Source organism: Chiloscyllium plagiosum, unplaced genomic scaffold, assembly GCF_037043375.1.
Source record: "Chiloscyllium plagiosum isolate Xiang-an unplaced genomic scaffold, Cpla_swu_hap1 HiC_scaffold_52, whole genome shotgun sequence".
Lineage (NCBI taxonomy): Eukaryota > Metazoa > Chordata > Chondrichthyes > Orectolobiformes > Hemiscylliidae > Chiloscyllium > Chiloscyllium plagiosum.
Window position 1 is genome coordinate 16,630,553 of NW_028270190.1, and position 72,089 is coordinate 16,702,641.

The following is a 72,089-nucleotide window of genomic DNA, read 5'->3' on the forward strand; positions in this document are numbered from 1 at the left end:
AACATACAGGAATGACCTCACATAAGACTTCCCACCATCCTGGACAGAGCAGTGTCTGGCAGCAGAATCGGTATCACATTTACAACTTGTTGCTCCCTCAACCATTGACGTTTAATGATTGCTGTGCTTTCCATGTATGGGATGCAATGCGGAAAATCAGAAAGGCTGCCTGGGTATGCCTCACCTCTGTACTCACATCTGCCTCCACTGCACAAAGCAGGAAAATGTAAATGTCCTCACAACTATATTCTACAGGAATATAAAGTCTTCTCAAGAAAGTACTGGGAAATGTCTGCGTGACAGGTCGAGGAACAATACCAGTAGATCTGCCGTTGCCATGGCCACGAAATACCAAGTGGTATTTGGAGAGTCTGCACTATCCATAGCACACAATCACAATCGCCACCAAGTTATCTGATGAAGGTAACATGGTTATCATACAACAGGATGCATGTTGGTTATTATACAGCAGGATACACGTCACTCCCTCGACAATGGACAGACAGGAGCAACATCGTGCATCATCTAGAAAACACAGCACAGCCTCCTCCAACAGCAATTTTCAAACCCGCCTCTACCATCAAATACATGGAAATGTGCAGCGGATGAACGAATACAAACAACTACATGTTTCCTGCTGAGCCATGCCACCACCATTTAGATTAAAATGAAACGAATAGGTCATTTCGTGCTGCTTGATCAAAATCAAGGAATCACATTCCAAATGGCACTTTTGGGGGCCCTACATCAGAGGGATTGCACCAGTCAAAGAGGGAACTTCATTCCTACTTTGTCTCAGGCAGTTGTGACAGATGCATTATCAGATTGATTGAGCAGCATGTGCATGTGTCTGACACAGCGTGGTCAAGAGATTGAGTAAATAAATCGGTGAATCTCAGAGATGGTGCATGAATGTTTATGTACGTGTGAGATTGTATTTATAAGAATGTATGCATGAGTATCTGTGTGAAGATATCAATGCAAGTGTGTACGTACAGGAGGAGGTATATGTGAGCATGTCTGTGAGCCCATGGTGTTATCAGAGAAAGATTGCGTGTGGGAGAGATTAAGTCGAAATGTGAGACTGTGTGAATGCATGCATGTGTGAGAAAGAGATTTTGTGTCTCAGCGAGTTTGTGATTGTGTGCGCAAGAGTGAGTGAAAGAGGGAATGTATAGGAGAATGGATGTGTGTGAAAGAGACAGAATGTGCACAAGTTATGTGTAATTGTTCAAACAACTGAACACCATGTGGGTAGAGAGAGACAGTGTGGGCGTGGGAATGAGTGTGTGAAATTCTGGGCTTCTGAGAAAGTGAATCTGCACGTGTCTGTATGTGAGAGAGGTAAATAGTGCGTGTTTAACTACATCTGAGAGGAATACTGCGTGAGGAAGACTGTGAGATAATGAGACTGTGTGTAGGGAGAGTGAGAGTGCTGTGAATTTATGTGTGAGTGTATGTGCATATCTGGCAGAGAATGCCATATGTCTGCATTATAAGATACAGAGCTACTATTATGAATGAAACATTTATGATCTAATATTTAAAACAAACTATCTCTGACTGTTCCATCTGGTTCACAGTCGCAATCAACCTTAATCAGTTTGTTGGTATTTCTTGCGACAAGCTGAAAATTAAACGTTGCAGAGGCTAAATAGTGGCTGCCATTCTCCGTGCAGGAACTGTGCTGAGCTGTTTATACAACATCATTTAGTTGTTGCTGTGTAGAATAACGTATCATATGATTACATCCAAAAGTGTGAGGAGGTTCCATGAGAAAGGAACAAGAAAGGAAGAAACTCAGAAGAGAGGGAACTACCCATGAGATTAAGAGAAATTGTGTAGCACTGTTGGTTAAATTGATAGCGGACATTAGCACTTACCGCGGACACTAACAGCAGCAAGTACCAGTGAGAATATCCTCTTGAAATACTGAAACATATCCTGTATGTCGACCATCTCCAAAGGGAATTAACTTATTATTCTGTCGGTGTGGAGGACAATTCTGTGGTGTCCAGTCAGCACAAATTCCTTGAGTGAATGGGAATCGTTATATATTGCAGAGGACGTCACTGAGAAATATTGTTTTGGTTTTGCTGAGCTGACGTTAAGGCTACTTGAACACTGAGATTGTTTACTGCTCTTCCTGTCACGAGGCAAATGGTTTCTGATAGCTCCTTTGTATACAAATGTTTTGCATTGAAACCGAAATCCAGTGATGGAAATGAATTTTAAAAGTTACAGAGTACATGAGCCACTAATTGACCAATACGAGAGATGCAGGGCAGATGAGTAGGTACATAAAACAATGTTAAAATAACAGAAAGGTTCTTTGTTTTACGTAATGCACTGAAATGAGGAAAATAAATAATTTTTAAACCCTAAGACTTGTTGAAGGATTCTCACACACCTGATAAATAAGTTACCTCACACTTATTGTAATTGCTGTTGATATAGCTGTAGCTTCAAGCAATGGAGGAAGCCTACTTACGGAGAGGCTGAAGCCAAGATTTGTGGGATGGTTAACAAAGAACTGGAACTTCGTCCAGCAGCATGGTTGGCCATGTAATTAGAGCCATAGGGATCTGCAGAACAGCAGAAAGTCCTTCAGTCCATAACGTCTGAGATGATTAAAACCAGTCAGTAAAGCATTTGAATCCTAGTTTCTAGCAGTTGGCATGTAGTGTTTCTTGCATTGGGATTGTAAGGGCATATCTAAGTACTTCTTCAGTGTATATTGAGTTTCTGCCTTGAACAATCTTACAGGCAGTGACTTTCAAATTTCCATCACTCCCAGGCTGGAACAGTGTTGCCTTACATATTCTTAAACATTCTGAACCTTACCATAAATCAATGGTGCTATCGTCACTGATCCTTCCATCATGTGGAGCAATCTATTCCGTCTATGCCCTTCATAACTATTCTTTTTACATCTCAGTCATATCACCTCACAATCTCCTCTGCTCTCAAGTAAACAGCTTCAGTCTGTCCAATTTGTCTTCATGGTTCAATTCCTCCATCCTTTGTAAAATCTTAGAAAACTTACTCTTCACCATTTCCAGTGCAATTATGTCGTTACTGTAATGCAAATTGCAGACTTGCACACAATACTACAACAATGGCCTTACCAACGCTAAATAAAGTTTTTTTTGATTAGATTACCTACAGTGTGGAAACAGGCACTTCGGCCCAACAAGTCCACACCGACCCTCTGAAGAGCAACCCACTTACTGTTATTGTGACAATTGGTAGTGTTATATATCGACGGTTCATGACTGTTCAACTGTTGTGTGAAGCGACTTATTTGTAATATCCAGGCAATTGCAGGCTGATTCCGGGGCTGGTGGGATTGATGTATGAGGAAGGATTGACTGTATTAGGATCGCTTTTATTGGGGTTGAGGGGAATGATGGGGAACTCAAACAGACTTACAAAATTCTAAAAGGTCGAGATAGGATAAGTGCAGGCAGGATTTTCCCGAAGGTGGGAGTGTCCAGAACCAGGAGTCACAGTCTGGGGATTCGAGGTCGACCATTTAGTACGGCGATGAGGAGAGGTGTCTTTGTGGATTTGTCTGGCATTGGTACGGAAGTAAGGGAGCACGGGACCAAGTTGAATGTTCAGCTGTGTTTTTATTGTATGGATGGAGCAAACTCAAAGTGCGAAATGACCAATACAGCCCTTATATTAATGTGAACATTGAAAGATTTCCAGTAGCTGTTGGATCCCGTTTCAAATGAATCACCCTGGTGCCATTATTTGTGGAAGTAAACTCCAAAAAAATAGTCTGATACCCCGTATTTGTACAGCAGCGTACCTCTGCCCTTGGAAGAAGGACTGTTAAGACTTATCACAATGTGGTGCCTTGTCGCCCACCCTTGAGCTGCGGAAGACCTCATTGCTGTTGGCTGACCATTTCAGCAATTGTAAGGTATAATACAAGGTTTTGGGTCACACTCCCTGGGAGGTTCCGAGGATGCAGATAATTGCTGATTAGAAAACATGAAATGTTCCCAAGGTAACTCTCTCTACCTTCTCACAATGAGTCAGTTGAACATTATTATTTATTCACATGTGAGTAATGTCCAGTGCTAATCATCCAACCATGAATGTATTCTTGGACAAGGTAGGGGTAAGTTGATATCGTGAACCCCGGCAGTCCTGTGAGACGAAACGATCTCCCTATGCAAATATAGCTGCTAACGAGGAGGATTTCCAGGTTTTGGTTCCAACAGCACTGAAGGTATTGCTCCCAATCGGGACGATGAGTTGCATGGGAATGGAAACAGAATTTGCGAGTGGTGTTTCCACATTTGCCTTTGCTGTCTCTCGTGCCCCCAGGTGATAAAGGTAATGGATTTTCAATGTGCTTTCCGGCAAGGCTGCAGTAGGTTCACACTGATGTGCATATGTCTCGGTGATGGCGGAGAGATTGTTGAATGGAAGCTTCAGCATTACAAAATAGCGTGGAGCAGGGAGGCAGTGTGAGGGAGGAGTAGCTGCTTTTTTCACTTGACCGTATCCAGCCGTTCGAGTGGTCTAGGTGCTGTCTTTATACGGTCAAGTGGGAATTATCCCATCACCCTTCAGACATGTGTTTTCCCCATAGTGCACAGGATTTGGGAAAGGGGAAACAGGAGGTGAGCTATTAATTACAGGATTCCAAGGCTCTGAGCCCTCGTGCAAACACAGCTGAGATATGTCCTGGTCCAATTCAATATGTGTTCAAGACTACATTCCTGGATATTGAAAATTGGGGTATTCAGTGATAGTAGCAAAATTGAGGCCAAGGGTTAGATTCCCTCTTCTTCGAGATGACAGCCCCCAAAATGTTGGTATTGAGGAAAATTCCTTTCTGATAACACCATTGGGGTCAAAGGATGATTGTTAGATCTTTTCTTGTTTGAGAAGTTCTTTGCCTGGAATGAGTGTCGCACAAATGTTCCTTGTCCCTTGACAGACAAGTGCTCGAATTTTTTACAAATTCTGGTTGCATTTCAATTTGGACTAGACTACATATGAGGAATGGAGAATGGAGCTGAACATTGTTCAATCATCGGCGAACATCGGCGAAGAGGGGGGCACGGTGGCACAGTGGCACAGTGGTTAGCACTGCTGCCTCACAGCGCCAGAGACCCGGGTTCAATTCCCGACTCAGGCGACTGACTGTGTGGAGTTTGCACGTTCTCCCCGTGTCTGCGTGGGTTTCCTCCGTGTGCTCCGGTTTCCTCCCACAATCCAAAAATGTGCGGGTCAGGTGAATTGGCCATGCTAAATTGCCCGTAGTGTTAGGTTAAAGGGGTAAATGTAGGGGTATGGGTGGGTTGCGCTTCGGCGGGTCGGTGTGGACTTGTTGGGCCGAAGGGCCTGTTTCCACACTGTAAGTAATCTAATCTAATCATCTAATCCTGACATTTGTGCTTCCGATGGAAGCAAGGCCATTGATGTCGCAGCTGAAGATGGTTTGGCGTTAGACACTCCTGGAGGAAAACCTACAGAGATGTTCTTGACCTGAAAATATTGCCCTCCACCAATCACAAACCACTTTCTTTGTGCCTGATAGTTTTCCAAACAAAAGAGAGTTTGCCCCGGACACCCATAGACATCAGCACTGTTATGGCTCATTGATATCACACTCGTACAGAAGCTGCCTTAATGTCAAGAGAAGTCATTATCACCCCATCCTTGGTGTTCAGTTCTTATGTCCATGTTTGAAACAACACTGTTTTGAGGTGAGGTGCTGAATTGCCCTTGTCTCCAACCAAAACAGTGGTAGAGATTCTACACGATGGTAACTCTTCAACAAAATTGTGTTAATGATGCCACCTTATCGAGTCTCATTTCCCAGTTGTTCGCTCGTCGACCTCTATGCCAGGGTATTACACGTACTTCTCCCAAATCTCTTACTCCTCTTAAATCATCAAACCACAGCAGTGTTAGAGAGCAAAAGGAAACGCTTAGACTCATGGAGTGTGAAGCAGATTTACCTCCCCAGTATCAATCTCTTAATGTTTTTCCCATTTCCGAGCAAAACGTTTCACGCAAATAAGTAGACATTGTTCCTCAATTGTACGTGCCTCCACCACAATCCCAGAAACTACACTGCATACCCTGATGACTGACAATATGCAAAAGCTTTCCTTCACATTAGCCGTTAATTCATTTGGACACCACTTTAAATCTGCCGCCCTTTACTTTCCTTCTTCCTTTAACAGTGCGAGTAGGCATTCCCTACCTCCTCTGTACAACCCTTTGTCCGATTTCCCTGTCTCGACCTTTTTGTCTTGGAGAGGACTGTCCCCAACCTCTTTCATCTGTCCTCATCTCTGTTGTTTCTCGTCCCTGTCGCAATTCCTGCAAATCTCTATTGTGCTCCATCTCTCTCTCTCCCTCTCGTGATTGCTTGATGTCGCTCTCTTGCTCTCACACGTTAGCGTTTTGAACATCATCGGCTACCTCTCCATCCACTCCCACAAATAGTCAATGTATATTTGCAATTCGAAACTCTCCACCTCACAATTTACAATTCTTTCAAAATTGCATTTGTCTCCTGCACAGCAAGATGTATGTGAATTAAATTTACCATGAAGAAAAGAAACAAGGATCCCAGGAATAATCTATTTAGAATACTGAATGGCCTGAACAGAGTAGATGTTGGGAAGATGTTTCCGTTGGTAAGAGATACTAAAAAACAAGGGCAAAGCCTTAGAGTAGAGGGAAGACTTTTTATAACAGAGAAAAGGAAAACCTTTTTCAGCCAGAGAGAATGGTGAATCTATCGAATTCATTGTCACAGAGTGCTATGGAGGCCAGGTCATGAAGTATATTTATGAATCAAGTAGATTAGCTCTAGTACCAAGAGGAATGAGGTTTACAGGGAGAAAGCGAGAGACTGTGATTGAGAATGTTCTCTGCCATGATTGAGTGGCAGAGCAAACTTGATGGGCAGAATGGCCAAATTTCTGCTCCTTATTCTTATGGTCTTTTGGTCTTATTGTCCAAACGCCTGGTGAGCTCCACTGCAAACCTTCTCCATTCCCAAAATGGAAACTGAACATTACTGCCTGTTTCCTACCTCTTAGTCAATTATTTAGATTTACATTTGACTTGTGGTTCCTCTCTCCAACGTGTGGATGCAAACCATTCGTCACATCCCCTTTAAATATACTGCAACTTACTTCAACTGTGCCCCTGATTATAGGCTCCCTCTGCACCATCTCCAACAAATCCTCCCAAGGCAACTACAACAGTATCAGACAACGAACAAAGCTCTCTCTACTCTATCCCCAGACAAAAAAAATAGAATAGGATAGAGCCAGTACCGGGTTAGATACAGAGTAAATGTCTTTCTATGCTATCCACCAGCAAACTCCCCTAGGACAGGCACAGTATGTGATTACAGATTATATCTTCCCCAACAATGTCCCAGTCAATCACTTCCGTATCAGACAGAGGAGGGGGTAATATACACTGTTGTTTTCGAGCACTCCCAGTCCGTGCCCCCACTTGGTTCAGAACTGTGTAAATCTGAGTTTACATTGTTCTTCCTAAAAAAACATTCACGACAGGAGCAGCACGGGTTTAGATATAGAACAGTGGGATTCGGTAATTGTACAAACATTATTACTTGGATTCCGTGCTTTTAATTCTTGTATCTTGCTAAACACCAATCTATTATTATTCTCAAGTTCGCCCTGGTCATTCACCATTTTTGGTGAAGTTGCATGTAACCACCCAGAGCAGCATAAAATTTGAACATTCAAATATTGCAATTCTGTGCATTATGTAACCTTCAGGAACGTCGAGCAATTTCATGTAATTAAGTCAGATCCCAAAGCGTTCCTCAATAGATCACATCTTGAATATTTTCAGTGATTCCATGTGGCGGTGAATTACCAAAAGAAATTTAAACAAGACCGCTGATGTTATTTAGAGGCTGAATATACGTTTATTACATAGAAGGAAGAAAGAAACTGGAGAAGGCAGTTTGAAACATGTGAACATAAACAATGAAATAAACCTTCAAACTCTTCGGCAGCACTATGCGTGACTGATACTCAAGCCCGGAGCAATAACCTTCCTGTCTCATTCCCTGATTGACACTTTCCAGCTTTTTTCCTTTGGACTGTTCAGACGGAAATTATCGCGACTCATTACTGATTCGTCCTGCATGACCGTCCATGATACCAGTGGATCACACATTTCAAGAAAAGGAAAATAGATAGTGCGATTTTTAGGTGGGTACACAGGTAGAGAGTTAGATGGATGGATGGGCAGAGATATCAGGAGATAGACAGGTGTATTGATAAAAGAATCAGGGGGTAGATGGATTGATAAATGAATCGGTATATAGGCAAAGAGATGAATAATTAAATAGATAGATAGATAGATAGATAGATAGATAGATAGATAGATAGATAGATAGATAGATAGATAGATAGATAGATAGATAGATAGATAGATAGATAGATAGATAGATAGATAGATAGATAGATAGATAGATAGATAGATAGATAGATAGATAGATAGATCGATAGACAGACAGATAGATAGACAGATAGATAGATAGATAGATCGACAGATAGATAGATAGACAGATAGATAGATAGATAGATAGATAGATAGATAGATAGATAGATAGATAGATAGATAGATAGATAGATAGATAGATAGATAGATAGATAGATAGATAGATAGATAGATAGATAGATAGATAGATAGATAGATAGATAGATAGATAGATAGATAGATAGATAGATAGATAGATAGATAGATAGACAGATAGATCGATAGACAGACAGATAGATAGACAGATAGATAGATCGACAGATAGATAGATAGATAGACAGATAGATAGATAGATAGATAGATAGATAGATAGATAGATAGATAGATAGATAGATAGATAGATAGATAGATAGATAGATAGATAGATAGATAGATAGATAGATAGATAGATAGATAGACAGATAGATCGATAGACAGACAGATAGATAGACAGATAGATAGATAGATAGATCGACAGATAGATAGATAGATAGACAGATAGATAGATAGATAGATAGATAGATAGATAGATAGATAGATAGATAGATAGATAGATAGATAGATAGATAGACAGACAGACAGACAGACAGACAGACAGACAGACAGACAGACAGACAGACAGACAGACAGACAGACAGACAGACAGATAGACAGACAGACAGATAAAAGGTCAGGCAGATTGCACTGTGGTTTGAAGTGAGTGCAGGTCCTGCAGCAAGCAAGCAATTCGCCTTTGAATTCCCTCAAAGGTTGTTTACAATTTATCATTGCGATAAATGACGTTGAAGCAACTTCTCGCAAGACTATCTTCACCTTTTAGAATAAAGCAGCATCAGACCGCTGAATTGGTGTCACGTTCAGAACCATTTACTCGCTACAACCTAAATGATCAGTAGTTAAAGTGAATTCTTTTCTGGTACATCACCAGAATTTGGAGGGGTTGACTGTGCCTATCTCCCTTCTATAACCCCTTTATCGACCACGCAATATTAAGCAATACCTCATCGCTGGGTACACACAGCCCTGATAACTTCTGACTGAGTCCGTCATGATTACAAGCACCTGGTCGATGTATCAATGATGTATCTCTTTCGAACCCACCAGCATCCCCACCAGTGTTCTTACTGGGCCAGATTGTCAGTGAGAGAGCACACTGGGTGTGAGTAGATGCGCATCATAGGACACGTGGGGAATTGCTTGTTGGTCATTATTTGGCCCACTATTGAGTTTCAATCTGGAATCTATAAGTGTTAGCAAAGATTAATTAATTTCGATAGTAGAGTGAAGGGATATGTCACCACATTATTTAATTGTCCTCTGAACTTAGCTTGTGTTATGGCGTAGATGCCAGTGTTTGTGCAGCAACCCAGGAGTTGGAGGATGAACCTTAAATCTATTAAATATGCAGGTACAAAGGTATAGACACCCAGCTGATGAAATCGCTGAAGTATAGATAGCACTGTAAACACTGCCCACAGCAGGATGAAATTGCCAGAAATAGCAAACAGTAAAATAATGGATTTCCTTCGATTCTCCATCTCAGTGTCTCTGGGTCTCTCTTTATTGCTGTGAGCCCGGAGTCTCTTGCGGGCATTGCTGCTCACTAAAATGTGTCTGACGGTGAAAATGTTGAGCAGCAGAATCAGGGCAAATGGAAGGCAGGGTGTGATAATGTAGTTAACAACTTCAATTGCAGCTCATAACATCAAATTAGTAGCATGCAGATTCAGACCACAAAACACAGGATCATTCAGGAAAAGATACCTATTGTTGTACATAAAATACCAGAATATGTTCTTTAATGGGCTCAAGATAGCGTCTGTTCCCAGAACCACAGCTGCTATTTTCTCACGACAATATTTAGGTTTCAGTTTTTTGGTAGCAAATGGCCACACACCGATCAAAGGCGAATGCGACAGTGAACCAGACAGAGCACTGTGTGACTGCATACAGCAGGACCTGCGTAAATGTTACACACATCCATGTATCCCAGGAAAAGAAAGTTTTCTGGAAAAAGAATGGGAATATGTCTCAATATCAGGTCGAGGAGCACCACCAGCAGATCTGCTATTGCCATGGTCACGAGGTAGCGAGTGACACATCCGCACAATCCGCACTTTCCCCGGGAACGGATTACAATCGTTATTACATTAACTGAGAAATAAAACACGTTCGTTATAAAATGATATATATGGCAGCGAACGAAATATTCAGCATTCACTCACTCAACGACTGACACACCATTGCAGTAGTGTATACCATGTACAGGCATAATGCTATCTCCTCCAACAGCGTCGTTCCAACCCATGATTACACTTGCATGACTTAAGAAGTGTAGTAGATACATTAGTTTTTGAACTCTGTACGTTCCCCACTGAGTTATGCACACGCCATTGACATTAAAATTAAAGTGATAATTGATTCAGTGTCGCTGGATCCAAATCCAGGAATCCCATTCCAAATCGAACTGTGGGTCCCCTTCACTAGAGGGTATGCCACAATCAAGGAAGGAAACTCATCCTCAGTTTTCCTTGGACAATTGTACACCTGGGACCTGCACAGAATGACTGCTTGCACCTGAACTGGATAGCCAACAATATCCTGGGCAGATGTTTGCTGGAGCTGTTCAGAATGGTTTCACCTAGATTGATACGGGCATGGAAACAAGAGCTCCAGACCAGAGGCCGGAGAAGGTAGTGAACAGCTAGAAACAGAGTGCAGAGAGTCTGTGAAGAGGGATATACGATTGATAGGGCAAATGTGCAGTTAGTGTGATGGGTTGAACTGAGATTACCTGAACACAACATTTATCAGGAATAAGGGTGACAAACCTCAAGCATGAGTCAGTATTTGGAACTGCATTGTGACCATTACAGAGACTTTTATGTTACAGGGAAGGGGCAGGAATCGTTGTTAGATCGTCCAGGGTTTAGATGCTTCAAAAGGAATAGGGCGGTAAGTAAATAGGTGTGGGGTGTGGCATTACTTATCAGGGGTAACATTTGAGCTGCAGAAAGGACATTTGTCAAGTAAGGTATGCATGGAGGGTCAATATGGGTGGATCAGAAACAGGAAAGGAGTACTCGCTTTATTGGGAGTTTTTCACAGGCCCCTAATAACAACCGAGACAAAGTGGAACAGATCAGGAAGCAGATACTGGAAACGTGCAGAAGTAACAGGGTAATTGCCACGGGTGCCTTAAACTTTTCTAAGTTTAATTGAAACCTCCTTCGTTCAAATCGTTTGGATGGAGCAGCTTTTGTGACGTATGTCCAGGAAGGACTCCGGACCCAACTAGATGGCAGAATGCATTTGATTTGGTGTTTGGCAACAAATCATGACAGATGTAAAACCTATTGATGAGAGAGCATTTTGGTGACGATCCCTGACATTCACGAGGCTCATGGAAAGGGATAGGAATAGACAGCATGGGAAAGTATTTAAATGAGGGAAGGGTGATTACAATTCTATTAGCAGGAATTGGGGAGGCCACATTGGGAACAGATGTTCTCAGGCAAATTCACAATAGAAATGTGTTTCGGGAGCATGTGCTGATAGTGCTAGAGAGGTTTGTGCCACTGAGACAGAAAATGGAAATGTACGGTTAACGTTGACAAATGGTGTGGACAACCTAGTCAAGAAGAATAAGGAAACTGACATAAGGTTGTGGAGGGAAGAATGAGGCAGGGCTCTAGGAGAGTTACAAGGGGTCCGGGGGTGAACTGAAGAATGGACTTAGGAAAGCAAGAATGAAGCATGAAAACGTTTTAGAGAGTAGGATTGTGGAAAACCGTAAGGCTTTTCCTTATGTGGGGAACAAGAGGATGGCCAGGATGAGGGTAGGCCCGATTATGGAGGGAACTTGTGTCGAGAGTCGGAGAAGACAGGGAGGGACTTAATGAATACTTTGCCGCAGATTTCACTCCTGAGAGTGACTTTAATGTTTCTGAAAACAACTTGAAACTGACTGATATGTTCAAGCAGGTTGATGTTAAGAAATAGGATGTGCTGAAAATTTTGAAATACCAGAGGATAGATAGGACCAGATGGGATATTCTCAAATTTTCTACAGAAAGAGAGGGAAGGGATTGCTGCGCCTTTGGCGATGATCTTTGCATCCTCGTTGTCTACCAGCGTAATGCTAATTAATTTGAGGATTTTCAAGAGAGGGAACAGCGATAGAGTTGGGAACTACAGACCAATCAGTCTTACGTCCAAAGTAAGCACATTATTCGAGAGTATTTTGAGAGACAGGATTTATTATTACTTGGAAAACCATAGCTTGATTAAAGAAAGTCAGCATGTCTTCGTGACGGGCAGGTAATGCCTCAAAACCTAACTAAATTATTTGGGGATGTGACAAAACACATAAATGCATGTAAAATAGTGGATGTGATGTACATGTGTTTTAACAAGGCGTTTGATAAGTGTCCCCGTGGTAGGCTCATTCAGAAGGTAAGCAGATGTAGAATTCAGGGAAATCTGTCTCTCTGGCTGGATATAGAACAGCTGGTCCACAGAAGCTGGAGAGTGGATGGAAACTATTCAGCCTTGGAATTTGGTGATCAGTGGGTATGCCACAGAATTGGTTTTGGGACTTCTGCCATTTGTAATTTTTATAAATGACTTCAATGAAAAGTGGCAGGTTGGGTGAGTATGTTTGCTGATGAGACAAAGGATAGTGGATTGTTGGATGGTGTGGAGGGCTTTTGTAGATTGCAAAGGGATATTCACAGGATGGAGAGCTGGGAAGATATGTGTAAGATGGAGTTCAAACTGGAAAAATGTGAGGTTATTTATTTTGGAAGGTCTAATTTGTATGCAGCGTTAAAGGCAGAATTCTTGGCAGTGTGGAGCAACAGAGGTATTCTGGGGTCCAAGTCCACAGATTCCTCAAGTCTGCTAAGCAAGTTGACAAAGTTGTTAAGGAGGTGGAAAGTGTACTGATTTCATTAGCGGGGGATTGAGTAGAACAGCTGCAAGGTTATGCTGCAGCTCCACAAAGCTCTGGTTAGACCACACTTATAGGAAGCATGTGGAAGTTTTAGAGAGGGTGCAGAGGTGACTTACTCGGATCTGCCTGAAACAGAGGGCATGTGTTGTAAAGAAAGGTTGAGGAAATAGGTAACGAGAGATGAGAAGTGCATGGATAGAGGTGTACATGATAAAGAGAGACATATTTTGAGTGGATAGTAGGAGAATTGTTTTCCCAGGATGGAAATGGTCATCGTGAGGGTGCATAATGGTATGGTTATTGGTGGAATGTTTGGAGTAGATTTCAAGGTAGGTGCTTTACACAGAGTGTGGTGGGTGCGCGGAATGTATTGCCAGTAGTGGTAATGGAGTCAGGTCCATTAGGACATTTAAGCGACTCTTGGACAGGCACATGGGTAATAGGAAAATTTCGATATGTAGGTTATTTTGACCTCAGTGTCCAAAGGAATGTTGGCACAAATTCGAAGGATGAAGGGCCTGCGCTGTGCTGTTCTGTTCTAGGTTCTATGTTTCACGCTCTGTTTTCTACATAACGGCTGCTCCGGGAAGCGAGAAAGGAGGTTGCTAAGCTGCTGGTGAGGCTATTTACCTCCTCACTCTCCGCGGCAGTCATACCGGAGGACTGGAAGGAGGCAGATGTTGTTCCTCTTTTCAAGAAGGGTAATAGGGAAATAGCTGGCAATTACGTACCAGTCAGTCTTATGTCTGTGGTCAGCAAAGTTTTGGAAATAATTCTGAGGGATAGGATTTTTGACTATATGGCAAAGCATAATGTGATTAAAGGCAGTCAGCATGGCTTTGTGAGTGGCAGGTCATGCCTCACCTCGCTTATTGAGTTCTTTGAGGAGATGTAAAGACAGGTCGACGACAGTCGAGCAGTGGATGCGGTGTATCTGGACTTTAGCAAAGCATTTGATAGAGTACCCATGGAATGCTCATTCATAAAGTCAGGAAGTATGGGATTCAGGGAGATTTGGCTATCTGGATTCAGAATTGGCTGGCTGACGGTGGTTGTGGATGAAATGGATTCTGCCAGGAGAACAGTGTTGAATGATGCCCCGCAGGGCTCTGTTCATGGCCTCTGCTCTTTGTAGTATTTTATAAATGACTTGGATGAGGAGGCTGAGGGGTGGGTTATTGAATTTACAGATGACACAAAGATTGGAGGAGACGTCGATAGTATCGAGGGCTACTGCAGGCTGCAGCCTGACGTAGACAGAATGCAGAGCTGGGCTGAGAAATGGCAGATGGAGTTCAACCTGGATAATTGCGAAGTGATGCATTTTGATGGACAAACTCGAATGCTGAATATAGGATGAAAGACAGGATTCTTGGCAGTGTGGAGGAACAGAGGGATCTGGGTATGCAAGTACATAGATCCCTCAAAGTTGCCACCCAAGTGTTGTCAAGAAAGCAAATGGTGTTCTGGCTTTCATTAACAAGGGGATCGGGTTTAAGAGCCACGAGGTTTTTCTGCAGCTCTGGTGAGATCAGACTTGGAATATTGTGTCCAGTTCTGGTAGCCCTACTACAGGAAAGGAACAGAGACTTTGGAGAGGGTTTAAAGAATGTTTCCCAGGATGCTGGCTGGACTGGTGATCCTGCCTTTTGCAGAAAGGTTCAATAAGCTTGAACTTTTCTCTCTGGAGAGAAGCAGGAAAAGAGGAGACCTGATCGAGGTGTACAAGGAAATGAGAGGAACAGATATAGTCAATACTCCGAGACTTTTCCCCAGGGCAGGATTGACTGTTATGAGAAGTCATGATTTGAAGATATTAGGAGGAAGGTATAAAGGAGACGTCAAAGGTCGGTTCTTTACGCAGAGAGTTGTGAATGAATGGAATGCGTTGCCAGCTGTGGTGGTGGAGGCAGAGTCATTGGGGACATTGAAGCGACTGCTGGAAATGCACATGGATAGTAATGAGTTTTGGTTTGCGTCGTTTAAGTTACTATATTTTACATTAGGATTAAATTTCGGCACAACATCGTGAGCCAAAGGGGCTGTTCTGTGCTGTACTTTTCTATGTCCTATATTGAGAGATGACAAATACTGTATAACGACTGTAGACGGATGCCCATGTATATGTGCCTCACAGAACGAATGAATAAGTATATATGTTCGAGTGACTGTGCATGAAAGTTGTGTGGATGTGTGAGTTTGAGCGTATATTCGTGTGAATGTATGCTTGAGGATTTGTGCAAAGTTTTCCATTCAAATATATACGAACTATGGGCAGGGTTTTTGAATGTTTGTGTGAATACATGTGTGCAAGAGTGTGTGAAGGAGATGTTGCATTGTTGAGAGAATATGAAAAAAAAGACAGAGTGTGTGCGAAAGATTGTTAGGGTAACTGCAATTGTCTGTGGGTATAAATATCTGTGACTTTGTATGTATCTGACTTCTCATTATTCTCATGCCTGAAATAAACGTCAATAGGTAATGATCATGATGTTTTCAGCATCTATAGTCTATAATGAAAAATAGAAAACAAATATTTGCAGAAGACTTCATATGGTCCGTCCTCACTTGGTATCAAGAACCTATACCTATACCAACAACGATTAGCAGCTGTGAATCAAGCCAAATTGACTCCAGTAGTTAAAGTTTTGACTGGTCTCACATCGGGTTACAATTCACCATGCACACGAAAGGAGTGAGGAGGAACCAACAACACATACACAGGATATGACAGACTAATTTGAAAGAAAGAATACAGCGTAGAATTCTGGACAATAAGAAAGAGTGCAACACAGTTTAGAGAATTGAGAACCGACGCTAACACTTAGGGCGAACACGAACAGCAGAAAGTAGCGGGAAGTAGATCCTCTCCATCTCCTGAAATATATTCCATATGTTGATCGCCTCCCGATAGAATGAAACTGCCTCAGCCAAACTCGTGATGCCTCTGCTGTCAGTGGGTGAAGAGTAATTCTGAGGAGTTCAGTAAGCACAAGCTGATGCCAGTGAAGCGAAATCCTTATATAGAGCAGAGAGGACAATCCCTGAGAAACAACGTTCTATTTTTTTTCTGAGCTGGTATTAAGTCATCGTGAAAACTTGAGCTCTGTTAATGGAGTTGGGTATTGCTTTTAGTCTCTGGACAAATGATTTCAGTTAACGCCCTTTCAGGTCAAATATTTATCATGGAAACTGAAATCCAGCAATGTAAGTAACGTTTGAGTGTTGTAGCGTGATTGAGTCACTTTTACAACCAACTTGAGATTTGGAGGGGAAGTCTGTCTGTGGTCTACGTGTGTATGTGTGTGTGCAATTCTGTGTTTTGCAGGGTCGTGGGTTCAATCACCATACTGACCATGTGACGCGCTAATGTGGTTTTGCGGGGCTATGTCCGGGATTGTCGTTACTTTTACTTTCACCGTCTGCAAGAACTTGTCACATGATCAGTTGAGATGTGTACTCATTCGAAAGCCGACCATCGCTGTCATGGAACATCAACTCGTTGGTCCCATGCCGGATCTCAGCTCCGTTGCTGTATTTCTGAACAACGTGCTCCACGAAACTGGAAGCCTCACCTGCGCAATAAAACATTTGACAGGGATAGACGCACGACTTGATCTCTGTACCCATGATGACTGGTGGATGTTGTCTGCAGCAAATCAATCAGTCTCAATTGTTTTCACAAACAAATGCAAAACATGAAATATATGCAGCATTAAGCAGGCCTGGCACAGTCTCGGAGGAGGACCAGAGTTCAGGCTTCAATTTAAATCAAAGATTCGTTCATGTTATTTTCCTGGATCTCTGTTAATACTTGTCACACGACTTCCAGAGGGAATTCATTCGCTTGCTCACCTCTCATGCATCGACACTGGAGTTATCATATCACTGGCAATATCATGGAGCCATTAATAAAAGCAAACTACTGCGGATGCTGGAATCTGAAACCAAAAGAGAAAATGCTGGAAAATCTCAGCAGGTCTGGCACCATATGCAAGGAGAGAAAAGAGCTGACGTTTCGAGTCTAACTGACCCTTTGTTAAAGATTTTAAAAAGGGGGAGAATTAGGGAGCTATTTATACCAGGCTGAGAGAGGGTGAGTCAAGGCTCCAGATGCAAAGGTGATAATGACAGTGCATGAAGAGATTAAAGGGAGATTAGGAGTCGCGAATGATCCAGGCTGAAGCCAGTGCTGTGTGACAAAATATGTGGGGGATGGGTGAAGCAGAGACAAAATGGAAAACAGGAGAGAAGGGTAGCAAAGCGGGTAGAGGAGAGGAAAAAGGTATTGAGAGAGTGGGGAGCGAGAGAAAGAGAGACAATCAAGAAATAAGATGTACAGAACAGTGAAATTAAACACAAATAAAAAAGATAAATAAAATAATTGAAATAAAATTACGTGAAGTTGTTTGAATTCAACAACTTCAGACAATTTTATTTCATTTATTTTCTTTATCTGTTTTTATCATTTCACCTGCACTAACATAGAGCCATTAGATATGAACAGCACTGAAAACACAGTCTTCGGTCGAATGCTTCAAATCCCAACAGATATCCTCAACTGATCCAGCCGCGATTGCATGCACTTGTCCCATGTCTCTCTAAACCCTTCCTATTCAAATACACGTCCAGATTCCTTAAATGTATTGGAATTATACCATCCATCACCAGCTCGTCTGGCAACTTATTCCAGAAACGCACCAGCCTCTGGGTGAAGCCGTTGCCGCTCACTGCCTTTCGAATTCTCACCCTCCCACACCAGATTTAGACCCTCTAGTTCTGCACTGCACCACCTGAGCGAAAGGAATTTGTCTATTTACCCGATTCATGCCCCTCATGATTGAGAAACCTCCGTAAGATCAGCTCCCAGCCTCTGAAGCGCCAGGCAAAATCGTGAGAGAGTGTTCAGCCTGTAAACGTTTGCACCTTTTCCATTTTCAAATGTAGGATGTAGCAGGCTGTCTGAAGGCTCCGTAAGATCAGCTCCCAGCCTCTGACGCGCCAGGCAAAATAGTGAGAGAGTGTTCAGCCTGTAAACGTTTGCACCTTTTCCATTTTCAAATGTAGGATGTAGCATGCTGTCTGAAGCAATCATCTTATCAGCTGACCTGTCGCTGACAAACGCTGCAGGAAGGCGTGATAACTTGCTAAATATGCTGACAAACGAAGATTGCATAAGCAACATGAGTCATTGAGCAAAACGTGCAATTGAGTTCTGAGCTGTTGCTGACACCAAAGCAACTGCGTCGTTCGGGAGCAGAAAGAATCCCACTGTTAGATTGCAATTCAAATGCATTTGGCATAAGGTTCGTAGCAGTTTATCAGCAGCACATAACCCTGACTCCAAAGGTCTGTGAGTATCCAGAAGAACAGTGAGCGATCGGTGAAGGTACGTTTCTCCAGACGATATTTGTCAATATGACAATCCGCAGCTGAGCTGGTGGCATTGCGATTAAAATTGCATGCGTCCGGACATTGTGCTTAATTTTGGATATCAGAGCAAATGGTTAACTCGAGTATGGGCGTTCGGAAAAGTAAAAGCTTTTTTTGTTGAAAAGCTTTGCAACGAAAGGAAATAATTCAGAATATGGTGCGATCGAGATGAAGCAAAAAATGAACAGCCGCCGTGGTTGTGAGCACCGGCAATATAGGCATTTCCTTTCGCGGTGGTGGTTGTATTGGGTCCTGTAAGATTGTGGACTTTTCATTTTAATACAGGTTTGAAGCCTGGGGTTAAAGGGAAAAGGGCTTTGAATTTGACACAAACATGTTAATACCCCAAGTCCCCACCCCCAGCAAGTGTCTGAGAGACAAGACATCCCAAAGAGGAAATTGAAACCCTAAATGTCGACCTGTCTCTGAAAGACTTTTTATAATGTCAGAGAAATAATGTGTGAATGTTCACATTGATATTGGGAGTGAGAGAGAGAGACTTGTAAACGTGAGAGAGGCAGCAGAAAGGGAGGGAGAGGCATTTGAGATTGTGAAATAGCAGTTATGTCAGTGCCTGTATTTGCAACAAAGATTGAACTTTTAAACAGCTGCCAACAGAAAAAAATGGAGCTGACCTTGCTGCTGACACGTTGTTGCCTGTGAGATCCTGCTGTGCTCTGACAGCCTGTGGCAATGCGATCGAAGCAACGACTGTTCTGATAAACCCATAGCTTTAAGTCTGCCCGATGGATCTGGGATTGAAATTCCCGAACTTTTTTCACAATTTGATCGCACTTGGGTTTGCTGAGGGATGTTTTGTATGAAGGAATGACCGCTTGCTGTGTAATTTGTTTGAAAATCTCCCCCTGTTTCCAGTTCCAATCATCTCTTTCTCTCCCACTCTCTGCACCCACCCCTTTCAGGAATTGCTGTTTTGAAACTACGACAGGATAAGAAATCCTTCCCTTGGACAAACCTTTCCTCCAGAGGGGATGGGCGGGATCGGCCTGTATGTCCTTGGGAGAGTGGGAGGTGGGGTTTGAAGTGTTCAGCCACAGGTCAGTGGAGTTTTTTGCTGCGTGTGTCCCAGAGATGTTCCCTGAAACAATCTGCAAGACGGTGTCCGTTCTCCGAATGTAGCAGAAACCACTTCGGGTGGAACGGACACAATAGATGAGGTGTTTGGATGCGCAGAAAAATCTCTGCCGGATGTGGAACGATCCTTTGAGGCCTTGGTCGGACGTGAGCGGGGAGATGTGGGCGCAGGTTTTAACCTCTTGCGGCGGCAGGGCAAGGTACCAGGAATGGAGTATGTGTTGGAGGGGAGCGTGAACTTAAAATCAGTGAGTCACGGAGAGAACAGTCTCTACAGACTGCTTCCACATTCTCTCCATGACTTCCTGGTGAGGTCAACGTCCCCACTAACCCCCTCCTCCACTCCTGACACCTTGCCCTGTCACCGAATAAAGTGTAAAACCTGCAGCCACACCTCCCTGTACAAGGCCCCAATGGACCCTTTCCCATCTGGCAGAGATTTTCCTGCACATCCACCCACCTCATCTACTGTCTGTTGCTCTTGCTGGTGTCTCCCCTACATTGTGGACGCAGGACGCTAACTTGAGGAATGTTTCAGTGAACATCACTTGGACACACGCACCAAACAACCCCAACGCCCTGCAGGTGAGCACATCAATTCCCTCTAACACTCTGCCAAAGACATGCAAGTACTCGGCCACCTCCACGACCAAATCCAAGCCACCCGACGTCTGGAGGAAAAAAAAAACAGTTTTAGAAGATACTTTTAGAAAATAATGACAAAAAGTGTTGGCGCAGGCTTGGAGGGTGGAAGTGCAAGTTCCTGTGCTGTGTTGTTCTGTGTTCTCGAATCCAAGGCCTGAGCAATCTGCAGCTCCATGAGTTTGCTCTATAATTTGTCCACAGAGTGAATGTCAATACCCCTTCCACGGTAGGAGAGAGAGGGAGAGCTATTTGAGATTGTGAAACAGCAGTAATGTTAGATTCTGGCATTAGAGCAAATAATTAACACTTGATCAGCATTGCAGAGGAGAAAAGAATCAGATGATGTGGCAACTGCTACATGCTTCCATATGGGATCTTGCTGTGCATCAACTGACACCAGGCTACCTTTAGAGGCAGTGAGTCTTCTCATCAGCTAAAACTTCATAGTGTAAAGGTTTCAAAATTGTCTGGCCTGAAAATTCAGCTTTCACCTGACACGTTTAATGTTTGGATGTTTCTAGGAGATGAAATACCTGGAAATCTTGCTGTGCCATCTATCTGAGCGTTTTTTTCTCCGTCTTTTAATTGACCCTGTCTCTTTTATCCCAGGGAATTATTATTCGCTTGGAACATCCAAAGAGAGAGAGAGAGAGTTTGGGACAAGGTGAACTTTGAACAAGAGCATCCTCCAAGATTGGCACACAGTCCTGAGGCCTATTCCACAGGCCGCACTCTGTGGGACCCCACCTCAGTTGTGTCTCTTTATTCCCCAAAGACTGGTTTAATCTGTTGGACCCTGTTTTTTTAACAGGCCTCTGGTTAACGGGGTCCTGTCAGATTGAGGTCCTATCATTTTAAAACAGGTTTGAAGCCTGGGGTTAAAGTAACCAAGGTTTTCGGATTTGACACAAACTTGTTAACCCCCATGTCCCCACCCGCTGCGGGTGTCTGAGAGACAGAACTTCCCAAAGAGGAAATTAAAACGCTAAATTTCAAACTGACTTTTAAAGACTTTTTCTAAAGTAATGATGTGTGAATGTTCAAATTGACAGGGGAAGTGAGAAAGAGACTTCTGAAAGAGAGAGAGGAAGGAGAAAGAGAGAGAGGGAAGGAGGGAGAGGCATTTGAAATTGTGAAATAATAAATATGTCAGTGCGTGTAGTTGCAACAAATATTGAACTTTTAATCAGCCCCTATCAGAAATATCGAGCTAATCTTGCTGCTGACATGTTGCTGCCTGTGAGATCCTGTTGTGCTCTGATACCGTTTTGATAAACTAAACGTTTTAAGGCTGCCCGATGGTTCTTGGATTGAAATCCCCAAACTCTTCTCCCAATTTGATCATACTTGGGTTTGCTGAGGGGTGTTTTATGTGAAGGAATGACATCTTGCTGTGTAATTTATTTGAAAATCACCCCCCCCCCTTTTCCAGTTCCTATAATCTTTTTCTCTCTCACTCTCTCCACGCACCCCTTGCAGGAATAGCTATTTTGAGACTACGACAGGACAAGAAATTCTTCCCTTTGACAGAAGCTTCCTCGAGAGGGGAGGGGCGGACATCAGCCTGAGGCCCATTCGACAGGTTAAACCCCATGGTGCCGTGTGAGTTGTGTCTATTTGTTAGCCCGAGGTTTAATTTCCTCTGGGATACCCTGGATTTTTAAGGGTCTCTGGTTAACTGAGATTGATTGTGGCTCTGCCATTTTAAAGCAAGTTTTAAGCCTGAGGTTAAAATAACCAGGGCCTTGGGATTTGACACAACCACGTTAAGTGTCTGACACACAGGAGGAAATTAAAACACTGAATGTGAAATTCTCCTCAAAGGCTTGGTGTCATGTCAGAGTAATATGTGATGTGTCGGCAGGGATGGACGAGATACGGATAAAGACAGAGAGGGAGAGGGATAGAGAGAGAGCGAGTTATATCTGGGAGTCACACTGAACCCAGGAAAATCCCAAGAGGGAACCTGAGCAAATATCCCCCCGGTCCGGCCAGTTTTGTGTTTGGTGTAGATTTAGGGACAGAGAATCTTCGAGGCTCCTGAGGGGTCAATGTTTAATATTTTCAAACTGCACTGATATACATTACAAAGTTTTAAAAAGCCTTAAAAGCAAACAGGGAATGATCAAACTTTCCTGTGCTAGAATTAACATGACAATGTTGAGGGAGATCCAACGAAGTTCATGTCCTGACACTGACATCTCAATGGGACAGACAGCTTTCTGGGAGGGGACTGAGAGACATTGCAATGTATCCTGCTCACTGGTGTGGAGACAGTGAACCCCTCAAGGAGAATAAATCTTCAGTAGAATATGACAACGTAATTCTCAACGCATGTAATTTCTCTCTCTGTCGTAAGAGACAGCAGCTCCCTCTGGTTGAGATTGTCTGTGTGGGGGGAGACAGAGAGAGAGATACAGACAGAGCTAAATGGAAGTATACGTGCGTTGAGAGAGAGAGGGTTAAACGCACCAAATAGAGACACAGAGTCACGGAGCCGTTCAGTACAGAAACAGACCCTTCAGTCCCACTCGTCTATTAAGACCAAATATCATCAATTAATCCAGTTCCATTTGCTCACATTTCGCGAATTTGCTCCCAAACTCTTCCTATTGAAATACCCATCCAGGTGTCTTTTAAGTGTTACAGTACACACATCCACCACTCTCTCTGGCAGCGCATTTCAGACACACACCACCATCTTCGTGAATAGTTTGCCCCTTAAATCTCTTCCAATTCTTTCCCCTCTCCTTAAACCTATACCCTCCAGTTCTGGGATCACCTGCACAGGGGAAAAGTCTTTACTTCTTCATCCTATCCATGCCCCTCATAATTTTATAAATTTCTGTAAGGTCACCCCTCAGCCTCCGATGCTCCAGGGGAAATAGCCAAACTCGATTCAGCTTCTATCGATAGCTGAAACTCTCCAACACTGGCAACATATTTATAAATCTTGTCAGAACCCTTTCAAATCTCACAGCATCATTCCTACAGCAGGAAGACCAGAAGTGAAAACAGCATTCTAAACGTGGCCAAACCCATGTCCTGTGCAGCCAAAACATGACCTTCTGATCAATACAGGAAAGTATACCAAATGCCTTCTTCACTATCCTTCCTCCCTGCAATTCCATTATCAAGGACTATGAACCTGTACTCCAAAGTCTCTTTTTACAGCAATATCCACGGGACCATTCCATAAAGCGTACAAGTCCTGCCCTAATTTGCCTTCCCAAAATGCAGCACTTTACATTTATCTAAATTAAAATCCGTCTGCCACTCCTCAGTCCAGTGGCCTATCTGATCAAGATCCTGTTGTACTCTGAGGTTAGCTTCTTCGCTGTCGACTGCACCTCCAACTTTATTACCATCTTCCAGTTAAGAACTATGCCTCTTATATACACATCCAAGTCATTTATGTAACTGACAGAACACAGTGGACCCAGCACCGATCCTTGTGCGAAACCGCTGGTCATGGGCCTCCAGTCTGAAAAATAACCATCCACCCTCTTTGAGCCAATTCTACAGGAAATGGCTAGTCCTCCCGATATTCCACATGATCTTAATTTGCTAAACAGTTTACCATGAGGAACATTGTCAAGTGCCTCACTGAAGTCCATATAGATTACGTCCACTGCTCTGCTTTCATAGATTCATAGAGATGTACAGCATGGAAACAGACTTTTCGGTCCAACCCATCCCTGCCGATCAGATATCCCAACCCAATCTAGTCCCCCCTGCCAGCACCCGGCCCATATCCCTCCAAACCCCCACTCCTATTCATGTACCCATACAGATGCCTTTTAAATGCTGTAATTTTAACAGCATCCACCACTTACTCTGGCCGCTCATTCCATACACACACCACCCTCTGTGAGAAAACGTTGCCCCTTCGGTCACTTTTATATCTTTCACCTCTCACCCTAAACCTTTCCCCTCTAGTTCTGGGCTCCCCCACACAAAGGAAAATACCTTGTCTATTTCTCCTATCCATTCTCCTCATGATTTTATAAAATTCTACGCGGTCACCCCTCAGCCTCTGACACTCCAGGGAAAACAGCCCCAGCCTATTCAGCCTCTCCCTGTCGCTCAAATCTTCCAACCCTGGCAACATCCTTGTAAAACGTTTCTGATCCCTTTCAGGTTTCTGAACATCCTTCCAATAGAAGGGAGACCAGAATTGCACAAAGTATTCCAAGAGTGGCCTAACCAATGTCCTGTACAGCTGCAATATGATCCCCCACTCCTATACTTAATACTCTGTCCAATGAAGGAAAGCAGACCAAACGCCTTCTCATCAATTCTCTTCAAAACATCAACTCAGTCAGACACGAAATCGCATGCACAAAGCCATATTGTCTGTCCAGAATCGGTTGTCGTCCTGTCTCGCCAATGTGCAGTAGACACCACCAAGAGCAAAAGACACAGCAGATGAGGTGTTTAGATGCACAAAACAATCGTTGCCAGATGTGGAAGGATCCTTTGGGGCCTTGGACAGGGGTGAGCGGGAAGGTGTGGGTGCAAGTTTTACACTTCATGCGGTGGCAGATGAAGGTGCAGGGATTGACGGGTCGGTTGGTGTGGGGGCGTGGACCTCACCAGGGAGTCACGGAGTGAATGTGGAAGCAGTCCACAGAGAGTATTCCAAAAGTAATTGCCTGGTTAGTTCCACACACCTCACCAACCCAACTTCCACTTCGACATCTTCACTTATCGCTGCAAGCTGTGTAAAACCTGCATCCACACCTCCCCCCTTACCTCTGACAAAGGCCCCAAAGGATCCTTCCACATCTGGCAGAGATATTTATGTGCATCCGAACAACTCATCTATTGTGTCCGTTGCACCCGAAGTGGTCTCTTCTACATTTGGGGACAGGACACCGTCTTATGGATTGTTTCAGGAAACATCTCTGGGACACAGGCACCAAACAAACCCGACTACCCTGTGGCTGAACACTTCAACTCCCACTCTGACAGTCCCAAGGGCATGCAAGGGCTGGGACGCCACCACTACCAAATCCAAGCCACACAATGCCTGGAGGAGGAACGCCTCATCTTCCACCTTGGGACCCTCCGACCACGCGAAATTAACATCGACTTCACCAGTTTCCTCATCTCCCCCATCCGCACTTCATCCCAGAACCAAACCTCCAACTCAGCAACGGCCACTTGACGTGTCCTAACTGTCCATCTTCCTTCCCAACAATCCGCTCTGCACTCCCCTCCGACCTATCACCCTCTCCCCACCTGCATTTACCCATCACCTTCCCAGCTACCTTCCCCAGCCCCACCACCAACCCCCCCAGTTTATCTTTCAGTTCCCTTTCCCCCGCCCACATTCCTGATGATGGACTGTTGGCCGAAATGCTAAGTTTCCTGCTTCTCGGATGTTGCCTGACCTGCTGTGCTTTTCCAGAGCCACACTTTTCCACTCTGATTGCCAGCATCCACAGCCCTCACTTGCTCCTTCACTGTCTTTTAGCTGCGGCATTTGTGGGGCCTCCCTTTATCTTACTCCTGTTCCAGACTACTGCCCCGAGCTTGCATATTGCCTTGTCTGTCTCAGCCAGAGAGCTCACTGACTCTTAGTTTAAATGTGAATTCCCCATCTCATGTCCCAATTTCAGAGGGTTTTAGTCCAGGGTGTCTAATGGAATGTTTACTCCACCTTACACCTACCCGCCCTGTATTCCACCTTACTTCTGTACTCTGATTATCTCATTTTTGACGGCTTCCCATTTTTTAGCTGTTCCTTTACCTGCGAGTATCTGCTGCCAATCAGCTATTAAATGTTCTTGGCAAGTACCATCAAAATTTGCCTTCCTCCAATTTAGTACAACTTGCAAAACAATCTCATGGCCAAATGAACCACAGCATATTCACCCATCTCTTAGGTCAACAGTGGTAAATGCAAAGTGCAAATACAATTTGATTCCATTTGCATGTCCTTTGCTTCGGACCTATTTGATGACTACATTCTCGTGGCTGGTTCCAGACGCTCCTCTTGGCGAGACATTTATTCAGCATCCAACAATTCAATGTGAGTATGTTTAATTAAATAAACTCTGCTCTTTTTTTAAATGAGGTAAACAGGGTTTTGTGTCCAATGCTACTGTCAGAAGCGAGTACTTCATCTGAAGAAATACTTTTATGTTGATCTCTCCACTGGAAGCATATCCTTCCCTCATAAGATCAGCGATAATGTCCACTTTACTCAAAGACACAACCCAGCTGACGTTGTTCCCTGCCCAGCACCACAGCAGCAGCTGGCCCGGGAATCTAATTCCTTTCTCCTGTGTGAAGCTGTTTCAGTGTCAACTGTTGCTGCAGATACCAAATAATCTCACTCTGTCTATCCCTCTCTCTCTACACACACATGTACATCAATATGTCTGTCCCTCTCTCTCCCACCCCCACCCCGGCTCACACCCCCACTACAGACAATCTCTACCAGACAGAGAGAGCTGCTCTCTCTCTCGACAGAGAGAGAAATAACATGAGAATTAATTTGACATATTCTTCTGCAGATTTATTCTCGATGAGGGGTTTACTGTCTCCACCCCAGAGTGTCAGACACATTGCAATGTCTCTCAATCCCCTCCCAGGGAGCTGCCTGTTCTGTTGAGATGTTAATGTCAGGATTAAACTTCGAAGGATCTCCGTGAACATTGTCATGTTAACTCTAGCACAGGAAAGCTTGATCATTCCTTCTTTCCTTTTAAACATTTAAACATTTTTATGCTTTCTAATGGTTAGCTGTGCAGTTTGAAAACAGTAAACAATGACACCTCAGTAGCCTCGTAGAACTGGTCAGACCGTGGGGATATTTGCTGAGGTTCCCTCTTGGGATTTTCCTGATGTCAGTGTGACTGCCAACTATAACTCTCTCTCTCTACCCCTCTCTCTCTCTGTCTTTATCCTGTCTCGTCCATCCTGCCCACACACCACACATTACTCTGACATTATACCAAGTTTTTAAGGAGAGTTTCACATTCAGGGTTTTAATTTCCTCTTTTTGGAGTTCTGTGTGTCAGATATTTAACATGCTTGTGTCAAATCCCAAGGCCCTGTTTATTTTCACCACAGGCTTCAAACTTGCATTAAAATGACAGAGCCACAATCAATCTCAGTTAACCAGAGACCTTTAAAAATCGAGAGCATCCCAGAGGAAATCAAACCTCAGGCTAACAAATAGACACAACTTACAAGGACCCCATGGGGTGCGGCCTGTCGAATAGGCCTCAGGCTGATGTCCGACATTCACTTCTGGAGGAAGCTTCTATCCAAGGGAAGGATTTCTAGTCCTGTCATAGTTTCAAAATAGGAATTCCTGCAAAGGTTGGGTGGAGAGAGAGGGAGAGAAAAAGGTTATTGGAACTGGAAAGGCGGCTTGGTTTTCAAACAAATTACACAGCAAGAGGTTATTCCTTCACACAAAACATTCCTCAGCAAACCCAAGCACGATCAAATTGGGAAAAAAGTTCAGTGATTTCAATTACAGACCACCGGGCAGCATTAAAGCTATTGGTTTATTGAAACGCTCGTTGCTTCGATGGCATTGCCGCAGGCTGTCAGAGCACAGCAAGATCTCACAGGCAGAAACCTGTCAGCAGCAAGATCAGCTCGATATTTCTGATGGGGGCTGCTTAAATGTTCAATATTTGTTGCAACTACAGGCACTGACAAAACTGCGACTTCACAATCTCAAATGTCTCTCCCTCACACCCACCTTCTCTGTCTTTCTCCTGCCTCTCTCCCATTTACAAGTCTCTCTCTCACTCTCAATGTGAAGATTCACGCATTCTTACTCTGACATTTTAACAAGTCTTTAAGAGACAGTATGACATTTAGGATTTTACATTCCTCTTTGGGAAGTTCTGTCAGTCAGACACTCGCTGTGGGTGGGGACGTGGGGGTTAAAAGCTTTGTGTCAAATCTGAAGACCTTGGTTACTTTAACCCCAGGCTTCAAACCTGTTTTAAAATGACAGGCCCATAATCTGACAGGACCCGGTTAACCAGAGGACTGTTAAAAAAACTAGGGTCCAACAGATGAAACCAGTCTTTGGGAAAATAAAGGGACACAACTGAAGTGGGGTCCCACGGAGTGCGGCCTGTGGAATAGGCCTCAGGATTGTGTTCTCCTCTTGGAGGATGCTCTTTTCAAAGTTCACCTTGCCCAAACTCTCTCACTCTCTCTTTGGATTTTCCAAGCGAATAATACTTCCCTGGGATAAAAGAAACGGGATCAATTAAAATACAGGGATTTCTTTTTTAGACATGGCACAGCCAAGATCCCAGGGATTGTCTCTCTCACTAACATCAAACATTAAACATGTCAGCCGGAAGTTGATTTTCAGGCCAGACGTTTTTGAAACCTTTCCAAAACGAGGAGTTGGCTGATGAGAAATCTCACTGCGTGCAAAGATGGCATGATGACAATTGATGCACAGCAAGATCCCATATTGAGCAATGTAGCAGTAGCTAAATCATGATTCCTTTCTACTCTGCAATGCTGGTCAAGTGTTGATTATTTGCTGTAATGCCAGAAACTAAAATTACTGCTGTTTCACAATCTCAAATAGCTCTCATGGAGCTGCAGCTTGCTCAGGTCTTAGATCGTAGAACACAGAGAAGAAGAGAACTAAGAACAACGCAGCACAGCGACAGGCCCTTCGGCCCTCCAAGCCTGTGACAAGTCATTTTGTCCTTACTTCCTCCAACTATCTTCACTTACAGGATTCCTATTCCTCTCTTCCCTTCCTATTCATGTATTCGTCCAGGTGTTTCTTGAAAGCTGCTGTCGTGTCTGTTTCCACCACTTCCTCTGGCAGCACATTGCAGGCACTTAGCAGCCTTTCTGTGAAAAACTTGTCACTCACAGCTCTTTTAAATTTCTCCCTTCCTCCGTCCATCGCACCTTGGACCTATGGCCCCTGTACCCCTTCAACCCTGGGAAAAAAGCCTCATACTGTCCACTCTGTCCACGGCAGTAACAATCTTATAAACCTCGATCAGCACCCTCATCCTCCTGCATTCTATTGAGAACAGCCCCAGTCTATCCAACCTTTCTTCACAGCTAAATTTCCCAATACAAGACAACATCCGGGTAAACATTTTCTGTACCCTCTCCAAAGCATCCCCATCCTTCTGGTGACCAGAACTTCACACAGTATCTCAAGTGTGGCCTCGTTAAAGTTCTATGATGCTCCAGCGGTAACTCATCTATCCATATCCTCAATGCCCCTTCCAGAGAAGGCAAGCATTCCATAGGACTTTTTCACTCCCTTAAAAGCCTGAGCTGCCACCTTCAATGATCTGTAAACCTGCACATCCACAGCGCTCTGCATGTTAATACTCCTAAGGGTTCTACCATTCACTATTAAATCTACACTTGACCTTTGAAAATGGATCATCTCCCTTTTGTTGGGCGGCACGATGGCACAGTGGTTAGCACTGCTGCCTCACAGCGCCAGAGACTTGGGTTCAATTCCCGCCTCAGGCGACTGACTGTGTGGAGTTTGCACATTCTCTCCGTGCTAAATTGCCCGTAGTGTTAGCTAAGGGGTAAATGTAGGGGTATTGGTGGGTTGCGCTTCGGCGGGGCGGTGTGGACTTGTTGAGCCAAATGGCCTGTTTCCACACTGTAAGTAATTTGAACTCCAACTGCTGTATCCTCTGACAATATTCCTCACTATCTGCAATTCCACCAATATTTGTATAATATGCAAACCTATTAAATAACCAACCATTTCTTCCTCGAAATCGACCATAAACAGCAGAGCTCCCAGCACTGATCCCTGCAGAACACCAATAATCGCAAGTCTCCATTTCTTAAACCATTCATTCACTGCACCCTCTGTCTTCCTAATACTCCAGTTCTGTATACATCTTGCCATCTCATCCCTGATCGCAAGCTTTTGTTCCAGTCTGTCATGAGGTGGACTGAAGTCAATATCGTCCACTTTTGTCTCACTAACCATTTTTGTCATGTCCTCAATAAACTGAATTCATCAGCCTGGGCCAGGAGAAGGCTTTTGACAGAATATCACACACACCTCCATATGGGACCTACTCTCCAAAACTGGCTTTGGGGAGGGAGTCTGCAATTGGATCCGACTGCACCACAACAACATCGTTCGCGCAGTCTCAATAAACGGGTGGGATCTGGAAGCGTCCCCGTCAGATCCAGGATTAGGCAGGGCTGCCCACTTTCACCGGCCTTGTTTGTGTGTTGTATGGAGCCCTTTGCTGAGTCCATCAGGATGGATGTGACCCTGACAAGGGAGACTATTCCAGGCAGTATACGCCTGCAGGTCAACGCCTCCCTGTACACGGATTTTGACGCCGTTTTCTGCTGGGACCCGCTGTCAGTGCACAGACTCATGACCATCTGGGATCAGTTCCCACTGGCTTTGGGAACCAAGGGAAATTGAGGCAAGAGTGAGGCCATGTTCTGTGGGAACTAGGCTGACTGATCCTTCATTCGCTAAACTATCAGGACAGATTACCTGAAGGTGCTGGGAAAATAGCTCAGAGGGGTTGGGGTGTGCATAAAATCTAGGGAGGAGTGCACGGCCAAAGTGAAGCAGACACTGGTCTTTTAGGAGTACCACTCCCGCCCCATTTATGGGTAAAAACCTGGTTACCAGGTGTGATGCACTCTCTGTTCTTGGACATGGCGCTGATCTGGCCAATCCCCAAAACTGCACTGTTTCAGTCACCCGAGGCAACATCCACTTCATCTGGCAGCCTAAGATAGCCTGTGTCTGCAGGGAGTCCAAGTACAAAACCGTAGGTAAGGGGGGGATGAACATACACAACACCGCCCTCACCCTGATGGCCCCACTTTGTGTGCGGCTGCATCAAGCTGTGTGCACACAAATACCAAGTGTCTCTCCGTAGTGATGGTTCTACCTGTCCCCGATTCTGGGAAGGATGGGATTGGCCTCGTAGCCTTGCAACGCTCCAAATAGAGTCACAGAGTCATGGAGCTGTTCAGTGCATAAACAGACCCTTCTGTCCAACTCACCATTAAGACCAAGTATCCTCAATTAATATAGTCCCATTTGCTTGCATTTCACCCATATCCCCCCTAACTCGAGGGAAGCTTCTTCGCTATCCACTGCACCTCCAATTTTAGTGAAATCTGCAACTAAGGTACTGTGCCTCCTATGTTCACATCCAAATAATTTGTGTAACTGAGAAAACACAGTGGACCCAGCACCGATCCTTGTGGGACACCGCTGTTTATAAGCCTCCAGAACGATCCACTAACACTCACTAAAGAGAGAGTCGGGGGGTGAGGGTCAGGAAAAGAGAAACAGAGACAGGAACAGAGAGACAGATACAATGCCACACAAAGGTGGCGGTAACAGTGTCTTAAACTCGAGAGCCCCTGGTTTCTAACTGCAGGATAAGTTCTTATTATTATTCCAACGGTAGTCCTCTTGTTGGGGGTGGAGTGGGGTGGAGTGGTTCGAATTGGGGAAAGTGTTCAGGAGCGTGTGAGGGCGGCTGCGTGTGAATTGGTGCAGATTCAAGTTTTGGGTTTTCGGAAGTAGTCACAACGTGGCGATGGCACAATGGATGGGGCAGGCGCCAAGCGAATGTAGTATGCGAACATACCCACCATCGCCCTCAACATGATGTTCCCCCCCCCCCCCCTTTATGTGGGGTTGCATCAAGCTGTGCATAGACCCTCGGTACACAAACACCAAGTGTCACTCTGTACTGAGACTCTACCAGTTCCCGGTGTTGTGAAGGATGGGACTGGCCTCGTTGCCATGCAACGCTCCAAGTAGAATCAATGAGTCATGGAGCTGATCAGTACCCTTCGGTCCCACTCGTCTATTAAGACCAAATATCCTCAATTAATCCAGTTCCATTTGCTCGCATTTCGTCCATCTCCTTCCAAACGCTTCCTATTGAAATATCCATCCTGGTGCCTTTTAAATGTAACAGTAGACACATCCACCACTTCCTCTGGCAGCGCGTTTCATACACACACCACGATCTGCATGAACAGTTTCCCCCTTAGATCTCTCCCTAATCTTTTCCCTCTCCTTAAACCTATGCCCTCCAGTTCTGGAATCCCCCACACAGGGGAAAAGTCTATAGCTCTTCACCCTCTCCGTGCCTCTCTTAATTTTAAAACTTTCTACAACGTCACTCCTCAGCCTCCGATGCTCCAGGGGAAACAGCCCCAGTCGATTCAGTCTTTCCCAACAGCTCAAACCCTCCAACACTGGCAACATCCTCATAAATCTTTTCAGAACACTTTCAAATTTCACAGCATCGTTCCTTCATCAGGAAGACCAGGAGTGAACACAACATTCAAAACGTGGCCTAACCAATGTCCTGTGCAGCCAAAACATGACCTTCCAACTCCGATACTCAATGTTCTGACCAACACAGGAAAGTATACCAAATGCCTTCTTCACTATCCTGTCTACCTGCAACTCCACTATCAAGGAACTATGAACCTGCACTCCAAAGTCCCTTTGTTCAGCAACACTCCACAGGACCATTCCATAAAGTGTACAAGTCCTGCCCTAATTTGCCTTCCCAAAATGCAGCACTTCACATTTATCTAAATTACAATCCATCTGCCACTCCTCAGCCCAGAGGCCCATCTGATCAAGATCCTGTTGTACTCTGAGGTAAGCATCTTCGCTGTCGACTGCACCTCCAACTTTAACCATCTTCCAGTTCGGAACTATGCTTCTTATCTTCGCATCCAAGTCATTTATGTAACTGATTGAATACTGTGGACCCAGCACCGATCCTTGTGCGACACCACTAGTCATAGGCCTCCACACAGAAAAATAACCATCCACCAACACCCTCTGTCTCCTCCCTTTGAGCCAATTCTACAGTGAAATTGGTAGTTCTCCCGATATTCCACATGATCTTACTTTGCTAAACAGTTTACCATGAGGAACCTTTTCAAGTGCCTCACTGAATTCCATATAGATCACGTCCACTGCTCTTCTTTCATAAATTCATGTAGATGTATCGCATGGGAACAGACCCTTCGGTCCAACCCGTCCATGCCGACCAGATATCCCAACCCAATCTAGTCCCAGCTGCCAGCACCCGGCCCATATCCCTCCAAACCCTTCCTAGTCATGTACCCATCCAGATGCCTTTTAAATGCGGTGATTGTACCAGCATCCACCACTTACTCTGGGGCTCTCATTCATTACACACACCACCCTCTGCGAGAAAAAGTTGCCCCTTCGGTCACTTTTATATCTTTCTCCTCGTGTCCTCCAATCCCCTCTAGTTCTGGTCTCTCCCACCCCAGGGTAAAGACCTTTTCTATTTATCCCCTCCATTCTCTTCATGATTATATAAAGTTCGACAAGGTCACCCCCCCAGCCTCTGACACTCCAGGGAAAACCGCCCCAGCCGATTCAGCCTCTCCCTGTAGCTCAAATCCTCCAACCCTGGAAACATCGTTGTATATCTTTTCTGAATGCTTTCAAGTTTCAGAACATCCTTCCAATAGGAGGGAGACCAGAATTGCACATAATATTCCAAAAGCGGCCTAACCAAAGTCCTGAATAGCCGCAATATGTTCTCGCAACTCTTATATTCCATGCTTGGCCAATGAAGGAAAGCATGCCAAATGCCTTCCTATCAATCATCTTCAAAAATTCTTCAAAACATCAAGTCAATGTTTACACGAATTCCCATGCACAAAACCATATTGCCTATCCCGAATCATTCCTTGCCTTTCCAAATACATGGAAGTGCTTTCCATCAGGATTCACTCCAATAACCTTCCCACCCCTGATGTCAGACTCACCGGTCTATAGTTCCCTGGGTTTTCCTTCCCATCTTTCCCATCCACGTTAACCAAACCCCAGTCTTCCGGCACCTCACCTGTTGCAATCGATGATACGAATATCTCAGCAACTGGCCTAGAAATTACTTCCCTAGCTTCCCACGTGTGTCCGTGTCTATGTGTGCGTATATAGGTGTGTGTGTGTGTGTGTATAGTGCAATGGTGGGCATCTGTCGTGTGCCATGAGCACAAGTTCCCGGTTGAGGCCCTCACTATGGGTACCGAACTAAGCTATCAGCCTCTGCTCGGCCACTATTCGCTGCTGCCTGTCCCGAAGTCCGCCTTGGAGGATGGTCATCCAAATGTCTGAGGTCGAATGTCCTGGACCGCTGAAGTATTCCCCAACTGGGAGGGAACACTCCTGTCTGTGTAATTAAATAAACATTACTTTTTTTTTAAATGAGGAAAATAGGGTTTTGTGTCCAATTCTACTGTCGGAAGCGAGTACTTCATCTGAAGAAATACTTTTATACTGATCTCTCCACTGGAAGCATAACCTTCCCTCACAAAATCAGCGATAATGTGCACTTTACTCAAAGTCACAACCCAGTTGACATCTGTTAAGTGGACAACCTGACAGTTAAGCCTTGCCTCCCCATTGCTCCTGATAATGTGACAGTCTGTAGTTTGGTTCACTTGCATTTAAATCAAAGGTTTTAACGGTTTCATCATTTGTAAAAATATTGAGTTTCAGTCATGAGCAAAAGCTCAACAGGATCTGATCATGGAATCCATGGGAAGGTAAAGATTGTTGTTAATTAAATGAAGACGAGCGTAAAGCTGATGTTGGGTGGAAGAGGTATCTTGTAGTACAGTGGTAGTGTCCCTACACATGCTCCAGAGTTGTGCATTAACATCTCAGAACAGGTTGAATTTTTCAAAAAAAGTTATTTTTTAAAAGATTATATATATATATATATATATATATATATATATATATATATATATAAAGCAGACGTTAAGGCCTGCGTCTGGTGCTTAGGAACACTTTTGTATTCAGTAATTCAGGATTAACAAAATAATGCAGTTAGCGAAAACAATATGAAATTAAACTGGCGTGAGACCTAAACAAGTGTTTGAAATAGGTTGCTGGAGATAAAGCAGAAGGTCATCAGAAAAGACAGTAATGCACCGACAACTGGCAGAGGCAGGAAAACTTGCAATTGTGACGCTGTGGAAAACAGAGAAAAAAGATGATATTTTGGGTCTGTCTTCAGAGAGGAACATTCACTCCACTTCTCAATAATACAACAGAAGCAATGTCCTAGTGAAAATGAGCAGATCCATGAATTGGTCATTAGTGAACAGAAGTCGTACTGAAAATTAATACAATCCCAACATCTGAAGATCAACTTTCGAAATACTCAGAATATTGGTTGCAGTGATCATGATCGTTCGCTGCCACTCTGGTACATATTTGTCTTTTCTAATCAGCTTTCGCTTTATCTGTAGAAAGTTTTTCAAACACTTTCATCTCTCTCACTGGTTGAATTTCATGTTGTTTCCTCGATTAATTCTTTTTTTTTAGTCCTACTGTCCTGAATTCAAAAAGTTGTTCTGAATCCCCAGGCCTGGGGTTTAACATCAGCATGTTTTAAAGAAACCTGTTCATTCCCACTGAACTACATGATGCCCCTCCCACCCAACGTCAGCTTTACGCACCGCTTGCTTTAATTAACAACAATCTTTACCTTCCCCTGGATTTAATGATGAAATCGTATTGAGCTTTTGCTCATGATTGGAACTCAAATTTGTTACAAACGATGAAATATTTAAAATCTTTGATTTAAATGGAAGCAAATTAAACTACAGAGTATACAGACTGACGCATTATCAGGAGCAGTGGTGAGGCAATGCTTCACTGTAAGGTTGTCCACTTGCCAGATGTCAGCTTGTTTAAGTAAATTGCACATTGCCGCTGATTTTATGAGGGAAGGGTAAGTTTCAGTGGAGAGTTCAATATAAAAGTATTTCTTCAGATGAAGTACTTGCTTCTGACAGTATTTATTGCATGCAATACTTTTGTAGAGTGTATTTAATTAAACACACACATTGAATTATTGGTTGCTGAATAAATGTCTCACCTTGAGGAGAGTTTGAAAACAACCACCAGAGTATTGGCATTAAATTGGTTTGAAGCAAAGGAACATGCAAATGACATCAAATTGTTTTTACACTTTACATTCTATCCCCGTTAAACTGGATGGACTTGCTGTGGTTCGTTTGGCCAAGAGAATGTTTTGCAAGATGTAAATGTGTGAATGAAAAGAAGGAGTGGCCCAACAGGGACAGTGACATAAATTGACGGCTGAAGGGCAGACTCTTTAACTGGTTCAGAGAAGAGGTGATTCAGGTTGGTGATTCTTTTTTATGCCTCTCTCTGTTTGTCTTCATTTGGTTCAATTTCTCTCTCTCCCTCTGTAACTCACTGTCTCCCACTTTCTCATCTCTCTTCTTCTGTCTCTTTCTCTCTCTCTGATTCTCCCTCTATCGCACTCGCTCTTTTTCTCTTCCACTGTCTGTGTCATTATTCTTTTCTTTCTCACTGTCTTGTCTCCCTCACCAACTGTCTCGCTCAATAACTCTCCCTGTTCCTTTTTCTTGCTCGTTCCCTCCACTCATGTCTATCTCTCTCTCTCACACACACCCTCCTTGTGTCTGTGTGTGTCTCCTCTGTTTCTGAATTCCTGTCTCTCTGACGTTTTCTCTCTCTGTCCTTTACAGTGTCTTTGTATCTCGTCTCACTCTCTCAAACTGGCCCTCTCTCACTCTCGATCTCTCTCTGTCCATCTTTCTCAATCTTTCCCTACGTCTCTCTTACAGTCTCTCTCTCTTTCGTTTTTTCTGTCTCTCTCTCTCTCTCTCTCTCTCTCTCTCTCTCTCTCTGTCACTGTCTCTCCCTCTCTCTCTTTCTGTCACAGTACCTCTCCCTCTCTCGGTCTAACCGACGCACACTCTCATTCTGCCTGTCCTTCTTTCCCCCCCCCCCCCCGCCACTGTATCTCTCTCTCCCACTATCTCTCTCTGTCTCCCACTTTCTCTCTTTCTGTGCATCTCACTGTATCTGACAACCCCCTCTATAACACTGTCTTGCTTTCTCAGTCACAGTATCTCTCTTTCACAGACATGTTGCCTCTCTTTGTCTCACTGACTTGTTCTGTTCCATTTTGTTGCTCCCTCATGACTTTCTCACTATCTCTATCTCTCCTCAAGCATCTCTCTGTTTCTATTCTGTCTCTGACTTGCTCTTTCTCTCACTCTCTATCTCTCTCGATCGCTGTCCTTCATGGTCTCTTTCTCCCTCCCTCTCACGCGCACACACATTCTCTGTCACTCTGTCTTTCTTTCTCTGTAACTCTCCCTTTCTCTCTCAATGTCTCCTCTATTCTTGTTTCCCATTGTCTGTCTCATTCTCCCTCTATCCTAGTCTCCTTTCTTTATACATCTCCCTACCTCTCTCACTGTCTTTCCCTCTCACTATGTCTGTCTCAGCACCTCTGTCCCTTTGAGCCTTCCTCTCCCACTGTCTCCCACCCTCTCTCTTTCAGTGTATCTCACTGTTTTCCTCACTCCCCCGCAGTATCTCTTGTTCACACACAGTCACTTTCTTTCTCACTGACTGTTTCTTTTCCTCTTTTTGATCTTCCCCCCTCCATGTCTCTGTCTCCATCGATCTCTCTCTCTTTGTGTATCTCTCTGTTTCTACTGTCTCTGACTCTCCCTCATTCACTGTCTGTCCGTGTCCTTCACAGTGTCTTTCTCTCGCACCATCTCTCTGTCACTTTCGATCTCTCACTGCCGTTCTCTCTCTGTCCTTCTTTCTTGTTCTTCCGCATGTATGTCTCTCTGTCTCCCTGCTGCCTCACTCTCCATCTCTTTCTCGCTCTTTCCCTCTCTGCCTCTCACGCTCTGTCGTTTTCTCTCTGTCACTGTCACCTCTGTCTGTCCTCCTTTCTCACTCTATCCCACTCTGCATGTCTGATTGTCTCTCTCTGTCTCTTACTCTCTGTGTTACTCCTTGCCTCTGTCTCTCCGTCTCTCTCACACACACACCCACAAACTGTCTTTCTGTCTCATTTTCTCTGCGTCTCCTTCTCTCACTGTTTCTCTATGCGTCTGTTTTTCTCTCTCACACTGTTTTTTTGTCAGCTTGCCTCTCTCTGTCTGAAACATGTAGTTGAAGTCAGAACATTATATTTACAAATACCAGATTTCACAAGGTAATGATTGGACTTGGTTCGCTACAGTGTGGAAACAAGCCCTTCGGCCCAACAAGTCCACACCGACCCTTTGAAGAGTAACATACACACATACATTTCCCACATTTACTCTGACTAATGTATCTAACACTATGGGCAATTTAGTTTGGCCAATTCACATTACCTGCATATCTTTGAATTGTGAGCGGAAACCGGAGCACCCGGAGCAACGTGCAAACTCCACACAGACAGTCGCCCGAGGCTCGAATGGAACTTGGGTCCCTGGCGCTGAGGCAGCAGTGCTAACCACTGAAACACTGTGCCGCCCCCGGTCCTGCTTAATCCGATGAATTCTAATTCTTCAATAACAATATTATTTGGATGGATGGTAAATGATATTTTCCAGCTATACCGTGGGTAGTTTGGTACACACCTGCGTGATCCATACCAACATCACACAGACCAAATGCCTGCAGGTCAAGGAACAACAGCTCAGTGCTAATGTAATGGAGCCTGAAATTTGTCCATTCTTATGTATCATTGAGGAGGTGATTAGCTGAAAATTGTGTTCCAGGAGGCATAAACCTCAGCTTGATTTGCAGTTTGGAAGTGTCTGTGCTCAGAGACAGTACGGTGTCTGCAGGGGAGTGCAGTTTTCGAACCTCCGAGTTCGCAGTGGAAAAACCTCAGCTTCCACACGCTGGTGTATTCACTGGCTAGAACAACCACCATTATCCATCCCTAACTGCCTTTGAAATGAATATGCTGAACCGCGAATCACTGGCAGCAACTGTGGGAAGAAACCAGATTTAATGCTTTGAGTTTGTTTCCCCTTCATCACAACTGATAGCAGCAGAGAATAAGGAGTATTTAGAGTGTTGTGTGGGGGAAGGTTAGAGTTGAGCGGATAGGTGGAGATGGAGCAGAGAGAAAGAGAGAGAGAGAGAGAGCTGTGTGTGATAACATGCGCCTTTAAGAGGGATTGGTTCTGTTCTATTTCTCTTCAAAGAGATGTGTTCTCAAGAAGAAGCAGAGTACGTAGCTTTTTTTTTTTGTTTTGGGTCTGGGCCAGAACCCCTCAAAATGTTTTAAGAAGGTAGCCGAGACTCTAACTTCTTCCTATTTTAAAGGCAGATGTAAAGTGGATATTCCCGGTTTAATGCAATTGGTCAAACCATGCGGCTTTAAGTAGAACAGAAGTTAATTAAACGATACAATTGAAACACGAACTCAAGAAAGCGAAATTTAAAATAAACTAACGATGGAACACATTAACAGACCCGATACAGTAACTACTAATAAGTAACTGTTCCAATACAACCTTGATTGTTTTCCGTGTTTTCTAACTGTGGGGTAAGAATGAAGTGTCTTTTGCTTAAATCCGAGTAGATTGACCAATCGAACGACATCTGCAATGAACGACATCTCAGGTTAGGGTCTAGGCTATGTCCTTGATAGTTTTTAGAGAGTTTGGACTGTTCCATAATATATGAAATGGGCTGGCAGATCAGAAGCTGATTATGTGATAATAAATGCTAAGAATAGGAGAGAATGGGCGATGGGAGAAAGGGTGACCTTCCCATCAGCGCTGCTCCACCTTCCAATATGATCCTGGCTGACCCTTTATCACGAAGTCCCATACCTGTTTTTTTTTTTTTCTCAGACCCACTGACACTTTTAGATTCTGGAAATCTACATGTTTTTCTCTTAAAAAAAAAACAATGACTTTGCCTCCAGAGCCATTTGTGGAGAACGTCTCCAGATGGTCACCATTGCCTGAGTGAAGACATTTCTCAGCATCCCAGTCGGAAATGGTGTCCCGTGTGTATCCTGAGACCCTGGCCACTTTCTGTGGACTCCCAGGCCAGAGGAAACATCATCATTGCATCCTGAGTCCTTTTATAATTCTATACACATCAGCGAGGCATTTCACCTTCATGCATTATCCAGTGAATGCAGGCGGGCATAAATCTACCAAGTTAGAAAACAAGCCAACCCAACAGAACGATCCTTCCTGCAGCTCATCGCAGCACCACCCGCCCCATCTCTAACACTGACACAACGCCTCCCTGTGAGGCAACTGACCCCCTGAAGTCACAATCCGAAACCCTCAATAACCACCAAATGCTGCAGTTCCAAGCTTTTCTCGTCATTTTCAGACTGACTTTCGACCCTTCACACTCTTTACTCTTAGCCATCCCCACCGATCTCTAACCCATCAGCGAGCCAATTCCTCAAACCCAGCTTCCACCTGACGTGCCTTTCTAGCCCCGCATCAAATGCCACCAGAACACTTCACGCACACATTGTATATACCCCTGCTCTCTATATCTCTGAAAATACGAGGAAGCAGAACAAGGGAGGCAGAAAGGGGCATGACGAAGACTTCCACCACAGTCTTGTACAGTGATAATAAGCTCTGATTGAAAATATATTCTGCAGAATGATTGATTCAGAGATCTGTGCCTGAAATGAAGAGCTTCTTCAGGACATACAAATTAAAGTTATTGCCATTTCACACAAGTTTTGGTTTAACAGATTGTACTTTGGAATTAAAAGCACAACTTCTAAATTTGAGGATAGCTTCGAAGTATGCAACAGTAAATTAGGTGAACTTTTTAAACAAAATGTGGAAAATTGACAAACAAATATCAAATTAAGTTCAATACATATAATTCTGTGACTGCATGTTTTGTTGCATGGCATGGAGATCCAGCCCTTATGAGTTCTGAAAATGTCAAACCAGACTCAAAACATTAACTCTGTTTCTCACTCCATAGATTCTGTCAGACTTTTTGAGTTTCTGCAGAATTTATTTGGGGCTGTCCTACATCGCTTAGTCCAACTACATTCTACTCTCCATTTAATAACATTCTGCTTTCCTGCGTACCCAACGAAATGGAGAATCAACCACTTTGCCATATTTTATTCCACCTGCTAAATATCTGCCTCCCGCGAAATTCTCTCCGTGCCATTGAAAGCAGTTTGTGTCCTCTTCCCAATTTATATTGCAAACAATATTGTGGGCGGCACGGTGGCACAGTGGTTAGCACTGCTGCCTCACAGCGCCAGAGACCCGGGTTCAATTGTGGGCGGCACGGTGGCACAGTGGTTAGCACTGCTGCCTAACAGCGCCGGAGACCCGGGTTCAATTGTGGGCGGCACGGTGGCACAGTGGTGAGCACTGTTGCCTCACAGCGCTGGAGACCAGAGTTCAATTCCTGCCTCAGGCGACTGACTGTGTGGAGTTTGCACATTCTCCCCGTGTCTGTGTGGGTTTTCTCCGGGTGCTCCGGTTTCCTCCCACAGTCCAAAGATGTGCAGGTCAGGTGAATTGGCCATGCTAAATGTTAGGTAAGGGGTAAATGTAGGGGTATGGGTGGGTTGCGCTTCGGCGGTTCGGTATGGACTTGTTGGGCTGAAGGGCCTGTTTCCACACTGTAATGAAATCTAATAATCAATATATCCGTAGATTTGACTTAAAAAGGCTCTCTTCATTCATTGTGTCACCGCGTTTGCTGATAGACAGATAATGTTCCATGTTCATTCGCTGCGGCATTCCACGCATTGAAACTTGCCAATTTAGAAGTTATCTGTTCACCCCAACTCCCTATTTCCTATTAGTTCGCTCGCTCTCTATTTCCGCTGATATGCAACTCCATCAGTGTGAGCTCTGGTGTCTTTCATCTCTCACAATTTTGAACATTTTTAGATACCTAAACACAATACTATCCTGCTTCCTACGAGTTCTAATCTGTAGTTATATCCTCAAAATCGTTTGAACAAATGCAATTTCCTTTCAGAAAACGATGTTGATCGACCTTGCTTATCGTGTAATATTTAAAGGTGCTGTTATTCTTTATTTTCCATATCGCATACGGTTACCTTGAAAGTCCGACATTCTCGACCACTGCCTATTCCTGAGGTATGGTGACCCCTATGGTTCACCTTGACATACCGTCTGTGTCCACTGAGAGAGAGGAAACCCATGGTCCTCAGGCATTTTGCGACCTTACTTAATATTTGTGCTGTAATGGATTCCACCAGGGGAAACCACAGGTGAGGATCTAACGGAGTTGAGAGTAGCCATTGTTATCCCATTGTTTAAGGAAGGTCACAGTTATTTGTATAGAAATTACAGGCCTGTGAGCCTCACACTGGTTGTAGAGAAACGATGGGAAAAGATTCTCAGAGACAATATCTGTAGGCATTTAGAAGCAAATGGACTTCTGAGGGATAGACTCAACATATTTATGTGGGAAGGTCACATTTCACGAAATTGATCGTTTTTTTATTCCGGGGTGAGAAAGATAATAGACAAGGGAATAAAAGTTGATGCTGTCGACATTGACTTCAGTAAAAGCTTTGATAAGGTCCCTCAAGGCAGATTGGTACAAAAGGTAAAGTCACACTGTCTCAGGGGTGAACTGGTAAGATAGAAACAGACCTTGCTTCGTCGTAGAAGAACGAGGGTTTTTTGTGGATGATTCACAATTTATTTCAAAATGGTGGGTTCTGACAAGTGGAATTCCACAGGATTCAGTGGTTTGACATCTGTCGTTTGTGATCTACATAACTGATTTGGAGGAAAACATGGCTGGGCAAATTAGTAAGTTTATGAACGACAAGGATTGGTGGTTTTGTGGACAGTGAGGATGACCTTCGGAGGAGATAGCAGGATATAAATGAGTCACTGCATGGGCAGAAAAATGGCAGGTGGAGTTGAGCTCGAAAGAAAGTCAGTTGATGCATTAAGGAAGGTCAAGTCCAGATGAATATTATATAGTGAATGGAAGAATCATTAGGAGAGTTAGTATGGAGAGAGATCTGGGTTTCTGGATCCGCAGATCATGGAAGGCAGCAGCGTAGGTAGATAGGTAATTAAAGAAATGCGTTTCGCATGCTTGGCTTCATTGAAATTGCAGAAAATGTAAGGGTGGAGAGACTATGCTTCAGCTTTACCGAACTCTATTTAAGGCCTTACTCAGCATATTGTTCACAGTTCTGTTCGCCACACTACCAGAAGGATGTCAATGCCATAGAGAGTGTACAGAAAAAGGCTTACCATCATGTTGCCTGGTATGGGGGACATTTTGGCTATGGCGAAAGGCTGTTGAGAATACTGAAATGCAAGTTAAGAGACGAGACAGGACTGAGGTTCACACATAGGAAATGGAGCAATTCTGGAAAGTCTGAAAATAAATACGTCCCCTAGACTGGACGGGATTTCTCTTCGGATTTCCTGGGAAACAAGGAGGAGATTTTAGACACTTTGGCTTTTTTCGTTATGTTGACATTGGCGACTGGAATAGTGCCAGAAGACTGAAGGATAGCAAATGTTCTCGCCTTGTTCAAAAGGTGAGTAGAGACAACTCTGGTAATTATAGACCGGTGAACCTTACCTTGGTTGTGACTGAAGTGTTGGGACAGGTTATAAGCGACAGGATTTATGATCATCTGGAGAATAATCCGTTGATTAGGGATAGTCAACACGGTTTTGCGCAGGGGAGGCCCATTCCGCACAATTGTTATTGAGTTCTATAAGATGGTGACCAACGACTTGGATGAGGTAAAAGAGATTATGCGGTGTACATGGATTTCAGTAAAGCTTTTGATAAGGTTCCCCATGGTTGGTTATTCCACAAAGTAAGAAGGCATAGGATTCAGGATGATTTCGTGGTTGAGATCAGAGATTGGCTTGCTAAAAGAAGACAGAGGAGGCGGTTGACGGGAAATGTGTATAGTGGGATTCATTTAGTAATGCTGTAATGCAAGGCTCTGTTTTAGGGCCACTGCACTTTGTTACTTTTATACATAATATGGATGAGGGCGGACAAGCATATGATAGCAAATTTGCGGGTGACATTATGGTCGGTGGAGTTGTGGATAGTGCTCATGCATGTTACAAGGTACAGAGGGAGAAAGATAATCGGCAGAGCTGGGCTGTGGTGCCAAGTGTAGGTTAACGCGTAAAAGTAACGCGCACTTTGGAGGGGGCAACAGGAATAAAGGTTACTCGGTGAATGGTAAGATTCTTGCTAGTGTAGATGAGCAGAGAGATCTCGGTGTCCATGTACAGAGATCCGTGAAAATAGCTATCCAGGTTAAGAAATTTCTTTATAAGGCATACGGCTGTGTTATCTTTTATTGGCAGATGGATTGAGTTTCGGAGCCACGCGGTAATATAGCAGCTGTACAAAACTGTGGTGTGGCCACATTTCGAATATTGCGTACAGTTCTGCTCACCGAATTGGAAGAAAAATGTTTAAGGTTTGGAGAGGGTTCAGTCATGATTTACGTGAATGTTGCCTGGTTTTTAGATTAGATTAGATTACATTATGGATGGAAGGTATTATTAGGAAAGTTTGAGGCACTTGAGGCTGTTTTGGTCAGAGAGAAGAAGGTTGAGAGGTGACTTAATTGAGACATAAGAGATAATCAGAGAGGGAGACAGGGTGGAGACTGACAGCCTTTATTCCTCAAATGTCTAGCACGACGGGGCATCTTTAAATTGTGGGGCTGTAGATATAGGACGAATGTGAGAGGTAGTTTTTTTTCCTGAGAGAGTAGAAAGGCTGTGGAACGCACAAGTTGCAACAGCAGCTGACACGCCGGGGTTAAGGGCATTTAAATGGTCATTTGGGAAACGTACGGATGAATCTGTTATTGTGTAATTGTAGATGTGCTTTACTTTTGTTCCAGAGGTCGTTACAACGAGGGCCGAAGGGTCCGTGCTGTGCTGTAATTTTCTATGTGTTATGCTCATTATCACGGAGACTGGGTTTGCTTTTTGGGGTGACCTGTCAGATAATAGGACATGAATGGCATGGATCGAATAGTGAGTAGGAGACCTTTTTCCCAGGGTGGAGGAGTCAGTTACTTTGGGAAACATGCGTAGCGGGAGTGCATTTTAAAAGAGGCAAGCATTTCACACAAAGTGATGAGTGCCGAGAGCGCTCTCTGAAAGAGTTGGGAAAGCAGACACAATAGCAGTATTCAAGACGTACCTGATCGAAAACAAGAATAGGAATGGAGGTTGAGGGTCATGGTTCCTCTAAGTGAAGACAATTCATTGGTGTCGGGCAATATGTGTCAGCACAGGCTTGTAGGGCCGATAGGCCTGTTGCTGTGCGATAACAGTGGTTACTCTTTGTTGTATTTTAGGCAATGACATCATATTTCCTAACTTGCATAAATCTTCCCAATGTTCTATTCTTCTCCTTTTTGTGAATTGCCCTATTTGCAGATTTCCATCAGCGAAAACAATTCCTGAACCACAATGATATTGCCACTATTGTACCCATTATCACTGCAGTAACTATATTTAAAACGTTCAGATCTAATCAGTCAGATCCAAGTGAATGTCAGACTTTAAACTCATTTGCTTTCTGAATAATTGTTCCTTCAGTGATCAAGGTAATTCCCTCCCTTTACTTCTTGATTCTGAATCTTTTTGTTTTGTTGTTTTTAACATGAAACTGGATATTTGTTCAAACTCCCTGCTACATTCGTCTTTTCCATTATTCATGGGCAAATCTCACCATCGAAATAATCAATATTTCAGCTGGCTTCTTCCTTTAAATAAGTATTAAAGTCCTTGCTTTCACTTTCTTTTTTTATTTGTCACTAACATTCATATTCTTGTTCTCTTCATCAATATTTGTCATTTGTCAGTTCCTATTTTTTAATCTCCTAATCGATGTTTGCACAGACGATGATTAATTTCTTTCGACGAGACGTGAATTTGATATTTAGCCATAAATGGTACATTCTTCTCTTACAATCTACACCATTGAATAGTTCCTTGATAGAAATGCCTAAATATTACCTTAACTGTATCCCACTGTTTATCCAGTCTCTTACCTCACCTTTTTTTTCCATCTCCCACTGCGGTAAACGCTGTCATCATCTTCTTGTGCTTGATCTTCTTTCAGTTTCAGGCACTAGCTTGATATCCAAGATTTTCTATTTTACATTGCATATGAAATTCCGGAAAGCTGAAACCACTTTTGTTGAAGGAATCATTTACTGGATTATTATTGATGATCCTGTCTCGTTTCATACATACCAGGACGAAAATAACTTGTTCTCCAGTTGATCCTATAACGTATTCTTCGAAAAACTCTTATAATTACACCCCATGAATTCAACCACAAGGTTGTATGTGTCAATTTGATTCATCCAATCAACATGAACTTTAAAATTGTAATGACTTCTTCGATACCTTTCTTACAAAATCCCACTATTCCTTGGTTTGTGCTCTCCATCTACGCTCTTAAGAAACGCAGGAATAAGACCCAACAGAGACTTATTTTCCTTTCTCATCACCACACATAGTCATTCAGAAAACCATTTCTAACTATTTCACTGATATCCTATGGTTTTAAACATGAAACAGTGCAGCAAATAAACTAGCCCTTCAGACCACCATGGTTGCGCCGACCATGATGCTTTTCTAATTTAATCTCATCTGATTTCACATGTTCTGTGACCCTCCATATCCTGCCTGTTCATGTGTCTGTCTAAATTTCTCTTAACTTCGACATTGCATCTACTTCGAGCACCTCAACTGGCAGCATTTTCCAGGAATGTGCCAGCCTCTGTGTAAAAAAAACACAAATGCTTGCCTCTCGTTTCAACTTTCCCTTTTCACATTGAAGCTTATCAAACGAGCTGGCCAAATTCCCTCTGCCTTGTTCGTTTACTTCTTAAACATGAAGGATTCTTGAATACTCAGTTGAATGATCCCTTCCGTGACCATTTTGGAACCACTCCTCTGAAACAACTTTCATGTCATACACATTGTTTTGTGACTTTTTACATCAACATTGTAAAAATGCTGCACACATTCAATTTCGGAATTCTATCATTAATTCTATCTTTTTACTGAGGACATACGAGTTTTTTCAGTTTGATTTTTTTCCCTGTATCTTTCCATTTTGATTGCATTGGTTCAATTTCTTCCTTCCCTTTCAACTCGCGATTTACATGTCGTCTTCAGATTTTTTTTTTTTGCATTGTCTAAAGTGACAGAAGATAACGATATAAAATATGTCCACCTGTTCTTTATTTCCTGCTGCTGATCCTACAGTCATACCTTCTGAGGACTCATTGCTCAATGTCAGGTTGAATGCAATGTAATCATTACGACATGAGCTGTTGACTGATTAAACCTGTGGACCGTGAGTCAAATAATTTTCATCACAAGAAGGCAATTTATGGAAAAGTATGATTTCATTTTACCGTGTTCTTTCCAATAATTGGTTTTAAATTTAAAACGTCATTAAGTTGATCAATCTAGTGCTGGAAGATTCCAATCCACTGACGATGCCTCATGAAGGTGAATTACATTAAACTTTCAGCATTGGATGAATTGTTGGAATTTTATTGTTTGTATTATTTGTACAATTTATTTTGTTCCTTCTCAGAATAAGGAAACAGCTAACTTGAAAATTACCCACTCCCTGTCTAAGGCCCACTGGTTTTGACTATTAGGTTGTCCATCATGAACTTCTGGCTCTTTCTGGGCACTGTGGCGGTATCTATTCTGGCTGCAGCCTCAACAGGCACATTTGATTCAAAATTGGATGAAGACTGGAAAAATTGGAAATCACAACATGGGAACCAGTACACCAAGGTAAAAGGAGAGTCTGTAATGTTAAGCTCACTCAGAATAGGAATGGTCTGCACACAATTGACAGAGATTGAGAATATGTAGCTACAGTAAATGAGAGGTATCTGTTGAGTGAAGTGACATTGAGAAAATATTGATCTTGAAATTCAATGGGTATTCTCCAAGTTTCAAACTTCATTAGAGAACTGACCAAACACAAAGTGAATCAGTGGCGACTTGGTGTATCTTAATTTACTAGGATCCCGCTGCAGTCCTGTTGGATTTACTACAAAGACCAAAAACCTGCCTCTAGAAGATTAAGATCCATTCATGGTGTTGAAGAGGCAATTGTAAGTGGGCAACTTGGAGACCGAGGGATGGGGAAGCCGTCTGATCATCCCAAGCGGCCCATTCAATGAAGCGTCTCTTTGCCGACACCGACGTTACTATGCTGGCAGCTTAAGGCAGGTCTCTCACACAACAGGTTAAGAAGGTATATACATGCACAGTAATTGCCCATGTATTGGCCTCGGTGTTTTCGCAAGTACGTGGCTTATTGAATTCCCCGCCTGCCACTGGCGTAATCTTACTTTAGACAGGGACAGGTGGTAGTACAGAGAACGTATCTATTGTCAACGTCATTCATGACGGTCGATTAAACCATCCTCTTGTTCAGCTATTTTATTCTTAATTCACTTTCAGCATGAATCTCTCAGACTGGCAGCTCGACAGGCTTTGCTACGGGTGCGTTATTTTGAGTGGGGTGAGGGGAACCTGATTAATAATTTTCAGATCTGGGTGGGAGGATGGACCCTGACAGCAAAATGTTATTTCAGGTTTCACAAGCGGATTTTTAATGCTTCTGTATAATTTTATAAATGAAAGATGCTGCAGCCTGATTATATTAATCTCTTTATTCAGGATGAGGAGAGCTACAGGAGAATGATATGGGAGAACAATATAAGATACATCGAACAACACAACATCGAACACTCATTGAGAAAACGCACATCTAAAGTGGGAATGAACAAATTTGCAGCTCTGGTGTGTACAGGATGTATCGTCTGAGATCTATTTGATGCTGGTCATTGTGAAATTGTGAAGCTATATAATTGTGAAGTTATATTCAGCTACAGGACCAGCACTTGGACATTTGGTCCTCCAAGCTGACTCACTCATTCAGTACACTCAATGAAGGATCTCACTTTACTCCAAATTGTTGATTCCTTCCTTCTCATTCTAGGTTTCCATAACCCGTAACTCCTCTGGAAATCATAAACATCTCTCTCAAATTTGTACATATTCAATGACTCAAGTCTCCATCTCTCTCTGCGGAAGAGAACTCTAATGACTAACAATCCCCTGATTCGATAATTTCTGCTCACTTGCACGATCAGATTCTGTACAACTAAATTGCATTAAACAACACTGGCTGTCTTGAGCTCCCTCTATGGACGGCAGTCACACGAAGGATACACGTCTATGTTGTTGAGTCTTCACAGACGGTGTCCATTATGACGTCTGGAAGCAGGAGTTGCATTCTGTACTGTGGAAGCTGCTCCCTTCGGCAACAATATTCTTTTTGAGTCTGCTGCATCTCTGGCTCCGCCCTATCTGTCGCTGACTGAACTTTATCCCACAGCAGTTAAAGTAACCTGCATTCCAAACAAATTGAAGTACATGATCCTGCTCTCTATTATTGCTCCTCAGGACAGTTGGTCATTTCCCCTATTCTTGGCCTCTCAAAAAAATGTGACTAATGACATCAGCATTACACCAGCATTCCATGAATTGAAAATAAATTAATTGAATTGAATTGGATTGAATTGAACTGAGCTGAACTGAGCTGAACTGAACTGAACTGAATTGAATTGAAGCGAATTGAAATTAATGTGACGTGTACTGAGGCAGAGTGAAAAGCTTTGTCTTGCGAACAATACAGGCAGATCACAGAGTTAAGTCGCATAGATAAGTAAATAATAGCGACAATGACTACGTCAGGCCTTGGTTCTGTACTCACATTTCCCATCAAGAAAATCATCCTCTCACCATTAGCCCTGTCAATCCCCCTCGAGTCTTATTTGTTTCAGTATGATCAGCACTCATTCTCCTCAACTTTATTGTGGAGTGGGCCCAGTCTGTCAAAATGTTTCTCTTGTGATAACCCTCTTCTTCGTAGGAGTAGTTTGATTAACCTGCTTCAAATTTTCTTCCAAATATTCCTCCGTAACGAGTGAAATCAAAGCTCATCACAGTGCCTTCTGTGTTTGTCCAATGGCAACAAGACTTCCCCACTTTGATACTGTCTTTGCTCTGCATTAAAGACAAACATTTGTTTGCCTCTTTAATAACTTGCTGGACCTATGTGCACACAAATGTTAATAAGTGAACAAAGAGACAAAACTTTTTTTTTACCACAGGAAAGCCGATATATTGTGTGCACTTGGAATTTTAAAAGACATGTCACGCAGTGCCACATCAGCTGTTGCTAAACAAAATAACAGCTTATGGTTTAGTGCGTAACATATTGGCATTGGTAGAGGATTTGTTCGCTAAAAAAGAAACAGAGAATGGGATGGTAGAAAGTGAAGACTGAAATAATGCTATTTTTCTTCAGGGATGGAGGGGAACAACTGCACCAAAGATTGTCTAGCGAGTAAAGACTAATCAGCTTGGGACTTTACTGAATGGGGTTTATAAGAATGACAGGTGATCCCTTTGAAATTTATATGTTCTTACTGGGTTTGACAGGGTGTGTGCACAGATGATGTTGACGCGAATGAGAGAGGCTCGGAATTGACATAATCGAATCACAATAACAGCGTTTTGAAATCGAGATGTGGAGGAAATCCTTCTGTCTGAGGCCAGGATGTCTTTGCAGGAAGATAGGATAGTGAAGAAAGCGTTTGTTATGCCCCCCCCCCCTATATTTTTCATGTTATTGAATACAGGTGTTGGGATGTCATGTTGCTGTTGTGAGGACATTGGTTAGGCCACTGTTGGTATATTGCGTGCAAGTCTGGTCTCAATCCACTCGGAAAGATGTTGTGAAACTTGAAAGGGTTCAGAAAAGATTTATCAGTATTTTGGCAGGACTGAGGATTTGAGCGATAGGGAGAGGCTGAACAAGTTGAGGTTTTCTTCTCTGCAGCGTAAGAGGGTGAGGAGTGACCTTATGCAGGTTTACAAAATTATGAGGTGCATGCATAGGATAATTAGACAAAGTATTTCTTTCCCATGGGATCGGGAATCCAGAACTAGAGGGCATAGGTTGAGGGTGATAGGGAAATGATATAAAAGAGACCTAAGGGGCAACTTTTTCACACAGTGGGTGGAACATGGATGGATTAAGCTTCCAGACCATGTGATGGAGGCTGGCACAATTGCAACATTTGAAGGGCATTTGCAATGGGTATATGAATAGGAAGGGTTTGGAGTGATAAGGGTTGGGTGTTGGCCAGTGTGACGAGATTGGGTTGGGATATCTGGTCAGCATGGACAGGTTGGACCGAAGGGTTTGTTTCCATACTGTACATCTCTATGACACTCGGCCTCTCTGTATGCCTAATCTGAGAGAGATTCTTAAGCGGTAGGGGAATCAAGTGTTACAATGAATATGAAGGAACGGGAACATGGGCAATTTTGGGTCAATCATAATGGAATGATGGAGCAGGGTGGAGGGGCCACCAGTCTACTCATGTTGCTATTTCCTATGTTCTTATGGGTGAGGAAACAATTGCGCAAACTGAGTAAGACAGCCTGTCAACGGCATTGAGAGGAGTCCTTAGTTAAGGGTAAACACTCCAGTGGGTGGTGACACCAATGAACATGCAGTACAGGTGAGGAGCCTGGGAAATGGAATGGAATCTTTGCAGATAGCAGGGTGTGAGGAGACGGAGTCCAACGTAACTGTGGAAGAAAGTAGATGGTCTAGCCCTTAAATGGAAACATTAAATTCAAGAAAGGAAAGGACGATTTTCAGAGATTACAGGTGAAGTTGGGACAAGGGTGGAAATTCGAAGTAAAATTGATTACTATCTCTAATTCTGGGTGAGGGTAGGAAGCAACAATCAATGGATCAGAGACAGAACTTTGACAGGGGTCAGAGTAGGACTGGAACAAGGCATGCTCCATATAGCCTGCAAAAAGGCAGGCGCAAATCGTACTTTTGCATGTACCTCGGGCCCAACTTATTACTCAGAGGATGGGACATATTCAATCCCCTTTCAAACCGACATGTACCCCTCCCTACCAATCAAAACGAGACACCAGATGATTCAATACCAGTCTGCAATCTCAGTCTGATATGCAGACATCCACAGTTTCGGATGATAAGTTATGTGATGATGGATAGCATCAAATCTGGTCCTTTTCGAACCATTCCAATCCAGTGTCTTCATGAAAATGAACAATCTGAGTTTCGCATCTAAATCTAATGGTCCAAGGGCCATGAGGCCATCTCAAGACCAACGTGTTATCCGGAAATCAGGTCAGGCAAGTGATGAAATTTGAAATCCTCCTGATTGGGAAGGTTCATCTCAAACACCAATAAAACCCACCAATCTGAGGTGACTTAACCTATCCTTCCATGATGAAATTGACCTGTCAGGTTTTAATGATCAGAGACAGGTATCGAACTGATTCTTGCAAAATGAAACACATGTATAAAGCTCCTGCCATTTTGGTAATTGAACGATCGAGCAGAGATATTTGAGCTGCTCAAGCTTTCTCACACAGCTTTATATTGGATTGGGACGAAATGGATGGCCACTTTTTTGTCTGTTGCTCATTTAATCAGTCAAAGATTAAACACGAGTAACGAGTCCCCTCATTGCTTTCCCCGCACTTCATGCTAAAGTCAGCGAATATGTAGAATGTAGCTCTCTTACGTTATTGACACTTCTCCTACATAATCACCACTAAAAGTCAATCATTTCACCAACGTGTTTGAATTTTCAGACCAATGAAGAGTTCAATAAGCTCATGAATGGACTTCCCCGAATCGAAGCTGTCAACATGACTGAAATTGAAACTGATAAAAGAGATGAAAGTAGTGAATCTGAAGAAAGTCACATTCAATTGAGAACTGCAACTGTTGACTGGCGGAGAGAAGGATTAGTTACTCCAGTGAAAAATCAGGTAAAAATCAGAAAAAGCTCTCAAGTTTATTCAGTGCAGACATTAACTTCTCAACAGGATTGGACGTTACGATCAGCTTGTAGGAATTTTTAGGAAAGGCTACGTTTCAGTAGATCATTTTTAATCTAAATTGCTTCTCCTGCTTTCTTGTTGCATTTGTTTCCTGGTATTGGTTATGGTCAGGCAAGGGAACATGGTATATTTATTAATTGTAATATTCGTGCTTTTACTCATAATATCTAGAGAATTTTTACTTCAAAATCAAATTCAATGGTTAGATTAAATTGTAAAATTGAAGTCTACCAGTACAATTCCGATGTAATAAATATAAGTTCAGATGTAAATTGGCACAACTCAACAATGGTAATGTTGCAAGCTGCAGTGCCAAGCTTCCTTGTAATACCATGTCCAGTCTTATTCAAAGAATATTCGATCATATGCTCGACACCCCAACTTTTAAAACTACATTTACAGTTCACTTCTGTTGGGCCTTGTACCTCTCTCAATCATTCTTTCCAACTGGACAAGGCTGATCGACAGGAGAGCAGAGCCTGCTGGTAAGTATATGAAGTATTGTGTACAAATGGGAGTTGTAAAAGATCGGATTATACTGTAATTCACTAAGTGTCAGTTGCATTGAATGTTTGGGAGGGATACCACCACGAGGCTCAGTGAGATTTCTCACTATCGTTATCATAACCATCTCATTAGCTACGTCAGTGCAGCTATAACATCCCGCATATCCGCTCCGACTCTAATCTTCCCACAACTTCTTCCCGAAACAATTCAATATAATCCTGATTAGCGCCCGATATCCTGGGAGCTGAGCCATCATGAAAAAGCTGCTGTGAACCCACAGAGCACGAGCATGGCAACCTGGCCCTGCTCAGATAGGAATGTTTTCGAACATGCCAGAGAATGGTACAGAAACACAACCCACATTGCCATAAAAATGCTATGTGTCAGAATCTCTGTGACCACCCACCTTCCCCCTCCGACACACTCTATCCCAGAAGAGAAAATGAGGTCTGCAGATGCTGGAGATCGGAGATGGAAATGTGTTGCTGGAGAAGCGCAGCAGGTCAGGCAGCATTCTAGGGAACAGGAGAATCGACGTTTCGGGCATTAGCCCTTCTTCAGGAATGAGGAAAGTTTGTCCAGCAGGCTAAGATAAAAGATAGGGAGGAGGGACTTGGAGGAGGGGCGTCGGAAATGTGATAGGTGGAAAAAGGTCAAGGTGAGGGTGATAGGACAGATTGGGGTGGGGGCGGAGAGGTCGGGAAGAAGATTGCAGGTTAGGGAGGCGGTGCTGAATTTGATGGATTTGACTGAGACAGGCTGGGGGGAGGGGAAATGAGGAAACTGGTGAAATCCGAGTTCATCCCTTGTGGTTGGAGGGTTCCTAGCCGGAGGATGAGGCGTTCTTCCTCCAACCGTCGTTTCGCTGTGGTCTGACGATGGAGGACTCCAAAGACCTGCATATCCTTGGTGGAGTGGGAGGGGGAATTGAAATGTTGAGCAACAGGGTGGTTGGGTTGGTTGGTCCGGGTGTCCCAGAGGTGTTCTCTGAAACGCTCCGCAAGTAGGCGGGCTGTCTCCCCAATATAGAGGAGGCCACATCGGGTACAGAGGATGCAATAGATGATATGTGTGGAGGTACAGGTGAATCTGTGGCGGATATGGAAGTTTCCTTTGGGGCCTTGGAGGGAGGTGAGAGGGGAGGTGTGGGCGCAAGTCTATCCCAGCACCCCCTCCTACCCAGATTCATGCTGTCACTGACGTCTTCCTCATCTTCAAAACCAACATCATATCGGCATTGCCACTTCACTACCTCGGAATACCTCCCGCATGTACCAACACCAACAGCCATGCAAAACTTAAATCTCTCACTCAATCCTTCCCTTTCTGCCATTCCAGGAGATGAGAGAACACTGGAGGGCAGAAAGCTCTTGGATTGGTGGAGAGGTGTCTGACACCAGATTCCTCAACCTGTGAGGAGTGACTCCTGTTTCTCACAAGAAAATATGATACACTCACATTACACTAAGCGAGTAAATACCACTCATCACTTCTTTGTTAGCGCTCTGTCAGTCTCATTAATTCTTCAGTGTGTCTTTGCATTGGTCCCAGAAACTTCTGTCTCTCGTGTTCTGTCTGTTCCATCAGCATCTACTCTCGCTCCGCAGGGAAAGAAGACACCTACTCGTTCACTGAGCATGAAAGTATTGCGGCCTCAGAGGAAATATCAGTAAGGCTGCGTCCAGCACACACCACCAGCTCCCTGGGAATGTGAGGTATTGAGGGTGTGTGAGCACAGTTTGGTGAGCCCCTCACTGTGTCATTTCCCACAGCACTCGGAGGGCTGCCAGCGACCCGGTACGGGCAGAAGAGGCCGTGGTGTCGGCAAACATCGACATTGACCAGGGAACAGAAGATGAAGCAGACAGGGATGTACACTTGAAAACGACAGGGATGCAGATACACTGTGGGGACTCAGATATCCCAATCAATGAATCATCTAACCTCCAAGGACAGTTTGGCAGTTGCCATGGAGAAGCAGACCCAGCACCCTCAGCGTCTGCTGGCCATGGCCACAAAGCTGTACCCCATCGCCCACTGCTCCACAGGCCTGTAGTCGAGGTGCCACTTTCTAATCACAAGTAATAGGGACAGTGCCCTGCTGGAGGAGGAAGCACACACAGGTCACTCCGAAGACCCAGACTCAAGATGTCATAGAAGTGGCTGAGTCTCCACCTGCAAACTGCTGCCCAGTTCTGCTCAGCATTGTCAGAGCTCCCTCACCCCCGCCAGACTGAAATGCTGCGAGGCTGACTGAACAAACCACTGCAGGGCTAACAGGCAGCAACAAGGAGTCCGATCCTTCCTGCCCAACACAGTAACCGGAATTCATTAAATCTGAAACAATGAAGGAAAGGGAGGTTTAGTGGCAAGCGTGACAAACCTCGTACGTTATTCGATCCTTTTCGATAAGTGGTATCAGCTTGACCTTCCACTTGGCTGTTTGTCTCTCGGTGGAGAGAAGGCTTAATATAACTGCAGCACCCTGATGCCGAATGATATGGTTACATAGAATCAATGTGTGTCCTGACAGCCTGGTGTCGCATGTGGAAGGAAGAGGAACAAGGTTTGCAGAGGGAAGGCTGTGCTGCTAACACGGTCACACCTCATCCAACAACTTTATGGAATCCCTTCCCATCCAAGATTCATTTTATTCACCATTGCATATAGTGTTATCAGCCATCCTCGCTCACAACTGCAATCTCCCAGACTTCTCAACGCACAGCCCTCAGAGGTGAAGAATTGCAAACTCTTCTTCCTGTGACAACAGTTCCCAATCCCCGAACTGGTCACTTTCTGGCCAAAGGACTGTTGAAACCAAGTCTCTGGATTGCATACGCAAAGACAACTCCCCACGGTACCGCCCCCCCCCCTCCACCCCGCCCCCGCACCAGACTATGGTCGATCCCTGGACTGTGGACCAGCAAATGCCAGATGCCAAAGTTAATGGGCAAGGCCCATACAACAGGAGCCTGTGCCTCTTGCCCTGAGATGCTATTTGGTCTGATCGAACACCATGGTCGTTTGTAACCAATCGGAAACAGCGTTCATCCTGTCCCTCTCTGAGAGCCATGCCACGTTCCCTAGATAGCCAATGCATTTTGTGAATTTGTCAAGAGGGGAAATTGAATAATGAGACAAGTTTTGCCAGGAAGGAGACTTTACATCATCAAATAATCCTCTTACATGTCAATGCTTCAAGTTGTTAGTCACTGCTGTAGAAATCAGATCAGTCCTCCTGGGATTAACCCTAAGGACGCTGCTTGGCCCAAACACTGTCCCCGCCAGGCACTCAGCTCCAGTGTGGACCAGCTGGCGGAAAATTCTCCGACATCTTCAAACTCTCTCTTCCACAAGCTGAAGTCCCAACCTGCTTCAAGAAGACCACCATCATCTTCGTAAGTGAGGAAACAAAACTCATGCATTGTTCCTTAATGACGACCGACCAGTGGCCTGAGCACAATTATCATGAAGTGCTTCCAGAAACTGGTGAGGGTCCACATCAACTCCATTCTCCCAGCCTGCCTATATCACTTAACAGTTGCCTTTTAAAGTAACAGGTCCACAGTGGGTGAAATATCTCTCGCTCTGCACCCCTTGAACATCTGGACAAGGAAACCTTTGTCAGACTCCTGCTCATTGACTACCCCTCTGCCTTCAACACTCTTATCCTCTCCACATTGAACTCAAAACCCTGTGACATTGGTCATGATTTTATCCTCTTCAACTGGATCCGCAGCTGTCTGACCTACAGATACCAATCATTGAAGATAGGCAACTGCACCTTCTCCCGAATAACCTTCAACACTTGCGTCCCCTAAATAATGAGTGTTCAACCAGTTACTGTACTCCCTTTTCACCCACGAATCCCGAACGAACACCATCTAGACATTCACTGACGACAGCACTGTGACAGGAGGGCTATTTGACAACGATTAATGAAAAGACAGAAGGGAGATAGAGAGATCATTGACGTGGTGCAATGAGAATAGCTTCTCTCTCTCTCTGAATTTTGGTAAAATTAAATAGCACATAATTGACTTCAGAAGGAAAGGAGAACAACACGCTTCAATCTACATCAATGGGAATGAGGTTGAGAGAATGGAAAATGTCAAATTTCCTCGACTGACCATAATGGGCAATCTTTCCGGGAAATACCATGTGTTTGTATCGTTGGAAAATATACAACAACGCCTCTTCTTCCTCAGAGAGCTCAGGAATTTTGGCATGTGCACAAGGACCCTCACTAACTTCGACAGTTGCACCTTTGAGCGCATACTGTCTGGGTCCGGAAGGCCAGGTATGGCAACTGCGAAGCTCAGGATCAAAACAAACTACTGAAGGTTGTGTGCGCAGCCCAGACCATTATGGAATCGAATACTCTGTCAATGAACTCCACTTACACATCTCGCTGTCACGAAAATGCAGGCAACATCACCGAGGACCTACCTCATCCCGGTAATGTACTCCTTACATGCATTCCGTCAGGTAGAAGACACTAAAGTTTGAACACATCCACCAGCAGGTGCAGGAACAGCTTTTCACCAGCTGTTATTAGACGGTTATGAGATTCTCTTGTTCAAATCATTCTGATCTTGCTGACATTGAATTTGCCTTGTACCCACTCTCTGCAATGTACCATTTTTCCAAGTCTTTTTTGATCTCTTCATCGTGGCATACTTCATCTTCGCATCCTCGTGCCTATATTGCTCATAAACAAAGGGTTTCACTGTTGTTCGCGACACGTGACAATACATAAATCAAATCAAATCAAATCCAAACTTAGGCACACCGATATTCACAGATTCTGTGTAATTCTGAGAATTTTGAACAAACATTTAGACTAAGAGCATTAGTGTGAGACTGTGTTCCAAATGAATGTAGATGCAAACTGGCAATCGTGTTTAGATCAATATGATTTAATGTGGTTATATTTCTGTCAACACTAGGGTCAATGTCATTCTGACTGGGCTTTCAGTGCAACTGGTGGCATAGAAGGACAGTGGGCAAAAAGGCATGGAAAACTGGTTTCTCTCAATGAACAGAATCTGATTGATTGGAGAGAAGGACCTATTGGATGCTCTGGTTTAACCGCATTGAGCGCCTTTGATCTAGTGATTCAACTTCAAGGCATCAACTCTGCTGAAACTTACCCTTACATAGGAAAGGTAAATCCCCAAAACTTCTAGTAAGATTGTGGTGGAGTGGGGATTCATTCTCATTTCGTTTTATTTTATTTCTTCTCTCCTGTCTGCATTCGCTTGTACGTTTTCTTGGAGTTTATTTTAATTACCTCTTGGTGAAGAGCAGCGAAACCTGTGAGTGTGTCGAGCAGCATGGACTCACAACGAAGAAAGCCGAGAGAGTTTGGGTTCCTGATGGCTCCTGTCCTGACGTTAATTCATGGCTGCTCAGGCGGTGATGAGTCGAGGTCCCTGGCAGTGCCCATATCCAGTACAGTTTCATGCAGGCAGCAGATGAGATCTGTTTTTGTTCATGGCAATATCTGTATCTATCATAGATTCACAAAATTAGCTGTGCAGGTGAGTCTGGGATTTTGGTAGCATGTGAATCCAGCACAGATTCATGGAGGTAGGGTGCAAGTGGGTCTGTTTTCTGTCAGTGTCTGTATCCAGCAGAGGTTCATGGAAGCAAAGCGGAGGTGAGTTTTGTTTCCTATCAGTATATGTATCCAGCTCAGATTCATGGAGGCAGAAGAGGTGAGTTTGGTTTCCTGTCATTACTGCATCCATCATAGATTAATTGAGGCAGAGTGAAGATTAGTTTGGATTCTGTCAGTATCGCTATCCAGCGCAGATTCATGGGGAGAGGGGAAAGGTTTTTTTGGGTTCCTGTCATGATCTGTATCAAGCACAGATACATGGAGATTGGGAGAAGGTGAGTTTGGGATCCTGTCAGTGCAGGTCGCCATCACAGATTCATGGAGGCAGCAATGGAGCTTAGGGCCAGTACAAGATCCGGCAGCAACTGCAGTGACTGCATTAGTAAGCGATATCTAAACCAGCCTCGTGGTAACAACAGAATCGTGTTTGGACCAATGTCATACCCAGCAGCATCAGTGGCACCTACTTTGCTGAGGTCCATCAAGGCCTCTTTGTGACCAAGGCATCAGCGGAGTCAAGATGCTGCCAAAGATTGGGCGACTTTCATTCCGACGGTGATAGAGAAGGGGGCACATGCCTGACCAGCATGTCCATGATGGAGCACTTAGCAAGGCCTATAGAATCCTTCAGCACTCCCAGTCATCTCAACCTTATCTTGGAATGCTCTCCTACATCTTGACACAACACCTCGAACCCTCAGACAATCTGTCTGAGGAGTTAAGAGTACTTCCATTTCTGTGAATTAATGCGCACCATTCCCACAGTTCAAAGATGTGGAGGTGAGGGGATTGTCTATGTTAAGCTAACCATAGTGCGCAGGGAATTATAGTTTAGGTGTGAAAGCCATGGGAGACGCAGGGTTACAGGGATAAGGTAGGGCCGAATGGGCACTTTCTACACTCTTGGGATTCTCTGATACTGTGAGTTAGCATGTGGATGTGACGTTCAGCTGAGTCAACGGAACTTTCAGCATGTTCTGTCCTTCAGACGGGTATGTGCACCATCCACTATAACAGTTAAAGTACTAACACAGCGAAGGACAGATCTGAAGAGTCAGGAATAAAGGTAATTATTTTAGTCTGTCTGCTTCTCCCATATGCCCCATCGGGCTGGTCAGTCACACTAATATAAGCTGCAATTTTACATGAAAAGGAACAACTTACGTTTGGAGTATGAGCTATACGAAGTTATAAACGTTTGATGAGAAATCTTCGAATTATGTGCTTATGTCGTTGGTAGGTCTGTGTGTAAATATGGCCCTTTGTTAAGAGAGGTGTTTACTCTTTCGGAATGTCATTTACCATGCAACGTGCTGGGTTGACATTTGGCATATTGTGTGTAATTAAGAAACTTGGCTTGAATCTATACTCAGGAGACTTTTTTGAGTAAGTTGCTTTACGGTTGATGCTGTTACTCCAGAAGCCGTTGTTGTCTTTCTACGCGTAACAATTGCCCCGAGTATTGGATTTGATTGGGATCAGCCTCTTGCGTGCAATGTCACATAGTTTCACCCTGTTCTTCAGTTCATTCTTCAAGTCCTTACCTCAGCTCTTCCACACTCTCATGCCTGGTCTCATTGTAGATGATGTGTGCGTTATCATCCAGGGCAGCTGTTGCTTTTGTTTTGGGTTCGTGTCAACACTGAATAATTGTTCCTGTGGTAATCTGAGGCCACGCAGACTTTAAGTTCATTGTAAGCCCATCCATTCTGCTCTCCAAAATGCAGCGTTTAATTGGCCAAATAAACAACTGAATGAAAGAAACACTCTCTTCATATCACAGGTGTACATGGTCTGGTGAGTGGGCATCAGTATAAACTCAACCTTTTCTCTGGCTGTGTTTTATGGAGCTGATGGCCCCTCACTCACTGGCTGGCGAGTCAACATTAACAGAGTCTCCTCTTTTCATGAAGCCCCAGTGTACGTATTGTCACTCGGGCACTGAGCTGGACAACAGAAGTGTTTTGCACAAATGACAGCGCCACGGAGTGGTCATTCCCAGCCAGAGGCCAGTGGCCCTGCTCAACAGGAAGGCAGTAACATTCAGTACAACAACAACCTGAGGGCTGGTATTGATCTTGGGGAACAGACCAACAGTAAGTGATTGAGTGAGAGGAGGGGAGGTGACGATCACAACACAGCTTTGAGTAGGGGTGTGTTTGGCTGGGGTGGGGTGTGGTGCAGTAAGGTCACATATCAGCAGGTGTACCCTTCCTCAACTGGTACTTTATATTTCCCGACGCCTAAATCTACAAGCAATGCTGAACACATTTGCATGTCGTTGTCCTCTCATGTTGAGCACCTCACTCACCCCTGAATGAATTATATTGGCATTGGGATCAGAACTGCTCCGTATTATAAATTGCCAATTGGCAGCCTCAGTTTGGACTCCAGCACGAATACTCGGCTTGTGATTCATTACACCTTTAGTCCCTAATTTACACTCCACAGTTGGGGAAACGACATGATCTCAAGAGTTAAAGTGAGAATGACACCTCTTTCCATCAAGGCATGACGTGACATCAAGGAGCCCAAGAAAATATGGAGTGAATGGTAATTGGAAGACAAAGTTCCTTTAGTTGTAATTATATCGAACACACTGGAAGGTGTTTGCAGTTATTTGATGTCTTTCTGCTCAGGACATGTCGATCGGCTTTCCTCAGTGTAGCCTTATTGGTACAGCCATCTTCAGCTGCTTCGTCACTGGCCTTCTATCCAAAAGGTACGCAGAGAGAATATCGACACGATTGTAAGCATTATTGGAATTTATCACATTTTGAAGAAATCTGTGTCCAATGCGGCAAAGTGTGGACAATATCTCCACCTGAGAAGATAAATGACAAATAACATTCTCACCAGAAAATGACATAATCCAACATGGGAGAGAATTTAACCATGACTGAATCGCACGTTTTCAACATCTCTGAAGACTTTCCATCAACTAAACAAAAGGCAAGGATATTGTGGAATACTTCCACTTCCCTGGATGACTGCAGCTCCGACAACAAAGAAAGAAACAGTTATTTTATTGGTTGTCTGTTATAGACATTGTACAGATTGGACAGTAGATCTTGGAAACGTGCAGATATAACAGAATTGCTGATAAGTTTGATTTGAAATTCCGCAATATTAATTGGAACATCCGTGGTGCAGATTATCCGGATGCAGATGATTTTGTTAGGTGTTTACAGGAAGTATTCCTGAAGCAATAATTGGATATGCCGACTGGGGGAGGCCATGTTGGATTTGGTGCGAGGCAATTCGCTAGGCCAGGTGTCAGATATGTTGGTGGCAGAGCATTTTGGTGACAGAGAGCATAAATGCCTCAAATTTGCGGTCGCCATGGGGAGGAATAGAAACTGACTGTATGAGAGGGAATTTAATCTGGGGACGGGATGTTTTACTGCTTTTCGACAGGACCTATGGAGTATAAATTAGGAATAATTGCTTAACGGAAATGCACAACAGAAATGTGGAGCATTTTTTGCTGTGTTGAATAACTTTGTCCCAATGAAACCGGATTGGAATTGTAAAGGAAAGGAGCCCTGGATGACAAGAACAGAAGAGCGGGATCTAGCGCAAATTTTGAAGATTACACGGTCGAAACGAACGAACTCAAAAATCGACTGAGGAAAGCTGGTTGGGGGCTTGAAGAAGCCTTGGCGGGACGGATTTGGAAAAATCCAAATGTTTTACACACGTACATTAGGAATAAGAGAATGATCTGAGAGAGCGTAAGCTGGATCCAAGCCAGTGGAGGGAACTTAAGCACTGAGCGTGGCGAGGAAGAGAAGAAGCAAAATGAGTTTTTTTTGCCATTGTATTCATGAGAGAGAGGGAGCTTGATGTTAGAGAGAATACTGGGGAAGAGCGTAATAGGCTTGAGCAGATTGATATTAAGAATGTGGATATGGTGGAAATTCTGGAAAGCGTGAGTATGATTCAATCTCGAGGGCCGGATCAGATATATCCACATTTCCTACGAGAAGTGAGGATTGAGATTGCTGCACCTCTGGCAATGATCTTTGAATCCAACCTCTCCATAGTAGTTCTTCATGTTTGGAGGGAGGCATATATTGTACTTCTCTTCAGGGAAGTAAATAGGGAAAAATACCTGGAAATTATGGTCGAGGTAGGTTTACGTCTGTGGTCAGCAATGTACTGAAAAATGTTCGCAGATATAGGATTTTGGATTGTTTGGATAAAGATTTTGGATTAAGGATTGTTTTTTTTTTATATAAATGGCTTGGATAAAGAAGTGGAAGGTAACCAGAGAGGTTTACCCAAGAAACAGGCTGTCAGGAGAGGTCATACGTTTATGGTCATTGGAGGAAGTAAAGGGAAGATATCAGAGCTAGGTTATTTCTGCAAAGAGTTTTTGATGCGTGGACTGCACTGCTGGCTTTGATAGTAAAGTTAGAGACATTAAGAATATTTAAGCGACTGCTGGTCAAGCACATGCACGGCAGCAATTTGAGAGGTTTGTATTTAGTTTGATCTTAGATTAAGATAAATGTTTGGCACAACATTGGGGTCCGAAGGGCCTGCATTGTGCTGCACTGTTCAGTGTTCTATGTTTTGACACTGAGTAGGTTTGACACCATCCAGGACATTCACTCCATTTGTCTGGCATCAAATCCACAAATATTAATTCCCTCCAACATCATCACAAAGTGATAGCAGTATATTCAATCCAAGAGCTACAGCTGTGAAGTTGACCGATGGACTGTAGACAGAACCTTCCAAACCGAAGGCCACTTCCGCCAAGGACCGCGGTAGATACAGTTAACACCACTCCCTGCAACATCCCCTCAAATCACTCACCATCCTGGCTCAGAAATTTATTGTCATTCCGCAACCGACTTTGGGTCAACAGCCTTGAACTCCCTCTCTAACAGAATAGTACCGATCAAAAATTCTGCAAATGTTCTGGAAGACAGCTCATCACACCTTCTCCAAGCCAAGTTTGAATAAACGCTGACACAGTCTGCCACAACTACATTTTAATCCATTTTGGAATTAAATCTGGGTGTATGTGGCAATTCCTCCTGCTACACACACACCCATTTCGATATTACTCCCAGCATCAATCTCACCCCAGAGTTGGCATCATGTTCTTCCCTGTGTCCTGAAACTGAAGCAACTGCAACATTGGAGAGAAGTAATCGAAAATTATTCACCAGAATTTTCACTCCATCAGAGTGTAGCAAAGTCACCACATTTATAATTTTCCAATTTTCGTTGAAGCACGGGCATCGAGGCCATACTTTATACAATCAATATACTCCATCATTTCCAACATGCAAGAATTTACAGAAAGGCCGAGGGGTGCAGGTGTATAATTCCTTGGAAGTGGAGCCGAGGATAGATAGGATGGTGAAGGAGGCATTTGTCACAGTTACCTTTATTGTTCAAAACATTGGTACAGGTATTGGGACGTCATATTGCAGCTGTACAGGACATTGGTGAGGCCACTTTTGTAAAACTGTACACATGTTTGGTTGCTCTGTTAAAGGGAGGATGTTGTTAACTTTCACAGGGTGCAGAAAATATTGACAAGGATGTTGCTGGGATTGGGTTTCAGTTATCGGGAGAGACTGATTAGGCTGGGGATTTTCTCCAAGCGGGGGAACAGAGCCTGAGGGGTGACATGATCAAGGTTTATGAAATCATCAAATGCATGGATCGGGTGAAGAGCAGAATGTTTTAGCCATGGGATCGGAGTCCAAACCTAGAGAGCAGTGCCTTAAGATGAAAGGGGAAATAGTTGAATAGGTATTGAGACTAATACTAATTAGTTATAATCCAATGACTCTAATGATGTAATTAATGACGGTTTGGGAAACGGTTATCTGTATGTGAAGAATTTAATTCACTAATGTATGATCACAAGTTTCAGATGAGTCGACCGAAAACTGTGAAGAAGCTCAACTCGTTCTAATGTAGTTTCGGTATGAGATAACTAGATGGTGAACCTGATTGAGATATTGAGTTGTCAAGACAAAGTACTTTTTTTTATTTTCTCACATTTCAAGTCATTTGTAATACCATTGCTTGGTCTAAGTGAAGAATGTTTCGAATACATTGAGCAATAAATATTAAGTTTGACACAAGAAAACCCTAAAAATGATCTGAGTTGTAACTGTCTCGCGCCGAGGATCATGTATGTATGGAATGACCTACGTGAAGAACTGGCGGAGGCTGGTACAATTACAAAATTAAAAAGGTACGGAGATGGGTATATGGTTTGGAAGTGTTCAGGGCCGAGTCGTCGCAAATGGGACGACAATACGTCAGGATATGTGACTGGTGTGGACGAGTTGGAACAAACGGTTGGTTTTCGTGCTAAGTCATGCAAAATATACCTTTTTCGAAACAAATAGTGAACAAATATCGCACAGGTTTGGGATAATAAATTGGCTGCCAAAGTCGGAATGCAGAAAAGTGTCAAGCAAAGAACACAATAGATTTATTATGATCTTAATGAGTATTCCTTTTGAACATTTTATTTAAAATTTAGGATACAGACTACTGCAGATTTCAGCCAGATAAAATTGCTGCTAAAATCACTGACTACAAATGGGTTTGGGGAGGCGAGGCAGCATTGGAACAAGCTGTGAGAGAGATAGGACCGATGTCTGTTGTGATTAATGCAAGTCTGAAATCCTTTCAACATTATAAAGGAGGTAAGTCGCAGAGCACTGGATGATGTATTTGAATCATATTATCGACTGTTCAAGAAAATGTATTAGAAATCATACATCTACAGACACATTTACTGTCACTATTTTGGTATTAATATTACTGCAATGTTTACCATGGACCATGACCCTTATCATTGTTCCTGCCTACACTCCCCCCGTGTTACATGCCGTCCAGTGCTGTCAGATATCATCGAGTTAAAGTTAGACCATGCCAGAAACTGAGCTCAGGAGTGGGAATGAGAAATGGACCTGCTCCCATTCGGAGTGATGCAAATAGCTCAAAACGTTGTGCTATAACTAAGAGAACTGATAGTGAGGTGCAACTGTCCTGATGTGCTGCTGAGTGACTGCACATGACAACGTTTTTTTAATTGTAAACTGAAGACGCTACACTCACTGTATCTGGATTAAGAGGAAAATCGAGTTTCGGGCAAAAGCCCTTCCTGATGAAGTCGATTTTCCTGCTTCTCAGCTGCTGCCTGACCTGCTGTGCATTTCCAGATTAAGTCTAATCTGGACTCTGATCTCCAGCATCTGCAGTCCTCACTTTCGCCTGAGGCTGAGAAGGCTGCAGCCTTGTTCGCTGGTACGACAGAGACTGAAGGGTGAGCTTGTGGAGGTTCATAAACAACAATGGGTATGGGACGAATAAAGAGGAGGGGAGTCCAAACTAGAGACCATACGTTTAAGGTGAGATGGGAAAGATTAAAAGTTACGTGAGAAGCAATGTTTTCACACAGCATGGTACGTGTCTGAAATGAAATACCAGAGGAAGAGGTGGAGAGTGATACAAATACAACATTAGGAAAGGCATCTGGATGAGTACATGAACAGGAATGGTTTACAAGGATATTGGCCAAGTGCTGGAAAATAGGACTAGATTGGTTGAGGATATGTGCTCAGCATGGACGAGTTCGATTGAAGGATCGAAGCATTTCTCCGCTATAAAACTCTATGACTCTGAAGGATGTGCCGAGAGGAAGTGAGAATGGCAGGGGCGATGTCATTGGGAAACATTGATTAAAGTCAACAGATGTAATGGTGCGGAGTGAGGACGATCAATTTGAAGACAATTAGTAAAAACAAACATGTCAATGTTCATTAATCAAAGCTAAATTAACACTAATTAAATATTTCACAGATAAATCATTTAATATGTGTCTCCTTACAGGAGTTTACGATGATGAAAATTGCAATGGATATGTAACCGATGATGTGCTGGTGGTTGGTTTTGGAATTGAGGATGGAATGAACTATTGGCTGGTTAAAAACAGGTCCGTACTCTATGAAATAACAAACACCTGATCACAGACGGAGAAGGGACAGTGACATGGAATGAATTTCCTGTCTCTGTGCTGCAACCTGTGTCTCTGTTCAAGGAGCACGTAACACTGTGTTTATCTGGAAGTGAATGCTTAATGGTTGTGCTGTCTGAGATGGTATCTGAAAAACGTCAGATCCAGGTATCCCATCACCAAGTAACGCTGCACTTACAAGTGTCCGATTCTTGACTGAAGTCTTGCTTCGTTCAGAGGCAGGCATCAGAGTGTCATTATCCCTGAATCACAACCATTTTATAAACTTACCAGTACAAATTGCAAACATACGGTAAAAATTAACAGCTATACACAACAAAAAGCAATTTGCTGGGGCAATGGGCAGGAAAGCCAGACCCTAAACACAACTGTACAACCTATTCACAGGGAAACAAGGACAAAGCTCAACCGTCTCACCTGTCACCAGGGCACTGATGGGACCAGATTAACAGCCCCAATTCTGGAACGTTGAACATAGAACTTTACAGCCCAGTCCATGCCTTTCGACACTCGATAGTGCGCCGGCCTGTGGAACCAATCTGAAGCCCATGTAACAAACACTATTCCATTCTCGTCCATATGCCTGACCAATGACCTTTTAAATACTCTGAAATATGGCAATGCCTCTACTGTTGCAGGCAGAGTTCCAAGCCCCTACAACAATCTGAGGAAAGAAACTACCTCTGACTCCTGTCCAATATCTATCACTGTTGATTTTAAAGCCCTCCTGCTATCCATCGCCATTCAAGGAAAAAAGCCTCTCACTATCCAACCAATCAAATATTTTAATTAACTTATGTGTCTCAATTGATTCACGTCTCAAATGTTTTTCTAACTTAAACAGCCTTAACTCCCTCAGCTTTTCCTTTTAATATCTCCCTCCAAAACTGGCGATTTCCCAGTAAATCTCATCTGAACCCGTTCCAAAGCATGCACATTCTTCCTGTAATATGGTGACCAAAACTGTGCACATTTCCCAGAATGTGGTTGCAACAGAGTTTTGTACGGCTTGAAGCATGATCTCCTATTGCCGAAACTGAATCCCACTAACAATCAAAGCTAACACACCATATGCCATCTCAATAACCCTATCAAACTGGGAGGCAACATTCTAACATCGATGTGCCTCGACACCAAGATCTCTGTGCTCATCTACACAAGCACGAATCTGACCATGAGCCCATTACATTGGATTCCTTCCAAACTGAATCACCTCATATATTTCCGCGTTAAACTGCATTCACCACCTTTCGTCATAGCTCTGCAGCTTATCTACTTATCTCTGCAATCCATACATCCTTCGTAACTGTCCACAACTCTAACGAACTTAATGTCATCCGCATATTAATCCACCATCCTTCTGTGCTCTCATTAAGTTCATTTATATAAAAATCGACTAACAAAAGTGGGTCCAAAACTGATCCTTGCGGTACATCGTTAGTAACTGAACTATAGAATGAATATTTTCCATCAACCACTGCCGTCTGTCTCTTTTCAGCGATGAAGCGTCGCTGGCTGCCCTTATTACAATCACGGCAGTCAGGTTTGGAAGAAGCAGTCACATCTTCAGGGCCAGATTGCATACAAAATGTTTGATTAAATAAATCATTTGCTTTGGGTGAATATACACACACACAGACACACACACACAGACACACACACGCACAAATGCACACACACACAGACACATACACACATTTCTACATGATTTCCCAGAGGAAACAGTATGTGGGTCTTATAACATAAAATACACATTGTTGTTTAATAAGGTAGATAGTATTACACTGTAATGGGTGCTGGAATAGTTTGGTAAAGCTGGAAATGTGATTTGGGCAGGATAACCGGAAATGGAACAAATTAAAAGGCCGACGTATCCTTGCAGTTTAGGAGACACTGGGTAACCTGTGCCCAAATCAATTCATGCTCTGCACAGACTCTATCCTGTGGCAGTCAATCTCAGAACGATGATGGTAAAAAAAAAAACTCTGGGAAAATCTCCACCTCCATATGGCAAGAAGGAAATCTCCAGGAGGCCACATATACTGCTCTCACTCGTCCCTATTCACTTTCCCCTTTATATCTACTCCAGCTGCAGACCTATCCCTGATAAGGATCTCACCTCATGCCATTTTAAATTGTGTAGTGAGTCCATACGTACTGTACAGATCAGCAATTGATGTAAAAGGAAACAATTGACTCTTTCCAGCCTGATGCAACTTTTTCTTTACAACTCATTATCTCGCTCACTAATTCCAGAATTCAGTCCCTAAAATAATTCCAATTGTACACTAGAGCTAAAACAGATGCTTCTCCAAACATGACTCTTTTATCAGCGTTTTGATTCCAACACCAATCGATTTTCTTATTTTCCACCTGGGGAACAGACTGGGGTGAAGACGGGTACATCAAAATTGCTAAGGATAGAGGGAATCACTGTGAAATTGCCAGTTTTGTGCGGTACCCTGTTGTGTAACGAGCCAACTGATAAGACAGAGCTTCATCAATCCCAGCTGAATGATAAACCGGATCATTTCTGTTAATGCTGACTCATTCAAAGACATTGCTTTAATTGTCTGCTGCAAATTTAAAAAGTGAAATAATAACGATTTTTGCACATTTCTATCGCTTCATATAAAACCATTGGCATTGTCCGATTGATACAAATAACCACTGTAAATGACAGAATGAATACATTCTCCAGCTTGTAGAAGACAATAATTTGCATGTACTACTGATGTCCAACAATATAATAAAGGCTGCCAGCATTCATTTTCAGAGCTTGTTTGTTCCAAAGGAACGTATTTGTCTTTGTGCTGAATGAATTGTCTTGTCTGCTATGAAATCTATTGTCAAACCACGTTGTAGACAAATGCACAGAAAATTTGAAGAGTCTGTGTTTTTTGACACCAGCACAGCTACTGAATAAATGCAATGGGGTTGTTTAGGACAATAAGGCTTAATTGAACAGAGTCCAACCAGAAACCGTCCTGGAAACAGGTTAGGCTGGCCGGACTGTAGACTGGGAGTGTCCCGATGAGATTCAGTTCAGACAAATGCGAATATGTAATTTCATCTATTGATTGGCACTGAACAGAAAAACTGGTAAACGAAGTATTTTATGTATGGCAAAGCAATACTGGTGGAGAACCGTCATGACAAAAAGAGGTCACACACAGATCTGTGAAATAGGCGAATACTAGTTTATTTCTGACAATATCATGGGCAAGAGAAATTGCTAGGAATGGTACAACATGGACACACTGCACAGATAATTCCAGGTTTCTCTATCCCGTGTTGTAGATACAAATAGTGTGCATAGTGTTACATCCGTGTTCCAGTCGTGCATTGTTAATTCCAAGAAAATATGAATTAAATTATATTGAATGGAAAAAAGAATTTAATTGTAACAGGGGTGTCCGTTTCTCGTCTAGCGCAGGTGTTCGTCTCCAGTATCCTCGTTTCAATGCTTATGCAGGTTGGTGTGCAATCTTCAGTCGAATCAGGTGTCACTCAGTCTAGGTAGGCTTTGTGTGGTTCAGTACTTGAGGAGACTGGGGATGTCCTTGCATCACTTCGATAGAGATGATGCTATTGTGAGCTAGGAATACTGTTGTCAGATCATCTAAGGAGTGTATTCATTGAGTCTGGAAGCTGTTTAGAAAATGGCTTGTTTTGTTGTTTTGTTACTGAGCTGATTGTGGTCAAGTTGAGGCATTTTGCGTATGTTGTGTTTAGTGAATAACCGACATGTCTTCTGCAAACAAGTAGTGGGCAGGCAGAGTAGTTTTTTTTTCTCCGACAATTCCGCCTTTTTTTGTTTTTGTCTGAGAACTGGGTTTGAGTTGAAGGGGGTGCGTCGCAAGAGCTAGGGGGTTATCTGACGCGGTCGGGCCAGCATCAGTTGGGTAGTATTTGGAGTCCGAGTCCAAAGCTGCCTATTCCGTGTCGGTTGCAAAGTTATTGTTCGAGTGGGCCTTCATTCATGCATGGTAAGGGGACGGGGGTAGCACCTTGAAGCACAAACGCTGGCGAGTTAAACACATTTTAAGAGCCATGCAAGAAGTGCGATATCGACGATGATAGTAATGATGAATATGAGTCACTGTAGCAAGGCTGTGCCTCAGGAAAACTGCCACAGTGGTAGCCCAGTTCCATAGGTCCCATTTTGGTTTTTAGTTGAGCAGTACTGTGGTAGCGCATTGGATATGCCAGGCTGGGTTACTGATGTCCTCACTGGGGGTAGGTATGTAAGTGCAGCAATCGGAAACGATGAGGGTGAATGCGCCCAATTTCTCGAACAGCAGATAATCCTGGATCATCCAGTTTTGCAGGGTCACATGGGGATGCCAACAGTTTTGACATTCAGCTGGTCGTTGGTTACCTCCTCCAAGGTG

At 43.5% G+C, this 72,089-nt stretch overlaps 1 long non-coding RNA gene across 1 annotated transcript; it reads left to right on the forward strand.

The window, feature by feature from the left end:
* The first annotated feature begins 18,759 nt into the window (after nucleotides 1-18,759).
* Nucleotides 18,760-49,450, forward strand: LOC148134813 (uncharacterized). The gene is made up of 3 exons (XR_015755614.1): nucleotides 18,760-18,890; nucleotides 48,217-48,358; nucleotides 49,256-49,450. It is a non-coding gene; the product is annotated as an uncharacterized LOC148134813 (long non-coding RNA).
* Nucleotides 49,451-72,089: the final 22,639 nt, after the last annotated feature.